The sequence below is a fragment of the Rutidosis leptorrhynchoides genome, chromosome 3 (assembly GCF_046630445.1).
Source record: "Rutidosis leptorrhynchoides isolate AG116_Rl617_1_P2 chromosome 3, CSIRO_AGI_Rlap_v1, whole genome shotgun sequence".
In the NCBI taxonomy this organism is placed as follows: Eukaryota; Viridiplantae; Streptophyta; class Magnoliopsida; order Asterales; family Asteraceae; genus Rutidosis; species Rutidosis leptorrhynchoides.
In genome coordinates this window covers 553,403,026-553,475,114 of record NC_092335.1, presented here as the reverse complement: position 1 = coordinate 553,475,114, position 72,089 = coordinate 553,403,026, and the positions used below count along the sequence as shown (strand labels likewise).

The window sequence follows — 72,089 nt, the reverse complement described above, 5'->3', positions numbered from 1 at the left end:
CCTCGTAACGAAATTAATTAATATGGAACGTTTATAATCAATATGAACGGGACATTTCAGTTGGTATCAGAGCGTTGGTCTTAGAGAACCAGAATTTTGCGTTAGTGTGTCTTATCGAGTTTGTTAGGATGCATTAGTGAGTCTGGACTTCGACCGTGTTTACTTGAAAAATGATTGCTTAACAAATTTTGTTGGAAACTATATATTTTTAACATGTGAATATTATGTGATATATTAATCTCTTAACGCGTTTGATATTATATGATAGATGTCTACCTCTAGAACAAGTCCCATTGACTCACCTAATAATAATGAAGAGTCAAATGTAAATTGAAATGATTCGTGGACTGATTCACAAGTTCCCGAAGAGGAACCGGAAGAAGAGTCGGAACCGAAAGAAGAATCGGAACCGGAAGAAGAATCGGAACCGGAAGAAGAAATAGAACCAGTGGGGGAAATAATAAAACGGTTAAGTAGAAGAAAATCCTCAACCAACCCACCAAAGTTAATTATGGTCAATGGTGTTTTCGCCAAGGAAGCAAAGTATTGGGAGGATTACCAATTCTCCAATGAATCGGATCCCGACAAGGATTCCGATGATGTTATAGAAATTACTCCAACACAATTTAATAAGGCAAAAGAGAACAATAAGGGAAAGGGCATAAAAATAGAGAAATTTGATTCCAAACCCGATGAACTTTATATGTATCATCAACACCCGTATTTCTTAAGTTGTGACAATAACCCAGGAACCTCTAAACCACCAGGTTTTTCTAAACCAATGTGGAAAACGACGGCTCGTATTAGGGGAACATCATATATCCCTAGAAACTTGGCAAAACGAACCAAAACCGAAGAAGAAGAAACGAGCGAGTCGGAATAAGATAGTTGTATTCGTGTGGTGTAATATATGTAATATAGTGTGCTTATGCTTTATGATATATGTAAAAATTGTTTGTATTAATAAGTATTTTTTTTATGAATCTAACTCTTGTCTATTTTACAGTATAAAAACACAAAATGGATAGACAACCCAATATTTTAAGAGACCTACCCGGAGACATGATTGATGAAATCTTGTCTAGAGTCGGTCAGAATTCCTCGGCACAACTATTTAAGGCGAGATCAGTTTGTAAGATATTCGAAGAACGTTCCAAGAATGCCTTGATTTATAAAAGGCTTTCGTTCGAAAGATGGGGGATATCACATTGGGAAATTCGTAAGTTATGATGTGTTTACTTTGACGCATATATTGCGGGGAACCCAAATGCTATTTTACGCAACGGGTTAAGAAATTATTTTGACTCAATATATCCGAATATAGGACTTCGTGATTTAGAAAAAGCGGCTAACATGCAACATAAAGAAGCTTGTTATGCTTACGGGTTAGTAATGTTCGCTTCTCACCAAAGTGAGAACAAGAACATCGGGCTACAACTATTAAACAAAACGTTCCGACAAGTGACGGAGTCGGTAATTGGGGTAAGAAATGAGGTTTTTAGGTTATTACGAGACTGTTGGTCATTACGTGACCTTCATCCTTTTGACGACGTTACAACACATTGTCTTACTATCGGTCACAACGGTTATGTTCCACAAAACCAAGGATGGGAAGTGGTATTAGTAAAACCAGAATGCATGACTTGTTTCTGGACGTATGAATTACGTGTCTTTATTGCCTTTGCTGAACGCCTTATTTATTAACTAGAATTATCTTCGCAACTACTTTGTATCAAAGTTTTATGCGCTATATTTCATGCTATATGTAAAAAAAAAGCGGTATTGTAAGTTTGCAAGTTATTGTATAAAGGTTTGAATATGATTTTTTTTTTTTTTTTTTTTGTGATTAGTTTTTCATATAGAATTGTAGTAGTTGAAATGGTATGTTAGCTACTAAGTATGAACTTAACGGGTAGGTACTACCCGAATTAAAGAGTATAAAATGCTAATATGAAGAAAGAGCTTTTATACATAAGTTCATATTACGCTACGAAATACTATTGACTACTCTTGATATTCTATATGATTAACTCGTTTCATTTGACTATTTTGAAGGAAATGGCACCGACTACTCGACACACCTTGAATATGAGCGAAGAGGAATTTCGTGCCTTTCTTGCTTCAAACATAGATGCAGTACAGGCTGCGCTACATACCAACAATAACCTTGGATCTAGCAGTACAAGAAATCGTGTAGGATGCACTTACAAAGAATTCACTACCTGCAAACCTTTGGAATTTGATGGAACCGAAGGACCAATCGGATTGAAACGGTGGACCGAGAAGGTCGAATCGGTGTTTGCCATAAGTAAGTGTACTGAAGAGGACAAAGTGAAGTAAGCTACACATACCTTCACAGGTTCTGCGTTAACATGGTGGAATACCTATCTAGAGCAAGTGGGACAAGATGATGCTTACGCACTACCGTGGTCAGCATTCAAGCACTTGATGAACGAGAAGTACCGTCCCAGAACCGAGGTCAATAAGCTCAAGACAGAACTTAGAGGGTTACGAACCCAAGGATTTGATATTACCACGTACGAAAGACGATTCACAAAATTATGCCTATTGTGTCCGGGAGCGTTCGAAGATGAGGAAGAGAAGATCGACGCGTTTGTGAAAGGATTACCGGAAAGAATCCAAGAAGATATAAGTTCACACGAGCCAGCCTCCATACAACAGGCATGTAGAATGGCTCACAAACTAGTGAACCAGATTAAAGAAAGAATTAAAGAACAGACTGCTGAAGAGGCCAATGTGAAGCAAGTCAAAAGAAAGTGGGAGGAAAACGGTGATAAGAATCACCATTACAACAACAACAGCAATTACAACAATAATCGCAACAACTATCCCAACAATAGCAACATCAATCGCAACTACAACAAACGGCCCAACAACAACAACAACAACAGCAACAACAACAACTACAACAATAATCCCAACAACAATAATAACCGCAACAACAACAACAATCAGAAGCAGCTATGCCAAAGGTGTGAAAAGTATCACTCGGGGTTTTGCACCAAATTTTGCAACAAGTGTAAAAGAAATGGTCATAGCGCGGCGAAGTGTGAGGTCTACGGACCAGGGGTTAACAGAATGAAAGGAACAAATGGTGTCGGAACGAGTAATGGCGGAGCAAGTTATGCCAATGTAGTTTGTTATAAATGTGGAAAACCGGGCCACATTATTAGAAATTGCCCGAACCAGGAGAACACGAATGGACAAGGCCGCGGAAGAGTTTTCAATATTAATGCGGCAGAGGCACAGGAAGACCCGGAGCTTGTTACGGGTACGTTTCTTATTGACAATAAATCTGCTTACGTTTTATTTGATTCGGGTGCGGATAGAAGCTATATGAGTAGAGATTTTTGTGCTAAATTAAGTTGTCCATTGACGCCTTTGGATAGTAAATTTTTACTCGAATTAGCAAATGGTAAATTAATTTCAGCAGATAATATATGTCGGAATCGAGAAATTAAACTGGTTAGCGAAACATTTAAGATTGACTTGATACCAGTAGAGTTAGGGAGTTTTGATGTGATAATCGGTATGGACTGGTTGAAAGAAGTGAAAGCAGAGATCGTTTGTTACAAAAATGCAATTCGCATTATACGAGAAAAAGGAAAACCCTTAATGGTGTACGGAGAAAAGGGCAACACGAAGCTACATCTTATTAGTAATTTGAAGGCATAAAAACTAATAAGAAAAGGTTGCTATTCTGTTCTAGCACACGTCGAGAAAGTACAAACTGAAGAAAAGAGCATCAATGATGTTCCCGTCGCAAAAGAATTTCCTGATGCATTTCCGAAAGAATTACCGGGATTACCCCCACATCGATCCGTTGAATTTCAAATAGATCTTGTACCAGGTGCTGCACCAATAGCTCGTGATCCTTACAGACTCGCACCCAGCGAGATGAAAGAACTACAAAGCCAATTACAAGAACTTTTAAAGCGTGGTTTCATTCGACCAAGCACATCACCGTGGGGAGCTCCTGTTTTGTTTGTCAAGAAGAAATATGGTACATTCAGGTTGTGTATCGACTACCGAGAGTTAAACAAACTTACCATCAAGAATCGCTACCCACTACCAAGAATCGACGACTTATTTGATCAACTACAAGGCTCGTCTGTTTATTCAAAGATTGACTTACATTCCGGGTATCATCAAATGCGGGTGAAAGAAGATGATATTCCAAAGACTGCTTTCAGAACACGTTACGGTCATTACGAGTTTATGGTCATGCCGTTTGGTTTAACTAATGCACCAGCTGTGTTCATGGACCTTATGAACCGAGTGTGTGGACCATACCTTACAAGTTTGTCATTGTTTTCGTTGATGACATACTTATCTACTCAAAGAATGACCAAGGTGAACATTTTAGAAAGGTGTTAGAAGTATTGAGGAAGGAAGAATTGTACGCTAAGTTTTCAAAGTGTGCATTTTGGTTGGAAGAAGTTCAATTCCTCGGTCACATAGTGAACAAAGAAGGTATTAAGGTGGATCCGGCAAAGATAGAAACTGTTGAAAAGTGGGAAACCCCGAAAACTCCGAAACACATACGCCAGTTTTTAGGACTAGCTGGTTACTACAGAAGGTTCATCCAAGACTTTTCCAGAATAGCAAAACCCTTGACTGCATTAACGCATAAAGGGAAGAAATTTGAATGGAAGGATGAACAAGAGAAAGCGTTTTAGTTATTGAAGAAAAAGCTAACTACGGCACCTATATTGTCATTGCCTGAAGGAAATGATGATTTTGTGATTTATTGTGACGCATCAAAGGAAGGTCTCGGTTGTGTATTAATGCAACGAATGAAGGTGATTGCTTATGCGTCTAGACAATTGAAGATTCACGAACAAAATTATACGACGCATGATTTGGAATTAGGCGCAGTTGTTTTTGCATTAAAGACTTGGAGGCACTACTTATATGGGGTCAAAAGTATTATATATACCGACCACAAAAGTCTTCAACATATATTTAATCAGAAACAACTGAATATGAGGTAGCGTAGGTGGATTGAATTGTTGAATGATTACGACTTTGAGATTCGTTACCACCCGGGGAAGGCAAATGTGGTAGCCGACGCCTTGAGCAGGAAGGACAGAGAACCCATTCGAGTAAAATCTATGAATATAATGATTCACAATAACCTTACTACTCAAATAAAGGAGGCGCAACAAGGAGTTTTAAAAGAGGAAAATTTAAAGGATGAAATACCCAAAGGATTGGAGAAGCATCTTAATATTCAGGAAGACGGAACCCGGTATAGGGCTGAAAGGATTTGGGTTCCAAAATTTGGAGATATGAGAGAAATGGTACTTAGAGAAGCTCATAAAACCAGATACTCAATACATCCTGGAAAGGGGAAGATGTACAAGGATCTCAAGAAACATTTTTGGTGGCCGGGTATGAAAGCCGATGTTACTAAATACGTAGGAGAATGTTTGACGTATTCTAAGGTCAAAGCTGAGCATCAGAAACCATCAGGTCTACTTCAACAACCCGAAATCCCAGAATGGAAATGGGAAAACATTACCATGGATTTCATCACTAAATTGCCAAGGACTGCAAGTGGTTTTGATACTATTTGGGTAATAGTTGATCGTCTCACCAAATCAGCACACTTCCTGCCAATAAGAGAAGATGACAAGATGGAGAAGTTAACACGACTGTATTTGAAGGAAGTCATCGCCAGACATGGAATACCAATCTCTATTATCTCTGATAGGGATGGCAGATTTATTTCAAGATTCTGGCAGACATTACAGCAAGCATTAGGAACTCGTCTAGACATGAGTACTGCCTATCATCCACAAATTGATGGGCAGAGCAAAAGGACGATACAAACGCTTGAAGACATGCTACGAGCATGTTTTATTGATTTCGGAAATAGTTGGGATCGACATCTACCGTTAGCAGAATTTTCCTACAACAACAGCTACCATTCAAACATTGAGATGGCGCCGTTTGAAGCACTTTATGGTAGAAAGTGCAGGTCTCCAATTTGTTGGAGTGAAGTGGGAGATAGACAGATTACGGGTCCGGAGATAATACAAGAAACTACCGAGAAGATCATCCAAATTCAACAACGGTTGAAAACCGCCCAAAGTCGACAAAAGAGCTACGCTGACATTAAAAGAAAAGATATAGAATTTGAAATTGGAGAGATGGTCATGCTTAAAGTTGCACCTTGGAAATGTGTTGTTCGATTTGGTAAATGAGGGAAATTAAATCCAAGGTATATCGGACCATTCAAGATTATTGATCGTGTCAGACCAGTAGTTTACCGACTTGAGTTACCTCAACAACTCGTGGCTGTACATAACACTTTCCACGTCTCGAATTTGAAGAAATGTTTTGCTAAAGAAGATCTCACTATTCCGTTAGATGAAATCCAAATCAACGAAAAACTTCAATTCATCGAAGAACCCGTCGAAATAATGGATCGTGAGGTTAAAAGACTTAAGCAAAACAAGATACCAAATGTTAAGGTTCGATGAAATGCTCGTAGAGGACCCGAGTTCACCTGGGAATGAAAAGATCAGATGAAGAAGAAATACCCGCATTTATTTCCAGAAGATACGTCAACACCTCCAACTGCTTAAAATTTCGGGACGAAATTTATTTAACTGGTAGGTACTGTAGTGACCCGAACTTTTCTGTGACGACCCGGGAATTTTCGAGTAAATTTAAACTTAATCTTTATATGATTCCGACACGATAAGCAAAGTCTGTAATGTTGAGTCTCGAAAATTTTGGAACTGTGATCATATAATCAATTACCTTTGACTGTACCGACGATTCACGAACACATGTTTGTAAATAAAAATGTATATATGAATATAATTATAAGTAGATATATATTTATATAATATTTTGAATTAATAAAGTATACTTTAATTTAAAATGTAAAAGGATACTTAGTATAATTAAGTTATTGTTAAAATAACTATATATATACATGTTATTATGAACCTATATATTATTTCTAAAGAATATATATATATATATATATATATATAATATATAGATATAGAAATTTAAAACATGCAAGTTTGTTATATCTTTTTATTACTAGTATTATTATTAGATATTATTACTACCATTATCATTAACGACCATTATTATTAAAATTTATTATTGTTATTATCAATAAGATACAAGTTATTACCATTATCATTAAAATCATTATTGTTATTATAAATACTATTAGAAAAAAAAATACAATTTATTATTATTATCATTAATAATAATATTATTATCATTCTTATGACTTTAGGTATCATTTATAAGATTATTATTATCATTTTTATTATTATTATTATAATTATCATTATTATTTTTAGTATTATTATTAATATAATAATCAATGTTATTAATACTATTAGTATTATTTTTGACTAGTAATATATTTATAATTATTTTTATGATTATCAGTATTATTATTAATAATTTATACATTTATATTTATAAACTTTTGATATTAAAATTATAAAAACCAGATGTGCACGTCCCTTTCTGTTCTATTATTTTTTTTCTTTCAAGCACTCGATTCCCTTTTGTCCTTAAGCTTCTTGTAAGATCGAATCAAATCACAATGCGTACCAAATCAGATTTTGATTTAGATATTTGTTTAATTTTTAATTAATTGTTATACCTCCTGCCTGTTCGAGTTAAAAATTTGAAATCAATTGTCAATACGAAACAAAAGGCGATTATGTCATCTGTACTAGCTCAAACTATTCGACTAACATCATTATATACAGCTAGACTCCACTACCACCACTTATATACTTCTGCTACCACCTTACTATTTATGTTTCTGATTTACTTCAAACCGCCACCTTCATCACTACCTTAATCTTCATTAACAAACACTCATTGACAACCAATATGACTCGTTGCAAAGACAACACCACCCTATCATCTTCCTCTCTTTTTTTCTTTTCTTTTTTCTATTCCTATAGGAAACCACTTTTAATTCTAATGCTAAGAGACTAGAACACTTTAGCATTCTATTATGTTTTTCTACCCCAAACCCAACTCTCTCTTGGTTGCAACTATTGTTGCAGACCCATGAAACCCATCAACTTGTTTCTACTTCCAAATGTCGACAACCTCACCACTAAACCGTCGAACTTCACCATCGTGGCCACCTTGAATCACCATGTCACCCTCATCAACTTGCAACCATCAAAACTGCCATGTTTCTGTTTGATGATCGAGAGTCAAGACAACCCAAACTGTAATTGGTTGTTTATATTTCTTGCTTTCCGTTTGATTGTAAACAACCACAAACCAACTACCAAAATTTGCTGCTGCTACTCGAAATTATAACCATCACAAACATCGCATACACATATATATATATATATATATATATATATATATATATATATATATATATATATATATATATATATATATATATATATATATATATATATATATATATATATATCCTTTTCACGAAACCCAAAGGATAGTGGATACCGACATTGAATCAACTTTAGCCTAGTGGAACGAATATTTGATTAAAGTGCCAAGAGAGGTAGACAAATTTCCTGCATGAAATCCATAAATTGAGGCAACATGTAACATACTTTTCCATTATTATATTAGTCAAGTGTCGACTAAACAAGTGGGTATCCAAGGAACTTCTTACCTTTTTAATTTTTTTATTATTCGTTCCATTACACTGGCCAGGAACCAAGATCGGTTTTATTTTATGCTATCAGACTGTAGTGGGCCATTTCTTTTTCTTTCGGTTTTACATTTTTTTTTTATCGATAACTGATCAAACCACGAAAACAATCAGACCTGTTGCAACTCTTGACCTCCTTCTGATCAAGCTGCTGTTCGAACAAGCAGCTTTCTGCTGTTACGTTTTCTGTTTATTCTGTTCAGCAAAAAAAAATATTATAATGATGACCCAATGAATGGAAGATGACGTGCTGATGACCACAATCTCAATATTTCGGTTACATTATTTCAATATAAACCGTAATCTTTTTATTTCACTTAGGCCACTTGAGGTGTAGATGGATTTGCAACATGGTGGACTCCTTTTAAATATAAATGGGCTTTATATTACTTGGGCTTCTTTAAACTTAAATGGACTGTTTTCAACTTGCTGTACGAAACCCACCAATTTGATGTTTATGAATATCGATGATATCATGATATAGATGGTGATGGATGTGAGTTATGATATTAATGATGATTACGGTTATGAATAGATGAAGATTATGATGATAATGAATTAAGATTCGATGATGATGTTAAATGGTGATGTTAAGGATTTGATGATGATGATCGAAATATGATATATGTTAAACAGTCTCATACATGTTAAATTAACAAAAGTACGAATTATTACAATAAGGTATCGAGTGGGTCAGTGGTTTGGAAGGAAAATTAGTAAGCGAGAGGTCCTGTGTTTGAGCCCGGGCAGTGGCAGTTTTATTTTTGGAAGTTTGTTAATTCTTCAAAGGTAGTATTATTATTATTATTATTGTTATTATTGTTATTGTTATTATTGTTATTATTATTTGAAAATTAATGATTATCATGATTATTAATATAATCTTGAGATTGTTATAAATATAGTATTATTATTATTATCATAATTACTAGTATTATAATTAGTATTGTAATTATTATTATGATGAATATGTTTAATATTATTATTATTATGAAAATAATATAAATTATTATTATTTTCATAGATATTAGTATTAATATTTTTTTATGAATAAAAATTAACATAAGTAATAATATTTATATTATCACAAGTATTATTATTATGTAATTACTAAAATCAGTATCATGACTATCATTAATAGTAAAATTAATATTTTACAGGTAATATTATTAATATCATATTATTATCATTAATAGAATTATTATTAACATTATTACCTTTATTAGTAATATTAAGTATTAGTATTATTATTATTTTTACCATTACTAAGATTATGGAAGTATTATTATAATTACTATTTTTAACAAACAAATAATGTATATATGTGTATAAGATATAAGAATATAGTTATTACATATAACATAACAAAATTTAATATTTTTATATATAATGAATATAGGTTATTAATATAAAAGTTATTTTACTAATAATAATATATATATTTGTTCGACTACAAGTACATGATTTAATATATATATGAATAATATAGGTTCGTGAATCCGAGGTCAACCCTACACTGGTTTAATGTCGTCATATGTATTTTTACTATAAAATACAGTATGGTGAGTTTCATTTGCCCTTTTTACTCTTTATATTTTTGGGCTGAGAATACATCCAATTGCTTTATTAACTATTTTACAATATTTATATGCGTGAGTTCATTTGCTCCCTTTTACTCTTTACATTTTTGGGACTGAGAATACATGCGCTGTTTTTTAAAACTGCTTTATTAAATGCTTTTGAAATATATTTTGAACTGCGAATACATGAAATGCTTTTATAAATGTTTGACGAGATATACACAAGAAAAACATTCCTCGAATGAATTATTGTGCAGACAGAAGTTTTGCGGATTATTATTGAATTATGTGGACATGATAATTGCCACCGTTGAATTATGTGGACATGATAATTGCCACCATTGAATTATGTGGACGTGATAATTGCCACCATTGAATTATGTAGATATGATGATTGCCATCAGTTGATGTGAATGTTATATATCGAGAGAATGATTTTATACATAGGTTATGTGTATGTTATTTTTGTGCACAAGATATGTGTACGGTTACCATGCAGTATTTAAATCTTGTGGTCTATCAAAATGATGAATTTTATTGTTTTATGATAAACTTATGAACTCACCAACCTTTTGGTTGACACTTTAAAGCATGTTTATTCTCATGTATGAAAGAAATCTTCCGCTGTGCATTTGCTCATATTACATGGAGTCGTTTATGGCATATAGAGGTCAGAACCTCGCAATGGGACCAACTGTTGAAGACTTCGTCCAGATGGATTAGGACGGGGCATTTCATTTTCCATGTTTATATATATATTAAATGAAATTGTTATTTACATGATTAAGTGTTTCCAACATATTAAGCAATCAAACTTGTTAAGACTTGATTAGTTGAAATAGGTTTCATATAGACAATTGACCACCCAAGTTGACCGGTGATTCACGAACGTTAAAACTTGTAAAAACTATATGATGACATATATATGGTTATATATATAGTTAACATGATATTATGATAACTAAACATATCATTAAGTATATTAATAATGAACTACATATGTAAAAACAAGACTACTAACTTAATGATTTTGAAACGAGACATATATGTAACGATTATCGTTGTAACGACATTTAATGTATATATATCATATTAAGAGATATTCGTACATCATAATATCATGATAATATAATAATTTAAAATCTCATTTAATATTATAAACATTGGGTTAACAACATTTAACAAGATCGTTAACCTAAAGGTTTCAAAACAACACTTACATGTAACGACTAACGATGACTTAACGACTCAGTTAAAATGTATATACATGTAGTGTTTTAATATGTATTTATACACTTTTGAAAGACTTCAATACACTTATCAAAATACTTCTACTTAACAAAAATTCTTACAATTACATCCTCGTTCAGTTTCATCAACAATTCTACTCGTATGCACCCGTATTCGTACTCGTACAATACACAGTTTTTAGATGTATGTACTATTAGTATATACACTCCAATGATCATCTCTTAGCAGCCCATGTGAGTCACCTAACACATGTGGGAACCATCATTTGGCAACTAGCATGAAATATCTCATAAAATTACAAAAATATGAGTAATCATTCATGACTTATTTACATGTAAACAAAAATACATATCCTTTATATCTAATCCATACACCAACGACCAAAAATACCTACAAACACTTTCATTCTTCAATTTTCTTCATCTAATTGATCTCTCTCAAGTTCTATCTTCAAGTTCTAAGTGTTCTTCATAAATTCTACAAGTTCTAGTTTCATAAAATAAAGAATACTTCCAAGTTTGCTAGCTTACTTCCAATCTTGTAGAGTGATCATCCAACCTCAAGAAATCTTTATTATTTACAGTAAGATATCTTTATAATACAAGGTAATACTCATATTCAAACTTTGATTCAATTTCTATAACTATAACAATCTTATTTCGAGTGAAAATCTTACTTGAACTGTTTTCGTGTCATGATTCTGCTTCAAGAACTTTCAAGCCATCTAAGGATCCTTTGAAGCTAGATCCATTTTTCTCATTTCCAGTAGCTTTATCCAGAAAACTTGAGGTAGTAATGATGGTCATAACATCATTCGATTCATACATATAAAGCTATCTTATTCGAAGGTTTAAACTTGTAATCACTAGAACGTAGTTTAGTTAATTCTAAACTTGTTCGCAAACAAAAGTTAATCCTTCTAACTTGACTTTTAAAATCAACTAAACACATGTTCTATATCTATATGATATGCTAACTTAATGATTTAAAACCTGGAAACACGAAGAACACTGTAAAACCGAACATACGCCGTCGTAGTAACACCGCGGGCTGTTTTGGGTTAGTTAATTAAAAACTATGATAAACCTTGATTTAAAAGTTGTTCTTCTGGGAAAATGATTTTTCTTATGAACATGAAACTATATCTAAAAATAATGGTTAAACTCAAAGTGGAAGTATGTTTTCTAAAATGGTCATCTAGACGTCGTTCTTTCGACTGAAATGACTACCTTTACAAAAATGACTTGTAACTTATATTTCCGACTATAAACCTATACTTTTTCTGTTTAGATTCATAAAATAGAGTTTAATATGAAACCATAACAATTTGATTCACTCAAAACGGATTTAAAATGAAGAAGTTATGGGTAAAACAAGATTGGATAATTTTTCTTGTTGTAGCAACGTGAAAATTGGTAACAAATCTATATTAATCATATCCTAGCTAACTTATATTGTATTATACATGTATTCTAATATATTATGTAATCTTGGGATACCATAGACACGTATGCAAATGTTTTGACATATCATATCGACCCATGTGTATATATTATTTGGAACAACCATAGACACTCTATATGCAGTAATGTGGGAGTTAGCTATACAGGGTTGAGGTTGATTCCAAAAATATATATACTTTAAGTTGTGATCTAGCCTGAGACATGTATACACTGGGTCGTGGATTGATTCAAGATAATATATATCAATTTTTTTCTGTACATCTAACGTTGGACAACTAGTTGTAGGTTACTAACGAGGACAGCTGACTTAATAAACTTAAAACATCAAAATGTATTAAAAGTGTTGTAAATATATTTTGAATATACTTTGATATATATGTACATATTTGTTATAGGTTCGTGAATCGACCAGTGGCCAAGTCTTACTTCCCGACGAAGTAAAAATCTGTGAAAGTGAGTTATAGTCCCACTTTTAAAATCTAATATTTTTGGGATGAGAATACATGCAGGTTTTATAAATGATTTACAAAATAGACACAAGTACGTCAAACTACATTCTATGGTTGAATTATCGAAATCGAATATGCCCCTTTTTATTAAGTCTGGTAATCTAAGAATTGGGGAACAGACACCCTAATTGACGCGAATCCTAAAGATAGATCTATTGGGCCTAACAAACCCCATCCAAAGTACCGGATGCTTTAGTACTTCAAAATTTATATCACATCCGAAGGGTGTCCCGGAATGATGGGGATATTCTTATATATGCATCTTGTTAATGTCGGTTACCAGGTGTTCACCATATGAATGATTTTTATCTCTATGTATGGGATGTATATTGAAATATGAAATCTTGTGGTCTATTGTTACGATTTGATATATATAGGTTAAACCTATAACTCACCAACATTTTTGTTGACGTTTAAAGCATGTTTATTCTCAGGTGAATATTAAGAGCTTCTGCTGTTGCATACTAAAATAAGGACAAGATTTGGAGTCCATGTTTGTATGATATTATGTAAAAACTGCATTCAAGAAACATACGTCGATGTAATATATTTCTATTGTAAACCATTATGTAATGGTCGTGTGCAAACAGTATATTTTAGATTATCATTATTTGATAATCTACGTAATGCTTTTGAAACCTTTATTGATAAAATAAAGGTTATGGTTGTTTTAAAAATGAATGCAGTATTTGAAAAACGTCTCATATAGAGGTCAAAACCTCGCAACGAAATCAATTAATATGGAACGTTTATAATCAATATGAACGGGACATTTCAGTTGGTATCAGAGCGTTGGTCTTAGAGAACCAGAATTTTGCATTAGTGTGTCTTATCGAGTTTGTTAGGATGCATTAGTGAGTCTGGACTTCGACCGTGTTTACTTGAAAAATGATTGCTTAACAAATTTTGTTGGAAACTATATATTTTTAACATGTGAATATTATGTGATATATTAATCTCTTAACGCGTTTGATATTATGTGATAGATGTCTACCTCTAGAACAAGTCCCATTGACTCACCTAATAATAATGAAGAGTCAAATGTAAATTGGAATGATTCGTGGACTGATTCACAAGTTCCCGAAGAGGAACCGGAAGAAGAGTCGGAACCGGAAGAAGAATCGGAACCGGAAGAAGAATCGGAACCGGAAGAAGAAATAGAACCAGTGGGGGAAATAATAAAATGGTTAAGTAGAAGAAAATCCTCAACCAACCCACCAAAGTTAATTATGGTTAATGGTGTTTTCGCCAAGGAAGCAAAGTATTGGGAGGATTACCAATTCTCCAATGAATCGGATCCTGACAAAGATTCCGATGATGTTATAGAAATTACCCCAACACTGGGTCGTGGATTGATTCAAGATAATATATATCAATTTATTTCTGTACATCTAATTATGGACAATTAGTTGTAGGTTACTAACGAGGACAGCTGACTTAATAGACTCAAATCTTTAAAACATAATAAAAATGGTTGTAATTATATTTTGATCATACTTTGATATATATGTACATATTTGTATAGGTTCGTGAATCGATCCGTGGCCAAGTCTTATTTCCGAGGAATGAAATATCTGTGAAAGTGAGTTATAGTCCCACTTTTAAAATCTAATATTTTTGGGATGAGAATACATGCAGGTTTTTATAAATGATTTACAAAATAGACACAAGTACGTGAAACTACATTCTATGGTTGAATTATCGAAATCGAATATGCCCCTTTTTATTAAGTCTGGTAATCTAAGAATTAGGGAACAGACACCCTAATTGACGCGAATCCTAAAGATAGATCTATTAGGCCTAACAAACCCCATCCAAAGTACCTGATGCTTTAGTACTTCGAAATTTATATCATATCCAAAGGGTGTCCCGGAATGATGGGGATATTCTTATATATGCATCTTGTTAATGTCGGTTACCAGGTGTTCACCATATGAATGATTTTTATCTCTATGTATGGGATGTGTATTGAAATATGAAATCTTGTGGTCTATTGTTACGATTTGATATATATAGGTTAAACCTGTAACTCACCAACATTTTTGTTGACGTTTAAAGCATGTTTATTCTCAGGTGAATATTAAGAGCTTCCGCTGTTGCATACTAAAATAAGGATAAGATTTGGAGTCCATGTTTGTATGATATTGTGTAAAAACTGCATTCAAGAAACATATGTCGATGTAATATATTTCTATTGTAAACCATTATGTAATGGTCGTGTGTAAACAGTATATTTTAGATTATCATTATTTGATAATCTACGTAATGTTTTTAAAACCTTTATTGATAAAATAAAGGTTATGGTTGTTTTAAAAATGAATGCAGTCTTTGAAAAATGTCTCATATAGAGGTCAAAACCTCGCAACGAAATCAATTAATATGGAACGTTTATAATCAATATGAACGGGACATTTCAGTTGGTATCCGAGCGTTGGTCTTAGAGAACCAGAAAATTGAATTAGTGTGTCTTACCGAGTTTGTTAGGATGCATTAGTGAGTCTGGACTTCGACCGTGTTTTTCTTCAAAAACGATTGCTTAACATTTTTTGTTGGAAACTATATATTAGTAACATGTAAATATTATGTGATATATTAATCGCTTAACGTGTTTGATATTGTGTGATAGATGTCTACCTCTAGTACAAATCCCATTGATTCACCTAATAATAATGAAGAGTCGAATATATTTTGGGAAGATTCACAAATTCCTGAAGAGGAACTGGAAGAAGAAGAACCGAAAGAGGAGGAACCGGAAGAAGATGAACCAGAAGAGGAGGAATCGGAAGAGGAGGAACCAGAAGAAGAGGTTCCAGAGGAAGAAATATTGATACCTATAGTAAATCGATTAAATAAAAGAAAATCCTCAACCAACAGACCAAAGTTAATAATGGTCAATAGTGTTTCCGCCGAGGAAGCAAAATATTGGGAAGATTACCAATTTTTCGATGAATCGGATCCCGATGAGGATTCCGATGATGTTATAGAAATTACCTCGACCCAATTTAATAAAGCGAAAGAAAATAATAAGGGAAAAGGTATAAAAATAGAGAAACCCGATTCCAACCCCGATGAACTTTATATGTATCGACAACATCCGTATTTCCTAAAATGTAACAATGACCCGGGAATCTCTAAACCACCAGGTTTTTCTAAACCATTGTGGAAAACGACAGCTCGTATTAGATGAACACCATATATTCCTAGAAAATTAGGAAAACGAACCAAGTCCGAAGAAGAAGAAACCAGTGATTCAGATTAGAAGGTTGTAATCATGTTGTGTATTATATGTATTGTAGTGTGCTTATGCTTTTATGTTCTATGTAAAAATTACTTGTATTGTTTGTTAATTATCTTTTACGAATATAATCCTTGTCTATTTTACAGTATAAAAACAAAATGGACGTTAAGGGTAGACAACCGAATATTTTAGAAGACCTACCAGAGGATATGATTGAGGAAATCTTGTCTAGAGTCGGTCAGAATTCATCAGCACATTTAGTTATGGCGAAATTAACTTGTCAAACATTTGAAAGACTTTCCAGAAATGCCTTAGTTTATAAAAGGCTTTCCTTTGATAGGTGGGGCATATCACATTGGGGAGACCGTAAGTTACGCCGTGTTTTCTTTAAAGCGTTAAATGCGGGGAACCCAAATGCAATTTTACGCTACGGGTTAAGAACCTATTTTGACTCAACATATCCCAACATAGGATTTCGTGAGTTAGAAAGAGCTTCTAACATGCAACATAAAGAAGCATATTATGCTTACGGGTTAGTGATGTTTGCTTCTTACCAAAGTGAGAAAAAGAACATTGGATTGCAACTTTTAAATAAAACCTTTCCACAAGTGACGGATTCAGTATTTGGGGTGAGAAACAAGGTTTTTAGATTATTACGGGGCTGTTGGACATTAAGAAACCCTCGTCCTTTTGATGACATTACAACATGCTGCCTAGCCAATGGTCATAACGGTTATTTTCCACAAGACCAAGGATGGGAAGTCGTCTTAGTAAAACCAGAATGCATGACTTGTTTCTGGACTTATGAATTACGTGTCTTTATTTCCTTTGCTGAACAACTTGCGTATTAACTAGATTTATCTTCAAAACTTTCCTGTATCATAGTGTACTGTATTTCATGTTATATGTAATATAGCGAAGTTCTAAGTTTGAAGAATATTTGTATGTGATATATTATTATAATCAGTTTTTCATATGGAATTGTAGTAGTTGAATTGTATATTAGCTACTAAGTATGAACTTAACGGGTAGGTAGTACCCGAATTTAAACTTATAAAACGCTAATATGAAGAAAAAGCTTTTATAAATGAGTTCATATTATGCTACGAGATACTATTGACTACTCTTAATATTCTGTATGATTAAATTGTTTCATTTGACTATTTTGAAGGAAATGGCACCGACTACTCGACACACCTTGAATATGAGCGAAGAGGAATTTCGTGCCTTTCTTGCTTCAAACATAGTCGCAGTACAGGCCGCGCTACATACCAACAATAACTCTGAATCTAGCAATACAGCTAACGGCGCAAGAAATCGTGTAGGATGCTCCTACAAGGAATTCACTGCCTGCAAACCTTCATAATTTAATGGGACCGAAGGACCAATCGGATTGAAACGGTGGACCGAGAAAGTTGAATCAGTGTTTGCCATAAGTAAGTGTGCTGAAGGAGACAAAGTGAAGTACGCTACACATACCTTCACAGGTATTGCGTTAACATGGTGGAATACCTATCTAGAGCAAGTAGGACAAGATGCTGCTTACGCGCTACCGTGGTCAGCATTCAAGCACTTGATGAATGAGAAGTATCGTCCCAGAACCGAGGTCAATAAGCTCAAGTCAGAACTTAGAGGGTTACGAACACAGGGATTCAATATTACTTCGTACGAAAGACGATTCACAGAATTGTGCCTATTGTGTCCGAGAGCGTTCGAAGATGAGGAAGAGAAGATCGACGCGTTTGTGAAAGGGTTACCGGAGAGAATCCAAGAAGATATAAGTTCACACGAGCCTGCCTCCATACAAAAGGCATGTAGAATGGCTCACAAACTAGTGAACCAGATTGAGGAAAGAATTAAAGAACAGGCGGCCGAAGAGGCCAACGTGAAGTTAGTCAAAAGAAAGTGGGAGGGAAACGGTGATAAGAGTCACCAAAACAACAACAACTATCCCAACAATCGCAACATCAATCGCAGCATCAACAAACGGCACAACAACAACTACAACAATCATCCCAATAACAATAACAACCGCAACAACAACAACAATCAGAAGCAGCTATGCCAAAGGTGTGAAAAGTATCACTCGGGGTTCTGCACCAAATTTTGCAAAAAGTGTAAAAGAAATGGTCATAGCGCGGCGAAGTGTGAGGTCTACGGACCAGGGGTTAACAGAACGAAAGGAACAAATGGTGTCGAAACGAGTATTGGCGGAGCAAGTAGTGTCGGAGCAAGTTATGCCAATGTAGTTTGTTATAAATGTGGAAAACCAGGCCACATTATTAGAAATTGCCCGAACCAGGAGAACACGAATGGACAAGGCCGCGGAAGAGTTTTCAATATTAATGTGGCAGAGGCACAGGAAGACCCGGAACTTGTTACGGGTACGTTTCTTATTAACAATAAATCTGCTTACGTTTTATTTGATTCGGGTGCGGATAGAAGCTATATGAGTAGAGATTTTTGTGCTAAATTAAGTTGTCCAATGACACCATTGGATAGTAAATTTTTACTCGAATTAGCAAACGGTAAATTAATTTCAACAGATTATATATGCCGGAATCGAGAAATTAAACTGGGTAGCGAAATATTTAAGATTGATTTGATACCAGTAGAGTTAGGGAGTTTTGATATGATAGTTGGCATGGACTGGCTGAAGGAGATGAAAGCAGAGATTGTATGTTACAAAAATACAATTCGCATTGTACGAGAAGAAGGAGAACCCTTAATGGTGTACGGAGAAAAGGGCAACACGAAGCTACATCTTATTAGTAATTTGAAGGCACACAAACTAATAAGAAAAGGTTGCTATGCTGTTCTAGCACACGTCGAGAATGTACAAACTGAAGAAAAGAGCATCAATGATGTTCCCGTCGCAAAAGAATTTCCTGATGTATTTTCGAAAGAATTATCGGGACTACCTCCACATCGATCTGTTGAATTTCAAATAGATCTTGTACCAGGAGCTGCACCAATAGCTCGTGCTCCTTACAGACTCGCACCCAGCGAGATGAAAGAACTACAAAGCCAACTGCAAGAACTATTAGAACGTGGTTTCATTCGACCAAGCACATCACCATGGGGAGCTCCTGTTTTGTTTGTCAAGAATAAGGATGGTACATTTAGGTTGTGTATTGACTACAGAGAGTTGAATAAACATACCATCAAAAACCGTTATCCACTGCCGAGAATTGACGACTTATTTGATCAACTACAATGCTCGTCGGTTTATTCAAAAATCGATTTACGTTCTGGATATCATCAAATGCGAGTAAAGGAGGATGATATTCCAAAAACTGCTTTTAGGACGTGTTATGGTCATTACGAGTTTATGGTTATGCCATTTGGATTGACTAACGCACCAGCTGTGTTCATGGACCTTATGAACCGAGTGTGTGGGCCATATCTTGATAAGTTTGTCATTGTTTTCATCGATGACATACTTATTTACTCAAAGAATGATCAAGAGCACGAAGAACACTTGAGAAAAGTGCTAGAAGTATTGAGGAAAGAAAAATTGTACGCTAAGTTTTTAAAGTGTGCATTTTGGTTGGAAGAAGTTCAATTCCTCGGTCACATAGTGAACAAAGAAGGTATCTAGGTGGACCCGACAAAGATCGAAACTGTTGAAAAGTGGGAAACCCCAAAAACTCCGAAGCATATACGTCAATTTTTAGGATTGGCTGGTTACTACAGAAGATTCATCCAAGATTTCTCCAAAATAGCAAAACCCTTGACTGCATTAACGCATAAAGGGAAGAAATTTGAATGGAAGGATGAACAAGAGAAGACGTTTCAGTTATTGAAGAAAACGCTAACTACGGCACCTATATTGTCATTGCCTGAAGGGAATGATGATTTTGTGATTTATTGTGATGCTTCAAAGCAAGGTCTAGGTTGTGTATTAATGCAACGAACGAAGGTGATTGCTTATGCGTCTAGACAATTGAATATTCACGAGCAAAATTATACAACTCATGATTTGGAATTGGGTGCTGTTGTTTTTGCATTAAAGACTTGGAGGCATTATTTATATGGGGTCAAAAGTATTATATATACCGACCACAAAAGTCTCCAACATATATTTAATCAGAAGCAACTGAATATGAGACAGCGCAGGTGGATTGAATTGTTGAATGATTACGACTTTGAGATTCGTTACCACCCGGGGAAGGTGAATGTAGTAGCCGACACTTTAAGTAGAAAGGACAGAGAACCCATTTAAGTAAAATCTATGAATATAATGATTCACACTAACCTTACTACTCAAATAAAGGAGGCGCAACAAGGAATTTTAAAAGAGGGAAACTTAAAGGATGAAATACCCAAAGGATCGAAGAAGCATCTTAATATTTGGGAAGACGGAACCCGGTATATGGCTGAAAGAATTTGGGTACCAAAATTTGGAGATATGAGGGAAATGGTACTTAGAGAAGCTCATAAAACTAGATACTCAATACATCCTGGAACGGGGAAGATGTACAAGGATCTCAAGAAACATTTTTGGTGGCCAGGTATGACAGCCGATGTTGCTAAATACGTAGGGGAATGTTTGATGTGTTCTAAGGTCAAAGCGGAGCATCAGAAACCATCAGGTCTACTTCAACAACCCGAAATCCCGGAATGGAAATGGGAAAACATTACCATGGATTTCATCACTAAATTGCCAAGGACTGCAAGTGGTTTTGATACTATTTGGGTAATAGTTGATCGTCTCACCAAATCAGCACACTTCCTGCCAATAAGAGAAGATGACAAGATGGAGAAGTTAGCACGACTGTATTTGAAGGAAGTCATCTCTAGACATGGAATACCAATCTCTATTATCTCTGATAGGGATGGCAGATTTATTTCAAGATTCTGGCAGACATTACAGCAAGCATTAGGAACTCGTCTAGACATGAGTACTGCCTATCATCCACAAACTGATGGGCAGAGCGAAAGGACGATACAAACGCTTGAAGATATGCTACGAGCATGTGTTATTGATTTCGGAAACAGTTGGGATCGACATCTACCGTTAGCAGAATTTTCCTACAACAATAGCTACCATTCAAGCATTGAGATGGCGCCGTTTGAAGTACTTTATGGTAGAAATTGCAGGTCCCCGATTTGTTGGAGTGAAGTGGGGGATAGACAGATTACGGGTCCGGAGATAATACAAGAAACTACCGAGAAGATCATCCAAATTCAACAACGATTGAAAACCGCCCAAAGTCGACAAAAGAGCTACGCTGACATTAAAAGAAAAGATATAGAATTTGGAATTGGCGAGATGGTCATGCTTAAAGTTTCACCTTGGAAAGGCGTTGTTCAATTTGGTAAACGAGGAAAACTAAATCCAAGGTATATTGGACCATTCAAGATTATTTGAGTTACCCCAATAACTCGCAGCTGTACATAACACTTTTCACGTCTCAAATTTGAAGAAATGTTTTGCTAAAGAAGATCTCACTATTCCGTTAGACAAAATTCAAATCAACGAAAAACTTCAATTCATTGAAGAACCCGTCGAAATAATGGATCATGAGGTTAAAAGACTTAAGCAAAACAAGATACCAATTGTTAAGGTTCAATGGAATGCTCATAGAGGACCCGAGTTCACTTGGGAGCGTGAAGATCTGATGAAGAAGAAATACCCGCACCTATTTCCAGATGATTCGTCAACACCTCCAACTGCTTAAAAATTTCGGGACGAAATTTATTTAACGGGTAGGTACTGTAGTGACCCGAAATTTTCCATGTTTATATATATTAAATGAAATTGATATTTGCATGATTAAGTGTTTCCAACATTTTAACCAATCAAACTTATTAAGACTTGATTAATTGAAATAGGTTTTATGTAGACAATTGACCACCCAAGTTGACCGGTGATTCACGAACGTTAAAACTTGTAAAAACTATATGATGACATATATATGATTATATATATAGTTAACATGATATTATGATAAGTAAGTATCTCATTATGTATTTTAACAATGAGTTATATACATAAAAATGAGACTATTGAATTTAAGAAACTCGAAAACGTTATATATAACGATTATCGTTATATCAACGTCTTACTAAGTACATATGAATCATATTTAGATATTGATACACTTGGTTAATTATGTTAAATGATAAGTAAATATATCATTAAGTGTATTAACAATGAACTACATATGTAAAAATAAGACTACTAACTTAATGATTTTGAAACGAGACATATATGTAACGATTATCGTTGTAACGACATTTAACTGTATATATATATCATACTAAGATATATTATATATCATAATATCATGATAATGTAACAATTTAACATCTCTTTAGATATAATAAACATTGGGTTAACAACATTTAACATGATCGTTAACTTAAAGGTTTCAAATCAACATTTACATGTAACGACTAACGATGACTGAACGACTCAGTTAAAATGTATATACATGTAGTGTTTTAATATGTATTCATACATTTTTGAAAGACTTCAAGACACTTATCAAAATACTTCTACTTAACAAAAATGCTTACAATTACATCCTCGTTCAGTTTCATCAACAATTCTACTCGTATGCACCCATATTCGTACTCGCACAATACACAGCTTTTAGATGTATGTTGTAACGACCCTGATTTTTCCAATCATTTTATACTTACATAAATTAAACCTTACCAACATGATAAGCAATCCAAATTGTTGAGACTTATGTTTTTGAAAAGAGTTTTACACAACGTTTGACCGTCCAATTTGACCGATGATATCACGAACTATATAACATACGATAATTATACGTTTGTGTATATATATGTATTTATATATATTTAACATGATCTAAGGATGGTTTAACATCTCATTGTGTACTAATGACAATGAGTTATAAGTATATTTTGAAACTACTAACTTAAGTTTCAAAACGATAACTATACGTAACATTCTTTGATATATATACTTATAACCTATAATGCTTATACATGTATCGTATATATAATGTATTTAATCACTTTTTAAGGACTTAAATACATAAAACAATATAAGTATATTCACAAAAGATAGCTATATTTGAATTCTCATTCCGTTTCCTCAAGATTTCTATACGTATATCTTGGGTATATGTACCCGTATCATACCCAGCTTCTATATGTATTTACTATTGGTATATACACATCAAATCAACATCCTAATCAAAATTATTACTGCCCTAGATATGAGGTAACTAGGATTTGTCAAGTAGCATGAATTATTAGTAAGAAAACAAAATTAGGAATCCTTTTCTTTCTTTATAAACTAAAAACGTTTTTATGAATGAACACCATTTCTTCACTCCATTTTCTCATACCTACACCCTCATTTCTCTCTCAAAATACTCCTAACTTCATACTTGATCATCTCCAAGCATTTTCCCCATCATTTAGCTTCAATTACAAGCCTTAAACACCATAAGAAAACTCTTTCAAGAACATATCAAAATAACCACCCATTTGAAGAAGTATACTTCCAACCTTTTGATCTAACTCCACCACTCTTTGATTCCAAGATTTTTTTTTATCTCTTACAGTAACTTTGTCCAAGTAACTTGAGGTAGTAACCTTGTTCATAATCTTGTTCGATTCATAATTATATAGCTATCTTATTTTATGTTGTAAAATTTTAACAACAAGAACATAGTTTGAATGATTTCAAACTTGTTTGCAAACTAAATAGATCCTTCTAACTTAACTTTTAAAACACTTCAAGACCTGTAATATATCATAATGATATGCTAACTTAACAAGATATAACTTGGTTTTACAAAGAACACCTTAAAAACTGAATCTACATCGTCGGAGTGCAACCGGGGGCTGTTTTGGGTTGGATAATTAAAATCCATCTTGAACCTTGAATTGGAAGTTCATGTTCTGGAAAAATGATATTTCTTATGAATACGTTAACACATAAAAATTTCATGGTTTAACTCAAAGTGTATGTATTTTTAGAAAAATGATCATTAAATGTTGTTTTTATGATGGAAAATGATCACTTTCATAAGTTTTACCAAAGTTTGACCTATAACCTGTGATTTCGAATACAAACTAAGGTATTTTCAGTTCATATTCTTAAAATTTGACTCGATCCAAGGAAGTGGGAAGTTGAACCAACAAAAACGGAGTTGTAATGAAGAAACTACGACTAAAACAAGATTGGGTATTCGAAGCTAGTTTAGCTACGAAAATATTTGGAGATAAAGTAAATTAATCATATCTTTTCTAATTAATATGATATTTTATATATAATTACTTATGATTTGATTTTATATATTTCAGAACCACCACAACACGAGAAGATTAATCATAAGACCTCATGATTGTACGCAACACGTCATTTGACAACATGGTACTTTATGTACACAACACGTCATTTGACAACATGGTACCATGGGTCGAGATTAATTCTGATCAATACGAATACGATGGGGTCTTTATTTATTTTATTGAGCAACTAATTGTGGACCACTAACATCGGACTGCTAACTACGGACTAAGAAAATATTAAAAGTATTATAAGTATATATATATATATATATATATATATATATATATATATATATATATATATATATATATATATATATATATATATATATATATATATATATATATGTAACGATTACTTGAAAAGAAAATATGTTGATATATTATATATATATGGTTAGGTTCGTGATATCTATCGGAGACCAAGTCGAGTTAAATACCTTCAATGCAAAAGTGAGTATATAGTCCCACTTTTAAACTCTAAATATTTCGGGATGAGAATACATGCATTTTATGATTTACGTTATGGACACAAGTGATAAAAAAATATATTCTACGTTGAGTTGTACCGCTGGCATACTTCCCTGTAGCTTGGTAACTACTATTTACATGTGGTATTGTAAACGCGAATCCTGTTGATAGATCTATCGGGCCTGACAACCCCAACCGGACTGGATGACCAGTATTCAACGGTTGCACAGTACTTCGTTTCGGTGACTACACTTGGTACAGTGTAGTGAGATTTCATAATAAAGGGAATATGCGACGTTGATTAAATGTTAAGTATGGTTATCAAGTGCTCAACCACTTAGAATATTTTTATTAAAACATTTATGTATATGAAATCTTGTGGTCTATATTTATAACGCTGCTAGCATTAAACCTATATCTCACCAACTTTATGTTGACGTTTAAAGCATGTTTATTCTCAGGTTCCTAGAAGTCTTCCGCTGTTTGAATATATGTTAGAGATACCATGTGCATGGAGTCATACATGTTTTATTCGAGGAAGCATTGCATTCACAAAATCATCACCGTGTATTTATTTTGACTGCTTTGTCAACGAAAGTATTCTTGTAAACTGTTATTTACGGTGATTGTCTATATGTAGAAATCATCAGATGTCGAAAACATTGAATTTTAAATATTCATTTATGGTATATCTTTTCAAAAGAATGCAATGTTTATAAATCGTATCATATAGAGGTCAAATGCCTCGCGATGTAATCATATGTTATTGTATTTGTCCCTATAGATTGGGTCGGGTCCTTTCATGTGGTATCAGAGCGGTGGTCTTAGCGAACCAGGTCTGCATTAGTGTGTCTAACTGATAAGTCGTTAGGTTGCATTAGTGAGTCTGGACTTCGACCGTGTCTGCATGTCAAAATTTTGCTTATCATTTTGTATCGAAAATCATCTACTTATCATCTGTAGGAAATTACCTGCTTATCATCTTAAGTCTAAACGCATCTTACTGCATTCATTGCATGAATGGTGTATAGACAAAATTCATATCTTAGCGTATTTGCTAATTCATATCTACGCGTATCTGTTACTGTAAACTTTGTCTGACATATTCAGTAAATCCCTCTGTAATCTATGAGATCTTTTGTTCTATATATGTGGATATTCTATATAATTAGAATACCACCCGATAGCCAGAAAATCATTTCATATCAAAAAATCCTTTATTCAATCATACGAAATGGAACTCGTCACTAGTTGAAGTCCCTCGGATTCCGATATGGAATACCACTCAAGCTCCGAAAGCAGTGTGACCGGAATGGATCAACCAATCAGTCATCATCTATTTTGGATGGATTGGGGATGGGTTCGTAGCATCCTCAATCATTGGAGACAAGAAGAAGGTGATCCCTTCCATCCACCAAATTGCCCTCTTGACGATGAACCTGAAGCACTTACCGACGAACCTGTTCGAGAAACCATTTTCTCTCTCATTTCCAGAGTATCTCGTCACGATTATATACTACATCAAATTCTAGATTTTATTTATCCGCTCGTCCGAACCGACAATCACCCCGGTGTAATAGAAGAAGTCAACGAGCTTCACACTCGGGTAGTGGCTTTGGAGAATACGGTACGAAGGTTACAAACACCATCAGCAGCATCAGCAGCATAACCAGTACCGTCAATAACATCAACATCGCAAGCCTCAATACCCTAAGCACCAGCAGCATCACCAGCATCAACGTTATCACCATCATCAACATCAACAGGATCATTAACACCACCAACAATCACATCCGCATCACACGCCTCAATATCACCATCCGTACCTCGGATATCAACATCACACGCACCATAGATACCAAGAAGTACCAACAACAACAAACGATGAAGTATTGATTCATAACTTCATCGGAGAAACATTCTGTGGTGATTATGTAATCTCTAAAGACATAGAGATTACCTATTTCTGCCTTAACCATAAATCAGATGAGTGGACAGAAATGATAAAAGGAAGAGTAAAAACCCCGACAAGAATGATGCGTAAGGTACAAGCTAGACTTGTTTTACCAACAGCATCAGCAGTACCCTTAGCCTCACCAACACAGTCAGTGCTGTCAACATCGTTAGAATCGTCAGCAACTTTAACATCACAAGCTCCACCAGTTCAAGAATCACCGTGGACATCATCAATAACGCGTATATTGCATCAACGAGTTATGAAGTATTAACTCATTCTTCTGAAGAATTTATATAAATATTTTATATATATGAATTCGGAAACCAAAATAAATCTTTTCGTACTAAGCTATTAAGTATGAATTGAAAAAGGGTAGATACTACTCGTTTAAATTCATACTACAAATATGCAATGATGTACGTCCTTCGTCAGCAACTTAATCATCGTTAACTACAATCCCTGTTTCAATTCAATGAATTTCGTTTTATAATAAACCAAGTGTATTATTCAATAATATGTTTGATTTTACACTTTCATCTTCAATGTACTCGAAGCTTACTAGGAAACAACATTCATATCTTGCGAAGTTAGCAAGAGTTCAATGAGTATCAGCATGATTCACTAAGGAAATATATATAAGAATAAATAATGAAGTATTGATCCATAACTTCATTAATATTCTGTGAAGAATATGTGGTTCCTAATCGTTTTAGAGATTACTTATTCTAGCTCAAACCAAAAATCAAATGAGTCTAATATTATATTGACTTATTAAATTCACGATTACATCTGAAGAAGATATATATGTACATATATTTTCATAAAGATTGTAATAAAATTCTCTGGTACAAAACATTACTTGTGAAATTTTTTTTAACGGGTAGGTAATACCCGAGAGATATATAAATTCACAATTAATATGATTATATTCTTCGACTCTGATTCAACAATCATCAACTATACTCACTACCTTTACAATAATATACATTCTTTCATAGAAATCAAAGCAACCATTCTCATCCAAATTTGATTACGACAAAACAAAATCCAAGTCAAGACTTGACAGAAGACATCACTCTTAGGACTCTTACATCTTTCAAAACTATACTTTGACTTCAAAACTATGCTAGAACATCATTCGATTCTTGGAACCCAGAAAAATATTTGTCATTCAAAGTCCTAAAACATCATATGTATATTAACAATTACAATCTATGATCAAACCCTTCGAAATTCCTGAAGACACTTCAAATAATGGACAATCGAGATGATGATCCAACCACACATTACCCGCAGTCTTGCACCTGAAAAGCTCTCGAAACCAAGGGCATAATTTAACACGTATCTGCGTTAAATCTTTTAGCATTTATTAGCAAAAATAACTTTGCGATTCCTTTTCAAAATAGCAAATTTTTTCACAGTTTCATCAAGTCAACCTCGACTTTCCATTCGAAGTAGCCTTATTATAACCTGTAATACATACGATTACCCTTTTGTTACCAGGGAACCTTTTATATTCCACGACATTATCAGCAGATGTACCAGCAACTCGTTACCCCTTTGGCAGAATCAACAATTGGTATTTTGAAATCTCGCAGCATTTCTATTTCGGCAGTTATATATATATATATATATATATATATATATATATATATATATATATATATATATATATATATATATATATACAACGTCTATCCCCAAGAATTACATATTTCAAATGTGAAGTTTCTGAAAAATGCTCCAGTCTACGAATTAGTGCTATTAAGTTTTGGAAAGGACTGATAAAGTGGTAAAGACAGTAGACAACAATTACGGTCAGAAGTTTGACAATAAAGAATAATAGATTGGAAAAGCTCGAATGAAAAATTTGGTACTGGAAAACGGATTGAGCAAAGTATAAAGGAGGTCGTGGACAAATCACAATGACGAAATCTACCTTCAAAGGATTCAAATGATTCAGTGTCTGCTGAAACCGTTAGTAAGAACCTTACTCCTTATTCTAAACCTTCACAGACAGATTTTTTGCGTCATTCCCTGATCTTAGATATTCTAAGATATCATCGTATTTTTCATTATAAATATCTCCGATATTCCTGAAGATATATTCCCAACTATCCTCATCAAAAATCATTTATCTCTTCACAATATTTGCGTTACAACATAAAAGAAACTGTGTTAGTTTCTAAATTCTGAAAAATTCGAGTTTAAAATATGAATGTTTTGAAGTAGTGTTGGAAACTGAAGGATGAATTAGTATAATATAATGACACTTGATCAACGTGATTATATTACAGTAATTCATGCTGAGTTTCTAAATGGAACATAATGATTCACAGATCATAACGTCATCATGTGCCATGTTACACAACTCTTACATTCTACCCAATCTCCAAACATATTAAGAACATATCTCCTTGATAATTCTATATTTTCGGACATTCTGGTAACTTACCAAATCAAGATCGCGCAATTACTATTTCCTTCTTAGAACATTAACTATGTTTATTTCAAAATCCATACCTACAAATTTCGGACCATTATTCGCTTGACTCGAAGTCGGGAAGAGGAAACAGAAGTATGGAACTGTTGAATATAAAAGAAAATATAAAGCTCGACAACAACAAATAAATTACAAACCGTGTATATCAATACATATTGCAACGTAAAGGCACGAGAGAATTAACAATACTATAACCCCAAGGTAATAGTAGAAATAAATAAAATCCTCCGGAGGTAGATGAAAAAGAAGAATGACAGAGATGAAAGTTAAGAGTATATCCAGGATCAGTACTGGATGAAGCATACTGATAAATGTTTTAAAGTATGAATTGAGGGAGGAAGAATAGAAGGTATGAGTTGTAAGGAAATGAAGGGAGGTGGATTTATAGTAAAAGATCTGACAGAGCAATCAAAATAGATGATCGCATTTAAAGCGGATTCTAATTTCCTTGATTATCGAATAATCAAATCTCATTACGAAGATTTTACTCCAAATCTCTTGAACCTGGAAATCAATCCTATCTACGTCAAAAGATATGACGAATCTATACCTACTCGTTTCACCCTTTGGTGATAACCTCACTCGTACTCTTCACAAAAATCAAATTGCTTTATCAATATTACTTGATGATAATAAAACTCTAATTTCCAACTCGTATACGTCATGAAAACATACTTATTGTCAGCCATGACCATCCCATTCAAATTTCGGGACGAAATTTATTTAACGGGTAGGTACTGTAACGACCCGGATTTTTCCAATCATTTTATACTTACATAAATTAAACCTTACCAACATGATAAGCAATCCAAATTATTGAGACTTGTGTTTTTGAAAAGAGTTTTACACAACGTTTGACCGTCCAATTTGACCGATGATATCACGAACTATATAACATACGATAATTATACGTTTGCGTATATATATGTATTTATATATATTTAACATGATCTAAGGATGGTTTAACATCTCATTGTGTACTAATGACAATGAGTTATAAGTATATTTTGAAACTACTAACTTAAGTTTCAAAACGATAACTATACGTAACATTCTTTGATATATATACTTATAACCTATAATGCTTATACATGTATCGTATATATAATGTATTTAATCACTTTTTAAGGACTTAAATACATAAAACAATATAAGTATATTCACAAAATATAGCTATATTTGAATTCTCATTCCGTTTCCTCAAGATTTCTATACGTATATCTAGAGTATATGTACCCGTATCATACCCAGCTTCTATATATATTTACTATTGGTATATACACATGAAATCAACATCCTAATCAACATTATTACTGCCCTAGATATGAGGTAACTAGGATTTGTCAAGTAGCATAAATTATTAGTAAGAAAACAAAATTAGGAATCCTTTTCTTTCTTTATAAACTAAAAACGTTTTTATGAATGAACACCATTTCTTCACTCCATTTTCTCATACCTACACCCTCATTTCTCTCTCAAAATACTCCTAACTTCATAATTGATCATCTCCAAGCATTTTTCCCATCATTTAGCTTCAATTACAAGCCTTAAACACCATAAGAAAACTCTTTCAAGAACATATCAAAATAACCACCCATTTGAAGAAGTATACTTCCAACCTTTTGATCTAACTCCACCACTCTTTGATTCCAAGATTTTTTCTTATCTCTTATAGTAACTTTGTCCAAGTAACTTGAGGTAGTAACCTTGTTCATAATCTTGTTCGATTCATAATTATATAGCTATCTTATTTTATGTTGTAAAATTTTAACAACAAGAACATAGTTTGAATGATTTCAAACTTGTTTGCAAACTAAATAGATCCTTCTAACTTAACTTTTAAAACACTTCAATACCTGTAATATATCATAATGATATGCTAACTTAACAAGATATAACTTGATTTTACAAAGAACACCTTAAAAACTGAATCTACATCGTCGGAGTGCAACCGGGGGCTGTTTTGGGTTGGATAATTAAAATCCATCTTGAACCTTGAATTGGAAGTTCATGTTCTGGAAAAATGATATTTCTTATGAATATGTTAACACATAAAAATTTCATGGTTTAACTCAAAGTGTAAGTATTTTTAGAAAAATGATCATTAAATGTTATTTTTATGATGGAAAATGATCACTTTAATAAGTTTTACCAAAGTTTGACTTATAACCTGTGATTTCGAATACAAACTAAGGTATTTTCAGTTCATATTCTTAAATTTTGACTCGATCCAAGGAAGTGGGAAGTTGAACCAACAAAAACGGAGTTGTAATGAAGAAACTACGACTAAAAGAAGATTGGGTATCCGAAACTAGTTTAGCTACGAAAATATTTGGAGATAAAGTAAATTAATCATATCTTTTCTAATTAATATGATATTTTATATATAATTACTTATGATTTGATTTTATATATTTCAGGACCACCCGTAAACAACACGAGAAGATTAATCATAAGACCTCATGATTGTACGCAATACGTCTTTTGACAACACGGTACTTTATGTACGCAACACGTTATTTGACAACATGGTACCATGGGTCGAGATTAATTCTGATCAATACGAATATGATGGGGTCTTTATTTATTTTATTGAGCAACTAATTGTGGACCACTAACATCGGACTGCTAACTACGGACTAAGAAAATATTAAAAGTATTATAAGTATATATATATATATATATATATATATATATATATATATATATATATATATATATATATATATATATATATATATATATATATATATATATATATATATATATATGTAACGATTACTTGAAAAGAAAATATGTTGATATATTATATATATATATGGTTAGGTTCGTGATATCTATCGGAGACCAAGTCGAGTTAAATATCTTCAATGCAAAAGTGAGTATATAGTCCCACTTTTAAACTCTAAATATTTCGGGATGAGAATACATGCATTTTATGATTTATGTTATGGACACAGGTGATAAAAAAATATATTCTACGTTGAGTTGTACCGCTGGCATACTTCCCTGTAGCTTGGTAACTACTATTTACATGTGGTATTGTAAACGCGAATCCTATTGATAGATCTATCGGGCCTGACAACCCCAACCGGACTGGACGACCAGTATTCAACGGTTGCACAGTACTTCATTTCGGTGACTACACTTGGTACAGTGTAGTGAGATTTCATAATAAAGGGAATATGCGACGTTGATTAAATGTTAAGTATGGTTATCAAGTGCTCAACCACTTAGAATATTTTTATTAAAACCTTTATGTATATGAAATCTTGTGGTCTATATTTATAACGCTGCTAGCATTAAACCTATATCTCACCAACTTTATGTTGACGTTTAAAGCATGTTTATTCTCAGGTTCCTAGAAGTCTTTCGCTGTTTGAATATATGTTAGAGATACCATGTGTATGGAGTCATACATGTTTAATTCGAGGAAGCATTGCATTCACAAAATCATCACCGTGTATTTATTATGACTGCATTGTCAACGAAAGTATTCTTGTAAACTGTTATTTACGGTGATTGTCTATATGTAGAAATCATCAGATGTTGAAAACATTGAATTTTAAATATTCATTTATGGTATATCTTTTCAAAAGAATGCAATGTTTATAAATCGTATCATATAGAGGTCAAATGCCTCGCGATGTAATCATATGTTATTGTATTCGTCCCTATAGATTGGGTCGGGTCGTTTCATATGTACTATTGGTATATACACTCTATTGATCAGCTCTTAGCAGCCCATGTGAGTCACCTAACACATGTGGAAATCATTATTTGGCAACTAGCATGAAATATCTCATAAAATTACAAAAATATGAGTAATCATTCATGACTTATTTACATGAAAACAAAATTACACATTCTTTATATCTAATCCATATACCAATGACCAAAAACACCTACAAACACTTCCATTCTTCAATTTTCTTCATCTAAGTGATCTCTCTCAAGTTCTATCTTCAAGTTCTAAGTGTTCTTCATAAATTCTATAAGTTCTAGTTTCATAAAATCAAGAATACTTCCAAGTTTGCTAGCTTACTTCTAATCTTGTAAAGTGATCATCCAACCTCAAGAAATCTTTCTTATTTACAGTAAGATATCTTTCTAATACAAGGTAATACTCATATTCAAACTTTGGTTCAATTTCTATCACTATAACAATCTTATTTCGAGTGATGATCTTACTTGAATTTGTTTTCGTGTCATGATTCTGCTTCAAGAACTTTCAAGTCATCCAAGGATCCTTTAAAGCTAGATCCATTTGTCTCTTTTCCAGTAGGTTTATCCACAAAACTTGAGGTAGTAATGATGTTCTTAACATCATTCGATTCATACATATAAAGCTATCTTATTCGAAGGTTTAAACTTGAAATCACTAGAACATAGTTTAGTTAATTCTAAACTTATTCGCAAACAAAAGTTAATCCTTCTAACTTGACTTTTAAAATAAACTAAACACATGTTCTATATCTATATGATATGCTAACTTAATGATTTAAAACCGGAAAACACGAAAAACACCGTAAAACCGGATATACGCCGTTGTAGTAACACCGCGGGCTGTTTTGGGTTAGTTAATTAAAAACTATGATAAATTTTGATTTAAAAGTTTTTCTTCTGGGAAAATGATTTTTCTTATGAACATGAAACTATATCCAAAAATCATGGTTAAACTCAAAGTGGAAGTATGTTTTCCAAAATGGTCATCTAGACGTCGTTCTTTCGACTGAAATGACTACCTTTACAAAAACGACTTGTAACCTGTAATTCCGACAATAAACTTATACTTTTTCTATATAGATTCATAAATTTAAGTTCAATATGAAACCATAGCAATTGGATTCACTCAAAACAGATTTAAAACGAAGAAGTTATGGGTAAAACAAGATTGGTTATTTTTGCTTGTTGTAGCTACGTGAAAATTGGTAACAAATCTATATTAATCATATCCTAGCTAACTTATATTGTATTATACATGTATTCTAATATATTATGTAATCTTGGGATACCATAGACACGTATGCAAATGTTTTGACATATCATATCGACCCATCTATATATATTATTTGGAACAACCATAGACACTCTATATGCAGTAATGTTGGAGTTAGCTATACAGGGTTGAGGTTGATTCCAAAAATATATATAGTTTGAGTTGTGATCTAGCCTGAGACGTGTATACACTGGGTTGTGGATTGATTCAAGATAATATATATCGATTTATTTCTGTACATCTAATTATGGACAACTAGTTGTTGGTTACTAACGAGGACAGCTGACTTAATACACTCAAATCTTTAAAACATAATAAAAATGGTTGTAATTATATTTTGATCATACTTTGATATATATGTACATATTTGTATAGGTTCGTGAATCGATCCGTGGCCAAGTCTTATTTTCGAGGAAGGAAATATCTGTGAAAGTGAGTTATAGTCCCACTTTTAAAATCTAATATTTTTGGGATGAGAATACATGCAGGTTTTTATAAATGATTTACAAAATAGACACAAGTACGTGAAACTACATTCTATGGTTGAAATATCGAAATCGAATATGCCCCTTTTTATTAAGTCTGGTAATCTAAGAATTAGGGAACAGACACCCTAATTGGCGCGAATCCTAAAGATAGATCTATTGGGCCTAACAAACCTCATCCAAAGTACCGGATGCTTTAGTACTTCGAAATTTATATCATATCCGAAGGGTGTCCCGGAATGATGGGGATATTCTTATATATGCATCTTGTTAATGTCGGTTACCAGGTGTTCACCATATGAATGATTTTTATCTCTTTGTATGGGATGTGTATTGAAATATGAAATCTTGTGGTCTATTGTTACGATTTGATATATTTAGGTTAAACCTATAACTCACCAACATTTTTGTTGATGTTTAAAGCATGTTTATTCTCAGGTGAATATTAAGAGCTTCTGTTGTTGCATACTAAAATAAGGACAAGATTTGGAGTCCATGTTTGTATGATATTGTGTAAAAACTGCATTCAAGAAACATATGTCGATGTAATATATTTCTATTGTAAACCATTATGTAATGGTCGTGTGTAAACAGTATATTTTAGATTATCATTATTTGATAATCTACGTAATGTTTTTAAAACCTTTATTGATAAAATAAAGGTTATGGTTGTTTTAAAAATGAATGCAGTCTTTGAAAAACGTCTCATATAGAGGTCAAAACCTAGCAACGAAATCAATTAATATGGAACGTTTATAATCAATATGAACGGGACATTTCATTAGCTCTATTGCTATCAGACTAGGTAGGCCTATTGTTATGGATGCTATGACTGCTACTATGTGTCATAGAGGTGTTGGCAGGGCGGGGTATGCAAGAGTAATGGTGGAAATGGAAGCAGCTAAAGGCTTTGTTGATAATGTTGAAATTCAATATCATGATAAATTGAAGAACATTAAAGGTAGTAAAATAGTGAATGTGGAATACCCTTGGAAACCTAAGATGTGTAGCCATTGCCAGGTTTTCGGTCATGATCATGGAGAATGCAAGGCAAGACCAAGGACTAAGGATGAATTGGAACAAAATAAGGAAGAGCAGAATGGCAACAAGGATGGGGAAGGGTATGAGCAAGTTCAGTTTAGAAAGATGAATCAAAATAAAGTGATGCAGAAGAAGAATATCAGAACTGAGTATAGGAAGAAAGATAGTAGTGGGGATAAGGTGGTTCCAAAAAAGACATGGAACCTAAATGAGGAAACATCAGCAGCCTTCAAACAATCTGCTAACAAATATGCTGTGCTATCTGAGAATGATGAAGAAGATGAGATAGCTAATCCTTTGATTGATAACAGATTGATAGTGGACAGATATGTCAAGAAGAGAGTGCAGCCTTCAGCTGATGTGACTAGTAAATAGACCTATGATATGGTGCAGTATTTTAAAATACAGTGGGAGGCTAGCAAAAGACATCAAAAGGTCAGATTAGAAGAAGATGTTGAAAAAGATAGTAGTATGAATTGTGGGAATGTTGGTAAGAATGTGATGGAGGGACTTGATCCTGGCATTTTAATGCAGTAGTGCTGGGCTGTTCTTTTCAATGTTTTAATGGAATTAAAAGTAGCTAGTTGGAACATTAGAGGAATGAATACTGAGGATAAACATAAGGAATTGAAGATGTTTTATTAAGAATGAAAACTTAAATATATGTGCTGTTCTAGAAACACATCTCAAGAAGAGTAAAATTGCTGAGGTATGTAATAATGTGTTTGAGAATTGGGAATGGATTTCAAATGTTGAGTATAGTCCTAATAGTTGTAGGATTGTGCTTGGGTGGAATCATGAAAGGATCAATGTTATGCTATTATATGTACATAGGCAAGTTATGCTATGTCAGGTGGAGACTTGGGACCACTCTACTAGTTTCTTCTGTAGCATTGTGTATGCTTGCAATTCTGGTAAGGAAAGAAGGTTAGCATGGAAAGGTTTAGAGGTTCAAAAAGCTAGCATTGGCCAGCATCCTTGGGTTTTACTAGGTGATTTTAATGTTACTAGAAAAGTAGAAGAACACTCAGCTGGTGGGGCATTCATTACTGAGGAGATGCAGGAATTTATTGATTGTATCAATATGATAGAGGTTGATGATATTGGTAGCTCATGTTTTAATTTTACTTGGACTAAATCTCTTAAGAACCCTAATTGTGGAGTGCTTAAAAAGCTGGATAGAATTATGATTAATGATGATTTTATAGCTAAATATCCTGATGCATATGGGCTGTTCCTTCCCTATTTGGTTTCAGATCATAGTCCTGCTGTTCTGGGGTTCCCTAATGGATTGAAATGTAAAAAAGGAGCCTTTAGGTTCATGAATTATATATCAGATAAATAAGGTTTCTTGCCTATTGTTGAGAAGGGTTGGGCTGCTAATGTGGAAGGGTTTAATATGTATAAGGTGGTTAAAAAGCTTAAATATCTTAAGAGAGATTTGAATAAGCTGAATTGGAGCCATGGTAACCTTACCTCAAAAGTTAAAGATATAAGAGGGGAACTTCAAAAGGCTCAAAAGGAGCTTGATAATGATCCTTGTAATAAACAGTTAAGAATTAAGGCAACTCAATTGTTGCAAGAATATGATAGTGCTAAAAAGGATGAGTTGTGCATGCTTAGACAACTTGCAAGGATAAAATGGTTAACTGAGGGTGATAAGAATTCAAGTTATTTTCATGGCATTTTGAGAAGTAGAAGAAAGAAGAGCAGAGTTGATAATATTGTGATGAAAATGGGGTTAGACACTTTGGTGACCAAGATCCTGTGCAGTTTGTAAATCATTTTCAACAATTTTTGGGAGTGGCAGATAATGTTACTCCACTTGAGGAGTTGGGTGATATCCTTTCTACAAAGTTATCTGATGAGGATGCAAATATAATGGTGGCTGATGTGACTGCTCAAGAAATTAAAGATGCAATTTTGAAATAGACAGCAATAAAGCTGCAGGCCCTGATGGGTATTCTGCACACTTTTTTAAGAAGGCATGGGGTGTTATAGGGGAAGATATTTTCTTAGCTGTTAAAGATTTTTTCAGAAATGGGAAATTACTTGGGGAAGTTAATGCCACATTGATAGCTCTTGTGCCAAAGATTGATACTCCCAATAAGTTTTCAGATTTTAGGCCTATAGCTTGTTGTAATGTTCTTTACAAGTGCATTAGCAAGATAATTACTAACAGAATTAAAAATGGCTTATGTAAGATTGTTAGCATCAACCAGAGTGCATTTATCCCTGGAAGACATATTTAAGATAACATTTTGGTGCTTCAGGAAGTTTTGAAAGGTTATAATAGAGCTAGTGGGCCTAGGAGATGTGCATTAAAAATTGACATCCAAAAGGCATATGATACAGTGAGTTGGAGTTTCCCGGAAAAGGTGTTATATAGGTTTGGATTTCATGCCAAGGTGATTGAGTGGATTATGAATTGTGTAACCACCGCAAGCTTTTCTATTTGTCTCAATGGTGAGGCACATGGGTATTTTAAAAGTGGGAGAGGGCTTAGGCAGGGTGACCCTATGTCACTTTATCTATTTACACTGGTTATGGAAGTTTTAACATTGATTTTGGCTCAGACGACTAAAGAAGATATGTTTAAATTTCATTTTGGGTGTAAAAAGCTTAAACTCTCACACATGTGTTTTGCAGATGATCTTATGGTCATTTGTTATGGGGACTTGAATTATGTAAAAGTGATTAAGAAAGCCTTGGGTGATTTTAGTAGTGTGTCTGGGTTATCTCCTGTGATGACCCGGAAATTTTCGACCAAATTTAAACTTAATTCTTAAATGATTTAATGTTTCCGACACGACAAGCAAAGTTTGATAAGTTAAATCTCAAACATTTGGAACTGTGTTCATGTATTCATTTAACCTCGACCAAATTTCGACGAGTCACGAAAGATTGTAAACATAAGATATGTATATATATATATATATATATATATATATATATATATATATATATATATATATATATATATATATGTATATATTATAACTTGAAAACGTTAACAAAGTATTAAGTGTATAATACTTTACATTAAACGTATTTGTCTCAATATATGTTTTATATGTTTATCGACGGAATTAAAGGATAATATCAAACGATCGAAATAGAAGATATTTTGATAGCATCTAACAATCACATAGCTATTACATTGTGACGAATCTCTGTTGTGAGGTCCACTTCGATTTAGAAAATCTTTTCCTTGTTTTTATATTTGGAATTAGATATATAAAATAACTTGCAACGTGTTTATATTGTATATATATATATATATATGGGTTCAAAATATATATATATATATATATATATATATATATATATATATATATATATATATATATATATATATATATATATATATATATATATATTAAAGGTTTATAGCACTCGTTTATTGTTTCATAATTAAATAAATATTTCAAAATAATATATATTTTACGATGTAATAATATATAATAGTAATTTAGATATAAAATGTTTTGATATTATTATTTATATTTTAATTGATAACGAGATCTTGATTTATAGAAGCAAATGACCACAACACTCATATGTAAAGATTATACTCTGAGTAATATAGTCTATCAATGATTGGGTCGAATTATTAATAAGGTACACGTCGCATAACGTAATGTGTTAATTTTCTAAGCGTACGAAAATGCGTTCGAGAAACCGGAACTGGGTCATAAGTCGAGTGACAACATACGAGTCATCGAAACGAAAACTTCTAGTCAACTATGCACGTGAATTTAATATAATATATAATTAATTATATAAATTAAATATATTATATATAATTAAATAATTTGTCGACAAACTAGCAAACAAACGAATGTGGGCTGGCAACAAGAGCCATGCGATCGTATGGCTATGTGCCATGAGTCCCATGCGATCGCATGGGATGGCTGGACAATTCAAGTACTATAAAACGCGAAGCCTGGTGACCGAATTCATTTCATATTTCTTCAATCTATCTCTCTGCTCTCCATATATATATTTTTATTAATAATAATAATAATAATAATATTATTATTATTATTATTATTATTATTATTATTATTATTATTATTATTAAGATTAATATTATTATTAATCTTATGAGTAAGTGTGTTATTAGTAGTATTATACATAAAATATTACGACGAGGTTAATGCCCAAATGGTTACAAAACGAGTTTTTGAGTGGGATAGAGCTAGGGAAATTATGAGTTATAGCTATGGAGGTTACGGGTAATGTTCGTGGGTATTGTTCGCAAGTCAAACCTAGTGTTTATCATCTCCGTTGTGCCTACGTACTTTTTTGCAATATTGAATCTCAATATTGATACGTGAGCACTCATATCTTATTTTTTTATATATTAATAGTGTATTCCTGACTAGTGCTCGAGTGTATAGAATTATTCATGCTTGTATGCTTACTTTCGTCGTTAAATAATTTATGATAGATCATGAGTTTATTACACATGCTACTGAGATAAGGTATATGATATGCATGTCATTGGAAAGCTGGCGAAAAATCAATAACTTTTCATTTAGATATCGAATAGTTTCGATGAACGGATTAAAATATATGTTCAACTGAATTTTGGTTGACGTTAATTGAAATTGTGTTTGAAACTGTAAATTAATAGTTAAACAACTTGTCTATGAGATTGATAAATAAATATTACTAATTGAGTAAATGAATTTCTATATAAAGCACGTCTCGTTTTGTTGAACAATTGTCAAAGTTGACTATCTTATCATGTTTTAAAGCTTTATAAACACTATAATCTGATTTTACAAGTATTGGAAAGCTATGTGAAATAATAAAATATTTTCGATTGCCATCATAATTCAAATATAATATAGCTCCTGAAATAAATAATATTTTGTGTTTGATAAACTATAAATTCGTTCAATTATCAAGACTTATACTATGATAATAAACATGTATAGACTTAAAGATCATATTGGGTCACGTTGACTGTTGAGATGACTTTTGTTAACTTTTGTTTGTCGATCTCTAGCATTAGGATTGTGATACACTATGACCTGACCTAGTTTGATAGACATTTATTGATCAACATATGTTCTCTAGGTTGAGATCTACGGTTATTTGGTATTCCGAGTTTCGGTCACATTTCAGTGAACGACTTTATGTGCTGCTAAGGTGAGTTTCATTTGCTCCCTTTTTAATTGCTTTTGCAATCTATATTTTTGAGCTGAGAATACATGCACTTTATTTTAAACGCAATGGATACAAGTACTTACTAAATTCTACACTGAGTTTGAACTGAAAATCCCTTAGCTTTGGTAACTAGTAACTGCCAGTTATAAGAACTGGTGGGCGCGAGTAGTTGTATATGGATCTATAGGGCTTGATATCCCCATCTGTTCCAGGTATAGAAACCCTAGCCTGAACTATAAAACAGACGTTTGCTATTTGAGGTTAGTACACGTTGGTTTGTGTGTATTGTACATGTTGGTTGCAAATATGTTAAAAATAGGGGTACGTATTATAACGTTAAAATTTAGTTACCAGGGTGCTCAATCTTGTAGAATATTTTGATAAACGTTTCTGGATGAAACAACTGAAATCTTGTGATCCACCTTTATATACAGATTATACGCAAGATTAAAACTATGAACTCACCAACCTTTGTGTTGACACTTTTAAGCATGTTTATTCTCAGGTTCCTAGAAGTCTTCCGCTGTTTGCTTATCTGTTATACAAGGTATGTGCATGGAGTCATACATGCTTTATTCAAGAAAACGTTGCATTCACAAAATCATCACCATGTATCTTATTTTGACTGCATTATCAACGGATGTAGTATTGTAAACTATTATTTACGGTGATTGTCTATATGTAGAAATCATCAAACGTCAAAAACCTTGGAATTTGATATTCAATTATGGTGTACTTTTTCAAAAGAATGCAATGTTTACAAAATATATCATGTAGAGGTCAGTACCTCACTGTGAAATCGATGAATGATGTATTCATTCAAATGGATTTGGACGGATCGTCACAGTTGGTATCACAGTTTGAGGTCATAGGGAACCAGAATTTGCATTAGTGTGTTTAACTGGTAATTGTTAGGATGCATTAGTGAGTCTGGACTATGACCGTATCTGTTTTTACCGAGTTTTGCTTATTTTTTTTATCAGAAATTACATGCTTATCATTCTTAAGTCTAGACACGTTAGCCTGCAGTTATTGCATGAATAGTGTATAGACAAAATTCATATCTTAGCGTAACTGCTAATTCATATCTTAGCGTATCTGTTACTGTAAACTTTTCCTGACATCTTCCGAAAATTCCTCCGTGATTTATGGAATTTTGGTATTATATATACATATGTAAATTATGTATTGAAGAGTACCAATCTAAATTCTATAATCAATTTCATATCAAAAATCATCTCCCTAATTATACAAGATGGATCCCGTATCTAGTTCAAATTCCTTAAACTCCGACAGCTATTCCGATATGGATATTCACCTGAACTCCGAAGACAGTGTAACCGGAATGGATCAACCAATTAGCCATCACCTATTTTGGATGAATTGGGGATGGGTTCATAGCCTACTTAGTCATTGGAGACAAGAAGAAGGTGATCCCTTCCATCCACCACATTTCCCTCTTGGCGAAGAACCTGAAGCACTTACCGGCGAACCTGTTCGAGACACCATTTTCTCTCTCATTTCCAGAGTATCTCGTCACGATAATATACTATCTCAAATTTTGAATCCTATTCATCCGCTCGTCCGAACCAACAATCATCCTGGTGTAATAGAAGAAGTCAACGAGCTTCGCGCTTGGGTAGTGGCTTTGGAGTATATGGTGCAAAGGTTACAAGCACCAGCAGCATCACCGGCATCAACAGTACCACCGAAAACAACACCAATGGTACCATTACCACCACCAACAACCACCGCATCGCAAACCTCAACTTCATAATCTGTTCCACGAGCATCAACGTCATACGCACCGTAGTTACCAAGAAATAACAGCAACAATAACCGATGAAGTATTAACTCATTTCTCCTGAAGAAATTATATGTATATTTAATATATGTGAATTTTGAAATCAAAATAAATCTTTTCGTACTAAGCTATTACGTGTGAATCTTAACTGGTAGGTACTACTCGGTTAGTTCATATTACTAATATGCAATGATGTACATCCTTCATTAACAACATAACCATCGTTAACTACAGTCTCTGTTTCAAATTCAATGAATTCATTTTCATAATAAACTAAGTGTATTATTCAATTACACGTTTGATTTTACACTTTCATTTTCGATGTACTCGAAACTTTCTAGAAAACATCATTCGTACCTTGCGAAGTTAGCAAGAGTTCCATGAACACCAACATGATTTACTGAGGAAATATCAATAAAACTGAATAATGAAGTATTGATTACATTAGTGAAATACTCCACGAAGATTATGAAATCTTTAATGTTTTAAAGATTATTCATTTCTAATCCAGCCGAAAAACAAATGAGCTTAATATGATATTAACTCATTAAATCCGTATTACATCAGAAGAAAATATACATTTTCATAAAGACTGTAGTAAAATTCTTCTGTACAAAATATTACTTGTGAAATTTTTAACGGGTAGGTAATACCCGGGAAATATATAAGTTCACAATTAATATATTACACTGTACATTCTTCAATTTTGATTTAAGAATCATTAACTATACTCACTACATTCACAGCGATATACATTCTTCCATAAGAATCATAAAAACCATTTTCATACAAATTCGATTATACATTCTGATTTTTGACAGATCAGAATCCGAGTCAAGATTTAAAAGAAGATATCACTATTAAAGTTTCACATCTTACAAAACCATACTTTGAATTCAAAATTGTGCTAGATCCTTTGACATTATTATTACCGAAAATAACTTTACAATTCCTTTTCAAAGTAGCCAGTTTTGTCACACCTCCAGCAAATCAACTTCGATTTTTTTCATTCGAATAAGCCTCATTATAACCTTGATATATAAGTTTGCCCTTCTTCATAGTTACCAGGGAACCGTTTATATTTCGCCATATTAGCAGCAAATTTACTAGCAACATCATTGATCTTTAACTTTCTGAAAAATCATTATATTCATTGAAACTCTATCATGTACTCATCTGCATCTTGTAACAGTAATTGTCATACCAAAAAGCTTCAATCATTATTCTCGAATTTCCCAGCAATTCTACGCCAACAATTATATATGTACATATAACGTCTATCTCTACGACTTACATACTTCGAATGTGAAGTTTCTGAAAAATACCCTAAACCGCGGATTAGTTCTCGAAGTTTTAAAAATGCTGATGAAACAGAAAAAACTGTAAATGACTTTAACAGCCAAAAAGTTTGATGATAAAGAATAGTGTGTTGGCAAAGCTCAGAAAAAGAGAAGGTTTGGAACTGAAAAACGGATTGAGCAAACCATGAAGGAGGCTGTGAACAAATCACTAAGACTAAACCTGCTTTTAAAGAATCCAAATAATTCAGTATCTGCTGAAGTCATTAACTAATATCTTGCTCCTAACTCTAAACCTTTACGGACAAATCTTCTCTATCATCTTTAGATATTAGAAATTCTAATATATCATCGTATCTTTCATTATAAATATCCTCGATATTTCTGAAAATATTTTCATAACTATTCTTATCTAAAATAGTTTATCTCAGTGCGCTATCTGCATTACATCATAAAAAAAACCGTTTTAGTTTCTAAATTCTGAAAATTTGAATTTAAAATATGAATGTTTTTGAAGTAGTGTTGGTAACTGAAGCATGAGTTAGTATAATATAATGACACTTGATCAACGTGATTATATTACAGTAAGTCATGCTGAGTTTCTAAATGGAACGTGATGATTCACAGATCATAACGTCATCATGTGCCATGTTACATGACTCTTGTATTCTATTTAACCTCAAAATATCAAGAAAATATTTTCTTGATGATTCGGTCTTTTTCGGATATTCTGGTAATTTGACAAACCAAGATCGTGCTATTACAATTTCCTTCTTAGAACATTAGCTATGTTCATTCCGAAATTCATATCTGCGAATTCTGGACCATTACATACGGTGCTTAATGGATAGAAGAGAAGACAGAGCATGAAGCTCTGAAATAGAAATGGGGGTATAAATCGCAGCAAAAAGAAGAGAGCATTATCTGTGGATGTCGATGATGATAGAAAGATAGAAGAAGGGACTCTGAAAAATAAGGAAAAATATAAAGCCCGACGACAACACATAAATTACAAACCGTGTATATCAATAAGTATTGCAACGTAAAGACACGGGAGAACTAAAAACACTATAAAGCAAAGAGTATAACGTAATGTGTTAATTTTCTAAGCGTACAAAAATGCGTTCGAGAAACCGGAACTGGGTCATAAGTCGAGTGACAACATACGAGTCATCGGAATGAAAACTTCTAGTTAACTATGCACGTGAATTTAATATAATATATAATTAATTATATAAATTAAATATATTATATATAATTAAATAATATGTCGACAACCTAGCAAACAAACGAATGTGGGCTGGCAACAAGAGCCATGCGATCGCATGGCTATGTGCCATGAGTCCCATACGATCGCATGGGATGGCTGGACAATTCAAGTACTATAAAACGCGAAGCCTGGTGACCGAATTCATTTCATATTTCTTCAATCTATCTCTCTGCTCTCCATATATATATTTTTAATAATAATAATAATAATAATATTATTATTATTATTATTATTATTATTATTATTATTATTATTATTATTATTATTATTATTATTATTATTATTATTATTATTATTATTATTAATCTTATGAGTAAGTGTGTTATTAGTAGTATTATACATAAAATATTACGACGAGGTTAATGCCCAAATGGTTACAAAACGAGTTTTTGAGTGGGATAGAGCTAGGGAAATTATGGGTTATAGCTATGGAGGTTACGGGTAATGTTCGTGGGTATTGTTCGCAAGTCAAACCTAGTGTTTATCATCTCCGTTGCGTCTAAGTATTTTCCTGCAATATTGAATCTCAATATTGATACGTGAGCACTCATATCTTATTTTTTTTATATATTAATAGTGTATTCCTGACTAGTGCTCGAGTGTATAGAATTATGCATGCTTGTATGCTTACTTTCTTCGTTAAATAATTTATGATAGATCATGAGTTTAATACACATGCTACTGAGATAAGGTATATGATATGCATGTCGTTGGAATGCTGGCGAAAAATCAATAACTTTTCATTTAGATATCGAATAGTTTCGATGAACGGATTAAAAGATATGGTCAACTGAATTATGGTTGATGTTAATTGAAATTGTGTTTGAAACTGTAAATTAATAGTTAAATAACTTGTCTATGAGATTGATAAATTGGATTTTCAAATATTACTAATCGAGTAAATGAATTTCTATATAAAGCACGTCTAGTTTTGTTGAACAATTGTCAAAGTTGACTGTCTTATCATGTTTTAAAGCTTTATAAACACTATAATCTGATTTTACAAGTATTGGAAAGCTATGTGAAATAATAAAATATTTTCGATTGCCATGATAATTCAAATATAATATAGCTCCTGAAATATATAATATTTTGAGTTTGATAAACTATAAATTCGTTCAATTATCAAGACTTATACTATGATAATAAACATGTATAGACTTAAAGATCATATTGGGTCAGGTTGACTGTTGAGATGACTTTTGTTAACTTTTGTTTGTCGATCTCGAACATTATGATTGTGATACACTATGACCTGACCTAGTTTGATAGGCATTTATTAATCAACATATGTTCTCTAGGTTGAGATCTACGGTTATTAGGTATTCCGAGTTTCGGTCACATTTCGGTGAACGACTTTATGTGCTGCTAAGGTGAGTTTCATTTGCTCCCTTTTTAATTGCTTTTGCAATCTATATTTTTGGGCTGAGAATACATGCACTTTATTTTAAACGCAATGGATACAAGTACATACTAAATTCTACACTGCCAGTTATAAGAACTGGTGGGCGCGAGTAGTTGTATATGGATCCATAGGGCTTGACATCCCCGTCTGTTCCATGTATAGAAACCCTAGCCTGAACTATAAAATAGACGTATGCTATTTGAGGTTAGTACACGTTGGTTTGCGTGTATTGTACATGTTGGTTGCATGTATGTTAAAACATGGTACTTATTTTAACGTTAAAGTTTAGTTACCAGGGTGCTTAATCTTGTAGAATATTTTGATAAACGTTTCTGGATGAAACAACTGAAATCTTGTGATCCACCTTTATATACAGATTATACGCAAGATTAAAACTATGAACTCACCAACCTTTGTGTTGACACTTTTAAGCATGTTTATTCTTAGGTTCCTAGAAGTCTTCCGCTGTTTGCTTATCTGTTATACAAGCTATGTGCATGGAGTCATACATGCTTTATTCAAGAAAACGTTGCATTCACAAAATCATCACCATGTATCTTATTTTGACTGCATTATCAACGGATGTAGTATTATAAACTATTATTTACGGTGATTGTCTATATGTAGAAATCATCAAACGTCAAAAACCTTGGAATTTGATATTCAATTATGCTGTACCTTTTCAAAAGAATGCAATGTTTACAAAACGTATCATGTAGAGGTCAGTACCTCACTGTAAAATCGATGAATGATGTATTCGTTCAAATGGATTTGGACGGATCGTCACATCTCCTAATCTGAGCAAGAGCACTGTTTATTTTGGGAATGTTGAGGATGAGGTACATAAGAATATGTTGCAGATATTACCTTTTAATGTGGGTAAATTGACTGTGAGGTATTTAGGTGTGCCATTACTTGTTAAAAGATTAGGCTGTTCTGACTGTAAATGTTTGATTGATAAAGTAAAAGCAAAAGTTTTATGCTGGAGAAATAGGAAACTATCCTATGCTAGCAGGTTGCAACTTATAGCTTCAGTGTTAGCCTCTATGCAAGTTTATTGGGCATCTGTTTATCTTACTCCTAGTACTGTCATTTCTGAAATTGAAAAAATATTGAAAAAAAATTTTGTGGAGTCAAGGTGATAGCTCAAAAGGGAAGGTTAAAGTGGCCTGGAAGACTATATGTCTGCCCAAAAATCAAGGAGGGTTGGGAATTAAGCCTTTGAAGAGGTGGAATGAAGTATTGTTGTTTAAACAGTTATGGAAAATTATTGCTCAACAAGAATCTTTATGGGCAAAGTGGGTTAATGTGGTGAAGTTAAAAGGTAAGAGTATATGGGATGTGGGTGAAGAAAGTTCTGATAGTTAGGGGTGGAGACAAATGCTGCTTTTAAGAGATAGAATGAAGCCACATGTGTATAATGAGATTGGTAATGGCAAGATGACTAATGTCTGGTTTGATAAATGGTGCAGTGCAGGGGTGTTGGACCAGATTGTTAGTAGAAGAGATAGGTATCAAGCCAGATTGTGTGACTCTTTGAAGGTTAATCAGATAATTCAAGATAATCAATTGTTATGGCCTGATGAATGAAGGCAAAAATTTCCTGTTTTGTTTAGCATTGAAGTTCCTGAGTTAAATGATCAAGATGATAAAGTTGTCTGGATTGCTAATGATGGAAAGAAACATGAATTTAGAACATGGCAGGTTTAGCAAGATTTAAAAGATCTTGGGCATGATGTGAGCTGGAGTCATGTAGTGTGGTTCCCTCAAGCTACACCTAAGCATGCATTCATGCTTTGGATAACTATCCATGAAAGGTTAGCAACCCAGGATAGGCTGTTGAAATGGTATAATAATATGCAGCTTAAATGTTCACTTTGTGATATATGTTTGGATTCCCATGAACATTTGTTTTTTAAATGTGAATATGCTAAGGAGGTGTGACATCTGTTAAAGAATATGATGCTGTTCAAAGGTCTTCCTGATGATGTGCAGGGAATTGTGAACTGCTTGGCTAGGTATCCATTCACCAAAAATATATTGAGTGTTATTAACAGGATTGTTATTGCTGCCATGGTGTATTATATATGGCAAGAGAGGAATTGGAGGATTTTTAAAAATAAGAAGAGATCTGTGATTGAATTAAAAGATGAGGTGATTATGAATATCAGGTACAAGCTGTTGACTTTGAGGGTCAAAAAGAGTAATGCTGTGATTAGAGCAGCTGCTATATGGGGTCTGAAATGGGAGGTAGATCAGAGGTTTAAGTTGAATGATGATTGATTTTGCCTAATGGTAGCGCGTCATGAAAGATGGGACGGCTCAAGTTAGGTGCTTTGTATGTTTATTTTTGTGTTTGGAGTTGATTTCTTCTCTTTGTTGTATTTGTGTGATTTGTATTTGTGAGCAGGTTTTTTCCTGTGCCTTGTTCTGTATTGAATGTTTATGATTAATATAATCTTTTCTTTTGCCAAAAAAATAAAAATATATGGAGTATCACCTGTAAATTTAGCGGTGTCCTATAAATTTTTATTTATAAAAAGAAATTAAAATTTAGTGGGGTCAATGGACCCCATAAGCTTCAATGTGGAGTCGCCCTTGTGTATATATAATTATTATACGATAACTATTTTGAGTACGGTGTACGCGGTTTAGCTGGCTTTTGTCGTGATCATTTTTAACTTTTTCCCTTAATCATCAATGTGCTGCTAACGTGATCTACTGTGAAGATACAAGTACCCGATGGTTTTAGACCCTCTCCTTAATACTCTAAAAGGTTGTAACATCAGAATGTACCGGAAGTATCTTCATTTTAAAACTTGATGACTTATGATGCATACACGTATTTTAGACTTTTTTGTTTTACGTACCTTTTACATATAAACCAGTTCACGTGAGATTATTAACTAATGTCGAATTTTGTGTAAACGTGCCTAACATAATCAGACTTACAATCACGTTCAATTGTAGGTTTAACAGTTCAATTTGTTTTCATGTAATCAAACATCATATGCATATCATTATTATTTTACATATTACAGAGTACTTTTTTTTTTCCGACAGCAGCAGTTAGTTGAGATCACTCAGGGGACTTAACCACTCACACGATCATTTCCCAAAATTGTTATACCCGCCTCCCAACTGCGTAATCCCATACGAGGCATGGACGGCAAAACCCTTCTCCTTTTACCCCAAAATGCGATGCGGGAAAGGTGAACGCGGGTCGAACTCCTGACCTACCCTAAAGAAGTCCATCAACCGCTAGACCACATCAAAACATATATGAAGTACGGAGTACTTATTATATGAAATATGAATTATTATGAAAGTATGATGATATGATACTCCGAATATTCATTTTTGTGACGTATTATATAGTCAAAAATCAAACACAACTGTTGACTTTCAGAATTTATTATTATTATTACGGAGTATTAATTTATTTTTTTCACTCAATTTCTAATTAGATTTTCACATCACCATGTATATATTTGATACAAAAATTTGATTTCTTGAGTACATTCACAATTAAAAATTCATTTTTTCAACAAAAAAATGTAATAAAATTTACTTCTAATGTGATAGTCATGGTTAATAATAGTCTAATGTGATCTACTACAAGTACCCAATGATGGTTTTAGAACCTCTCCTAACATTCTAAAAAGTTGTAACATCATAATGTACCGAAAGTATCGTCAACTTAAAACTTGACTTTTGATGCATACACCTACTTCAGACTTTTTCGTTTTACGTAACTTTTACATATAAACCAGTTCACGTGAGATTATTAACTAATGTCGAATTTTGTTTAAACGTGCCTAACATAATCAGACCTACAACCACATTCAGTTGTAGCCTTGTACGTTAATTAACACTTCAATTTGTTTTCATGTAATCAAACATCATATGCATATCAGTATATCATTATTACTTTACTTATTACGGAGTACTTATAATATGAAATGAATGAATATGAATATGAATTAATATGATATGATACTCCGAATATTCAATTTTGTGACGTATTATAAAGTCAAAAATCAAACACAACTGTTGACTTTCAGAATTCATATAATTTAAACTTATGAAAATGTATACGTACACTTGTTGGGATTTGCTACTCTCTCTTCAAAATGACGTCCCCTGTGATTTCACAACCCACAGAATTCAGAAACACCCTTGCCCAAATTCCTTTTCTTTTACCATATTTTATTCCAAATTAAATACTACGTAAAATTCTTCATAGTAGTTTAATACCGAGTATATTACATGATTCCTACTTTAAATTCCACATTTTTTTACATTCTTCTTCTGTATTACCACCAACAAAAACTTCAAAAACACATAAACATTACACAAATATACACCATACTATACATAAACTTTAAAAACATAACAAAATGGGAGAAAACAAAGTTTTTGAAAGCATAATAGCAGGAGATACTTACAAATATTATGCAGATGGTGAATGGAAAGTATCTACCTCTGGCAAATCTGTGCCTATTATCAACCCAACCACCAGACAGACTCAATATAAAGTTCAAGGTATTTTTTAAAATTTTGCTATTAAATTTTTTTCCATGTATTTATTCATGTAATTCATCCTTTTCTCATATATGGTATTCAAAGAATCAAGAAGTGAACTTTACTCATGTTTAATTAAATTCTCAAATGGGTGTTAATGGGTTTCTTGTTTTATCATCTGGGTACTAATTGAAATAAGGAAATTCAAGAAAAAAATTAATGATTTTAAATTTCAGAAGTTTTATATTTTTTCTTGTAGCATGTACACAAGAAGAAGTGGACAAGGTGATGGAATCAGCAACAATTGCACAAAAATTATGGGCTAAAACCCCTTTATGGAAGAGAGCTGAATTGATGCACAAAGCTGCAGCTATTCTTAAGGATCACAAGAAGCCTATTGCTGATTGTCTTGTTAAAGAGATTGCAAAACCTGCCAAAGATGCTGTTACTGAAGTAAGATTGATCCAACTAATAGTTTTTATTCTGTATGTTATTATGTAAGTTCTTGCTAAATTTGGATGGTGTTACGATCAATTTATCGAATTTGATTATTTTGGGGGTGATATTGGTACTTCATTCCATAATATTTGGTTAATCAGATTGTCTCAAGTAAACTTAATAGTAATTGACAAGTAACAGAATATTATGTACTGAAAGTAGACAAGTTTTATTTGCATTGAAGCAGATTAATCAACTGTCCTATTAGTACAACCTTAAGTTGAAATAAAATGAAGAAATCTTGTGGAGTTATCGATTAGCGTCATAATTCCAATCATAAACTATGGCAAGTTGTTCTTTCTAGAAAAAAAGATATACAATATGCTCTAGCTATAAGCAGGAAGTAAGGAAAATGCAGCATAAAGGACTTATCTTTTATTAAAGGACCCCAAAAATTATACTCCACTTATGTTATCTTCTAAAGAATCAAATAAGGATTGAAAGGAAAATTAATCAAATTTCAACTGCAGATTTGATTTTTTGTACATCTTTTCTTGCGTAAAGTACAACTTATGAATATATAATTTTGAAGGTAGTGAGGTCCGGGGATTTGGTGTCATATTGTGCTGAGGAAGGGGTTAGAATCCTTGGAGAAGGGAAGTTTTTGGTGTCAGATAGTTTTCCCGGAAACGAAAGAACCAAATATTGTTTAACATCAAAGGTAAATTTGATACAAACTATGTTTCCGATTTTGTGATCATGTTTATTTTAATGTAGAGCAAATATCTATATCTATGTTGTTTAATATGGACAAATTTGAAGATACTTGTATTACACTGTTTGTTTTATTATTGCAGATTCCATTAGGTGTTGTTTTAGCAATTCCACCGTTCAATTATCCTGTCAATTTGGCTGTCTCGAAGATTGCTCCAGCCCTTATTGCAGGCAACTCCCTTGTCTTAAAGCCTCCTACTCAGGTATGGAAATTGTAAAGGTGGCAAATTGGGCAGGTTCTGGATAAAATGTCATAACGGGTATGTTTTAAATGCTGATCAAAGCGGGTTGGACCAGGTTGACCCACCAACACATATTTGAGATGTAGTATAAAAACTTAGAATGTTCTAATACAAATTTAAAAACAGTTGACCAGTTTTGTTCATAGTCATCATGTGTAGCTTGCTCGTTAAACTTGCTGTCAATAAAAATAGATTTTAAACTAACCCGTTTTAAACGTAGGGTGCCGTTTCTGCAATCCATATGATACATTGCTTTCACCTGGCTGGTTTTCCAAAAGGCGTCATCAGTTGTGTTACGGGAAAAGGTTCAGAAATTGGTGACTTCCTCACAATGCATCCTGCAGTTAATTGCATAAGGTTATTATTACGAAGTATCTCTTATGAAGTCTTAATTATAAGAACAAAATCATTAATATAATAAATAAGTTGTTTTATTATCTCAGCTTCACGGGTGGAGACACTGGTATTGCGATATCAAAAAAGGCGGGAATGATTCCTTTACAAATGGAATTGGGTGGAAAAGACGCTTGTATTATTCTCGAGGATGCAGATTTGGAATTGGCTGCATCTAACATTGTCAAAGGAGGCTTTTCTTACAGGTTACATAATATTCTGCATCTATACATCTATACATTTATCTATACGTTTTTATTTCATTTATATTTTTATTGTTCGGCTCTAAATGTACATGGGGTGTTAAGATATAGTGATATTCTGACATCATGGACCTATGACATATACTTGGACAACCGGTCGGGTTGGGTCAAAGATCAAACAGGTCATGGGTCAAAACGGGTCGACTTTAAAATGGGTCGAACAGGTTGGGCTATTCTCTATTATGCGTATCTATATTTTTTGTATTTCATTTATTTCTTTAATTTTCGGAAAGACTGGATCTTGTTAAAAAAGAAACAGAAATACTGTATTCTGCATCTTTGAATCATTTTTGTTAGGCTCTCAATTTATATGGGGTGTTGACTGTTGAGATATGGTGATATCCTGACATCATGGACCCGTTACGTTTGAGTGTGTCAACTTGGGTAAACCGTAAACTTACAACTCAGACAGGTCAAATTAAACAAGTTAGCTAAAAGAAATGAGTCAAATGGGTTGAAAAGGTTGAGAGTTGCCCAAAGTGTATTCTTAATGCACCTACAGTGTTATAAAATACAATAAAGCTTGAATTATGTAGTACACATAAATTATCCAGCTAACATTAAATCAATTACTGAGGAGTATTTAATAATGCTCTTTGGCCTTTGGGGTTATCTTTATCAGTGGTCAACGTTGCACAGCAGTGAAGGTCGTGTTAGTAATGGAATCTGTAGCTGATACTCTAGTGAAAAGGGTTAACGAAAAGGTTGGAAAGTTGAGTGTGGGTCCACCCGAGAACGATTGTGACATCACTCCTGTAGTAACAGAGTCATCTGCTAACTTCATAGAAGGTTTGGTTATGGATGCCAAGAAAAAAGGAGCAACATTTTGTCAAGAGTACAAAAGGGAAAACAATCTCATATGGCCTCTTTTGCTTGATAACGTAAAACAGGACATGAGAATAGCATGGGAGGAACCGTTTGGACCCGTGTTGCCTGTCATAAGGATTCGTAACATTGTAGAAGGCATTTCCCATTGTAACGCAAGCAATTTTGGGCTCCAGGTATGATCAATGTTGACTTTTTGGGTCAAACAAAATGTATCTATTTTTGCTTTAATGTGATGTGAGTTGTTTGCAATATCAAGAAGAGATTATGTCTGATTTCGAGTTTGTTAAGTACGCTTCGATTAATGTTGACTTTTACTAACTTCTTGGTCCATTTTCTTGCTGCTCGACTTGAGTGCAGTTCGTTAACACCCTTATTCTTGGGTTGGTTAAATTGTATTATATGTTATAATGTTGATTGTTGATATTCGCAGGGTTGCATTTTTACGAAAGACATTAACAAAGCGATGTTGATAAGTGATGCAATGGAGACTGGTACGGTACAAATAAACTCAGCACCAGCTCGAGGACCCGACCATTTCCCTTTTCAGGTTCATTTTCTTTCATGTGAACTTGTATTCTTGTAAATCTTAACCTTTATGTCCCATGTATAACAACTATTGAAGGAAACTTGTTTTACAACAGGGTTTGAAAGATAGCGGAATTGGTTCACAAGGGGTGACGAATAGTATCAACATGATGACGAAGATCAAGAGCACAGTTATCAACTTGCCTACCCCTTCATACGCTATGGGCTAGTAAAACTTCTTAGTGTTTTGTAGAACGTCATGTGTATATATAGCTACTGTAATAGTCTCTTGTGTTTTTGCTTGTTGAGGTTGAATATTACAAGATGTCATATTAGTGTTTATATAAGGGCAAGTAAAAAGAATAACGTAGGTAATGGTATATCGTTTTGCATATTAGAAAGATTGTAACATGAAATCGGAATATTATTGAACTTTCTAATACTTAATTGATCGTTTAGAATGCATAGTACGGTATAGAATGACTAAACCAATTTACACAGGGACTCCTCAGCATACATATTTGATTAGTGTGGATGCATATAGTGAATTGCAGTAGGTTAGACAAAACTAATCTAGTTTTATGAACTCGCCTTGCTAATATCTATTAGTGAGGTTTGAACCTCATACCTCTTATGAGGTATCTAAGCCTCAAGCACTAGACCATCTCATGGTGGTAAAGCTAAGAAAAAGAGAAGGTTTGAAACTGGAAAACGGATTGAGCAAAGTATGAAGGAGGGTTGTGGATAAATCACAAAGACTAAACCTGCCTTCAAAGAATACAAATGATTCAGTATCTGCTGAAGTCATTAACGAATACCTTGCTCCTGATACTAAACCCCTACGGACAATATTCTTCATCATCCTTCGATATTAGAAATTCTAAGATATTATCATATCTTTCATTATAAATATCTTCGATATTTCTGAAGATATCTTCATAACTATTATCATCCGAAATTATTTATCTCTTCACGCTATCTGTGTTACATCATAAAAGAAACTATTTTAGTTTCTAATTTCTGAAAATTTTGAAAAATGGATGTTTTTGAAGTAGTGTTGGGAACTGAAGCATGAGTTAGTATAATATAATGACACTTGATCAACGTGATTATATTACAGTAAGTCATGCTGAGTTTCTAATGGAACGTGATAAAGGTTCACAGATCCCACCCTCATAATGAACCATGTTACATAACTCTTTTATTCTATTTAACCTCTAAACATATCAAGAAAATATTTTCTTGATGATTTGGTCTTTTCCGGATATTCTGGTAATTTGACAAGTCAGATTGTGCCATTACCATTTCTTTCTTAGAACATTAATTATGTTTATTCTGAAATTCATACCTACGAATTCTGGACCATTATTCGCTTGACTTAAGGTCGGGAAGAGAAAACGAAAGCATGAAGCTCCGAAATATAATGGAGAACATAAAGCCCGATAACAACCCCGCAATTACAAACCGTGTATATCAATGCGTATAGCAATATAAAGACACGGGAGAATGAAAAACACTATAACCCCAAGGTAATAGTAGAAGAAAATAACTTCCTCTGGTGGCAGATGAAAAAGAAGAATGAAGGATACGATAGCCAGGAAAATATCAAGAATCAGAACTGGATTAAGCATTTTCACAATCTATTGGGATGTATGAAATAAGAAAGAAGATTATAGGAGTGTTGAAAATAAATGAAACGAAAGAGGTCAATTTATAGCAAAATATCGGACGCAGCAATAGAGGCAGATTACGCATTTAATCAAAGAAAATCTTAATTTCCGCAAATTCCGAAAAATCAAATCTTATTTAAATTATGAAGATTTTCTATTCCTTAAAATCCGGAAATCAATCGTTATTACATTAAGAGATAAGACGCATCTCTATTCTCCATTTCACTTGATTACGATAACTTCTCTCATACGCTTCGAGTAATTGGATTATTTTATCTATATTATTCAAACATAGATAAAACTCTATTATCAACCCATATTCGTCATTAAAACATTTTTATTGTTAGCCATGACGACCTCACTCAAATTTCGGGACGAAATTTCTTTAACGGGTAGGTACTGTGATGACCCGAAAATTTCGACTAAATTTAAACTTAATCTTTGTATGATTAACATTTCCGACACGATAAGCAAAGTCTGTAAAACTGAATCTCAAAATTTTTGAACTACTTTTATATATTTAAATACCCTTCGGTTGTTTTCGATGATTCGCGAACAATTATATGTAAATAGATACATATATACTATAACTTGAAAAGGTAACAATGTATTAATTATTTGATACCGTACATTAAATTTATTGGTTTAAATATCTATTTGAATATATATGATAAGTTGAAATATTTATTATTAAAATTTATTTATAAATAACTTCCAATGTGTATTTAAAAACTGATTTATGTATATTAAAAAGATATATACATATATATAATTTCAAGTTATTTAGTAAACGATAGTAACATTTTCAAATTGCTAAAGTACCCAAAATGCTACAGTGTTTTCGAAAATCACTATTTGCTACAGTAAAAATTGCCTTTGCTACAGTGAATTGCTACAGTAAAAATTGCCTTTGCTACAGTAACTTTGCTACAGTGGTATATTTTATGGATGATTTAAGACTATATTTTGACAAAGGTACGATTCACGAAACGTAAAGTACAAGTTTTCTCAGCGTTGGAAAGGGCATTCGAAAAACCAGAACCGGGACATAAGTCGAGTGATGACGTACGACTTATCGGAACAAAAATTACAAGTCAACTATGCACGTGAATTTAATATAATATATAATTAATTATTTAAATTATATATATTATATTAATAATTAATTATGTCGACGAGCTAAATTACAAAACAATGTGAGCTGTCCCTGGTCCTCATGCGAGTCGCATGGCCAGAAGGCCATTTCCATGCGAGTCGCATGACTCCAGATTTCAGGCCAAGTGCTATAAATTCTCGAGTTTTGGCCAGATAAATCACACACACATATATATTATTTTTACTCCGTATTTATTTATTTTATTATTATTATTATTATTATTATTATTATTAATAATAAGATTATTATTAATCTTATTATTTTTATTATTAGTGTTATTATTTTTGCGATACAAAAATAATAATGTACATAAAATATTACGACGGAGTGCTGTCCAAGTAATTTTCAAAATGAGTTTTCGAGCAAGCTAGAGCTAAGGAAATTATGGGTTATTGCCAAGGAGGTTATGGTTAATGTTCGGGGGTATTTTTTTTGTGAATCAAACCTCGTGTTTATCATCTCCGATGCGTCTACGTGCTTTCCTGCAATATTGTATATCAATATTAAACAGTGAGTTTCATATGATCCCTTTTACTCAATATATTTTTGGGCTGAGAATACATGCGACTGTTTATAAATACTAAAAATACTAGATTTATATGCGTGAGTTTCATAAGATCCCTTTTACTCTCTACATTTTTGGGCTGAGAATACATGCAAATGCTTTATTAACCGATATACAATATTTATATGTGTGAGTTTCATTTGCTCCCTTTTTAATTGCTTTTGCAATCTATATTTTTGGGCTGAGAATACATGCACTTTATTTTAAACGCAATGGATACAAGTACATACTAAATTCTATACTGAGTTTGAACCGAAAATCCCTTAGCTTTGGTAACTAGTAACTGCCGGTTATAAGAACTGGTGGGCGCGAGTAGTAGTATATGGATCCATAGGGCTTGATATCCCCGTCCGAGCTAGAGCACTAGCCTTTTAACGGACGTATGCTATTTGAGAAGCGTACACGTTGGTTTACGTGTATTATTAAGATGATTATACAAAGGGTACAAATTATATAAGCATTAAAGTTTAGTTACCAGGGTGCTCAATTTTGTAGAACCGATTGATAAACGTTTCGGATGAAATAACTGAAATCTTGTGATCCACCTTTTATGTAAAACCTATTGATAAACGTTTTGAATAAAACAACTGAACTTTTGTAAATCCACATTGATATACGGATTATGTGTAATATTAAAACTATGAACTCACCAACCTTTGTGTTGACACTTGAAGCATGTTTATTCTCAGGTTTCTAGAAGTCTTCCGCTGTTTGCTTACATGATATACAAGCTATGTGCATGGAGTCTTGCATGCTTTATTCAAGAAAACGTTGCATTCACAAAACCATCACCATGTATCTATTTTGACTGCATTGTCAACGGAAGTATTATTATTGTAAACTATTATTTACGGTGATTGTCTATATGTAGAAATCAACAGATGTCGAAAACCTTGGAATTAAATATTCATTTATGGTATGCCTTTTCAAAAGAATGCAATGTTTACAAAACGTATCATATAGAGGTCAAATACCTCGCAATGAAATCAATGAATGACGTGTTCGTCCATATGGATTTGGAGCGATCGTCACAAGTTAGAAGGATTAACTTTTATTTGCGAACAAGTTTAGAATTAACTAAACTATGTTCTAGTGATTACAAGTTTAAACCTTCGAATAAGATAGCTTTATATGTATGAATCGAATGATGTTATGAACATCATTACTACCTTAATTTCCTTGGATAAACCTACTGGAAAAGAGAAAAATGGATCTAGCTTCAATGGATCCTTGGATGGCTCGAAGTTCTTGAAGCAGAATCATGACACGAAAACAAGTTCAAGTAAGATCATCACTTGAAATAAGATTGTTATAGTTATAGAAATTAAACCAAAGTTTGAATATGATTATTACCTTGTATTAGAATGATAACCTACTGTAAGAAACAAAGATTTGTTGAGGTTGGATGATCACCTTACAAGATTGGAAGTGAGCTAGCAAACTTGAAAGTATTCTTGATTTTATGAAACTAGAACTTTTGGAATTTATGAAGAACACTTAGAACTTGAAGATAGAACTTGAGAGAGATCAATTAGATGAAGAAAATTGAAGAATGAAAGTGTTTGTAGGTGTTTTTGGTCGTTGGTGTATGGATTAGATATAAAGGATATGTAATTTTGTTTTCATGTAAATAAGTCATGAATGATTACTCATATTTTTGTAATTTTATGAGATATTTCATGCTAGTTGCCAAATGATGGTTCCCACATGTGTTAGGTGACTCACATGGGCTGCTAAGAGCTGATCATTGGAGTGTATATACCAATAGTACATACATCTAAAAGCTGTGTATTGTACGAGTACGAATACGGGTGCATACGAGTAGAATTGTTGATGAAACTGAACGAGGATGTAATTGTAAGCATTTTTGTTAAGTAGAAGTATTTTGATAAGTGTATTGAAGTCTTTCAAAAGTGTATAAATACATATTAAAACACTACATGTATATACATTTTAACTGAGTCGTTAAGTCATCGTTAGTCGTTACATGTAAGTGTTGTTTTGAAACCTTTAGGTTAATGATCTTGTTGAATGTTGTTAACCCATTGTTTATTATAACAAATGAGATGTTAAATTGTTATATTATCATGATATTATGATATATAATATATCTCAGTATGATGTATATACAGTTAAATGTCGTTACAACGATAATCGTTACATATATGTCTCGTTTCGAAATCATTAAGTTAGTAGTCTTATTTTTACATATGTATTTCATTGTTAATACACTTAATAATATATTTACTTATCATTTAACATAATTAACCAAGTGTATCAATATCTTAATATGATTCATATGTACCTAGTAAGACGTTATAACGATAATCGTTATATATATCGTTTTCGAGTTTCTTAAATTAATAGTCTCATTTTTATGTATATAACTCATTGTTAAAATACCTAATGAGATACATACTTATAATAAAAACATGTTAACTATATATATAACCATATATATGTCATCGTATAGTTTTTACAAGTTTTAACGTTCGTGAATCACCGGTCAACTTGGGTGGTCAATTGTCTATATTAGACACATTTCAATTAATCAAGTCTTAACAAGTTTGATTGCTTAACATGTTGGAAACATTTAATCATGTAAATATCAATCTCAATTAATATATATAAACATGGAAAAGTTCGGGTCACTACAGTACCTATAATCACTATTATCGTTAATATAATACAAAAAAAAGTAACACTAAATTACGAGAATTTTGATCGATTTGACCGACTTTTTAACGATTTTAACCGAATTTTTTTTACCTTTAACCGACGATGACCCGACCTTTCCCGGATTTGACTCAATTTTTGACCGTTGACTGACTTATTAGAAGACGGGACGGGAGCGAGACGGACTAGTCACTAAAACGCCGCAACGGACGTCATTTACAACACCGGATGGATTACAACGAATCAAGTATAGAAATAGTAGCGTACCAACTTTTGAAACTTGTACTCCCATGAAAGAACTAAATTTGTTTATAATTATTTTTATTATTTTATTATATATAAATATTTATATTTATACTTTCTATATTTTATATATTTGTTATGATAATAATATTTTCGAACTACAATTCTTAAGGTCATCATTAAAATGCATAAATATATTGTACAATTTAATAATCGTTATTTTATAATTATCTTTTTAAAGCAACTAACTTTTATTATATATTAGGAGAATTTACAAAAAGATGGCCTTGGAGCTAAAGACAAACAGACGAAACTGTAAAGCTACCTAAAACATACATCGAAGAATTTATGCCTATTCTGCATCTTACAAAAACATAAATGCTAGTTGCATTAGTAATACAATCGAGATTAACCGTGATCACATATACTATTTGGATTAGAAATCCGCAATAACCAATCAATATGACTTTTCTTCGATCGAATCGATATCCACTCGAAGCTTTGGACTTGTATTTCTCGAAGTGCAATCGTTCATGGCCAACATTAGTTATGAAAGATTTTATTATTTCTGTTTTGCCATATCTTATATTCACAAACTCATTTGCATGCTTGCCATATTTTGTCATCCGATACACCATTTTGTGACGAAGCGCTCGCATCTGTGAGATCGTTTAGTGATTGTATTGCATTAATACTTGACCCCACCATCGAAAGAATCGCTGTCATATATCTTTTGTATATGAACAATGCCATAACATATGTTCCAATGTTTCGATGTCATTGTCGCATACTGGACATCTAGTTGAATCGAGATCGATACCCTTTTTATCAACTTCCGATCTCTCCGGTAGACGGTTTCTTTGTGCTCTCCAAACAAACACCTCTATTTTTTGTGGTACCAATTAATTTTTGATAGTAGCTGATGTCGATGAGGAGTTTGAGAGCAGTTTTTCGTTAATGATTCATGTTAGAACACGAGTTGAGAAAATGCCGATCCCATACGGAGTCCAATTCTAAGAGTCTTTATCATTGTTATCAAAACCAAATTCAGAAAAAATCCCAACCAGCTGCAGCAATTCTAAACCATTTTGACCAGAAGGGTGCCGACACCAAATCCACGTAAATTTCAGGTCCGAGCAATTTGGTTGCACCCTGTCTTTAACTAGTGCATAATCATTGACTTCAAACCTGAAAATTCTGACAAAACGATCGCATAGAGGTTCTTCAAGCCAAGTGTCATTCCAAAAAAGTGTGTCCTCTGCGTTATTTACCGCTTTATTGAATGAATAACAAAGTTTATATCCAGTTCAAAAGCTCCTTGTTAATAGATATTATATCATTCTAAATTGAATTCGAGCTACTGCTGGAACTAGGACCAATGATACCCAAACCCCTGTCACGACTGTGTATACTCTTGACAATTTTGACCTAAAACGATTCGCTTTCAAATCTAAACCGCCACCACCAGTTTTCTAGTAAAGCTAAATTTTGGCTTATAAAGACCCTATATTTAAACCACCCCGCCCATAAGAAGAAAGTATAGTATCCCATTCAACCCACAACATTTTTGAATTGTCCCCGACCCGCCCCAAAAATTTTACGTCTCAAACCTTCGAGCAAGTTGATGACACTTGTAGGAGCTCGAAATAAAGAGATGTCATACAACGGGAGCGTAGTGAGTATTTCTTAATGAGAGTGATATGCCCGCCGAGGGATAATGACTTAGCTTTCTAATCTGATAATCTTTGTTTGAATTTATCCACCATGAACATCCGATCCTTTTTATTTATTTATTATGCACCCGATGGGAAGGCCTAGGTAACTAAAAAGGGAGCGAACTACAGCCCATATAATTAGCCATTTCCTCCATTGATTCATTTCTACTACCAATTCGAACAAGCTACTTTTTGAGTAGTTGAATTTAAAACCTGAGACTTTCTTGAAACATTTTAGGATTTTCATTAAATTTCTTGCAATTCTCTTACATCATTTCCCGAAAAACATGGAATCATCCGTATTTTGGAGGTGTTAAACAATTACACTATCTTTCCATACCTTGATTCATTTGTACATTTTCAAGTCGATGGCTTTTTTGACTAGTCGATTTAACCCTTCGAAAGCAATTATGAATAAATACGGGGACAATGAATCGCCTTGCCTAACTCCATTTTCAAGAATGAATTCTTTAATGGGGGAACTGTTCACAAGCACTGAGATCGAAGCACTACTTAAACATCCTTTTATCCACATTCTCCATTTTTCTCCGAAACTCATACTCTGTATTACCACGTCGAGAAATTGCCAATCTAAGCAATCAAAGGCTTTTGCAAAGTCCGCTTTAAAGATCGAACACTTCTTTTTAGCCCTTTTAACCTTTTCTACCGTTTCACTTGCCACCATGATACCATCTAGAATTTATCGCCCCTTAATGAATGCGCTTTGCTCTAAACCGACAACCTTATGGATTACCTTTCGAATTCGATTTTCAAGTTTTTTGGACAATTTTAGTAATAACTACCTATTAGACTAATCGGTCGGTAGTCGTATTAACCGGCTGGATCGATTATTATGGGAATTAAGGAAATGAATGAGATGTTGCACCCCTTGGAGATGTTGTTACGAGTCCATAACCAATCTAAAGCTCTCTTTAGATCATCTTTAATGAGCCACCAAAACATTTTATAGAATTTCAGATTTAAGTCGTCCGGTCCTAGGACCTTTTATAACGACCCGTCCTAATCCATATGGACGAATACATTACATTTGGTTACATCGCGAGGTACTTGACCTCTATATTATACATTTTACAAACATTGCATTCGTTTTTGAAAAGACAATATTTCATTACATCGAAAGTTGACGGCATGTATACCATTTCATAATATATCCAACTATAATTTATTTAATAACAATCTTGAATGAACTCAACAACTCAAATGCAACGTCTTTTGAAATATGTCATGAATGACTCCAAGTAATATCTCTAAAATGAGCAAATGAACAGCGGAAGATTTCTTTCATACCTGAGAATAAACATGCTTTAAAGTGTCAACCAAAAGGTTGGTGAGTTCATTAGTTTATCATAAACAATCATTTCCATTATTTTAATAGACCACAAGATTTCCTTTGTTCAATAATCATACACTCACAAGTGTTTAAAAAATCATTCATATGGATTGAACACATGGTAACCGACATTAACATCATGCATATAGAATATCCCCAAAACAGAAATCCATCTGTATAATATAAACTCGAAGTACTAAAGCATACCATTTTCCAGTATGGAGGAGTTAGTGCCCGTAGATCTACCTTTAGGATTCGCGTCAATTAGGGTGTCTGTTCCCTAATTCTTAGGCTACCAAGCTAAAATGGGTGATATTCGATTCGATAATCCAACCATAAAATGCAGTTTCGATTACTTGTGTCTATTTCGTAAAACATTTATAAAAACAGCGCATGTATTCTCAGTCCCAAAAATATATATTGCAAAAGCATTTAAAAATGAAGCAAATGAAACTCACGATACTGTATTTTGTTGTAAAAATACATATGACGACATTGAACAAGTGTAGGGTTGGCCTTGGATTCACGAACCTATATCATTTGTATATTTATTAATATACATAGTTGTAATCGAACAAATATAAATTTATTAATTATATCTTTTTTATATTGATGATACATATATGTTTCTTATGTTCATTTTGTATATAAAAATATATTAAATTTTTGTTTTGTTATGTGTATTAAATATATCATTTGTATATTAATAATAGTAGTTATAATAAGACCAACATAATATTAATAGTGGTAAAATGATTATAATACTTAATATTATTAGTAAGAAAGTAATGTTAATGATTCTATTAATGATAATAATAATAATGTTATTAATGATAATAAATGTAAATATATTACTTTTATTGTTAATGATAGTTTTAATAATAATGATTTACTAATAATAATAATAATAATAATAATAATAATAATAATAATAATAACTTTATAAAAAATAATAATATTAATAACAATAATGATATTGTTAATAATGATATTTTTGTTTAATAATAATAATAATAATAATAATAATACTAGTTACAAAAGTGATATTACTACTAATATTAATGAAATTAGTGATAACTTATATTATTTTCATAATAATAATAATAATCCTTAATGATAACAATAATAACACTTATACTAATAAAAATAGAAATCTTATTAATAATGGTAATATTAATAATTATACTACTTAAGATTAATACTTATAATGATAATAATATTAGTAATAATAATAATAATAATAATAATAATAATAATAATAATAATAATAATAATAATAATAATAATAATAATAATAATCCTACTTGTAATTATAATTTTGATAATAATACTAAAAGGGTAACTACTACTTTTATTGGTAAAAATAATAATACTAATAACTAATATACTAGTAATAATAACAATAACTAATAATAACAATAATATTAACAACAATAATAATAATAAAAATGATAATAATAACAATAATGATAATAATAATAATAATGAAAATAGACTACCTCTTAGGGGTTTAAAAAAAATAGTCCTTGTAGGGACTCGAACCCGCGACCTCCCATTCACCGGCAACACTCATTAACCATTCCTCTGCTCCCCGTTTTTCTAATTTATTCCAACAGTTAAAATCTATATCCCATATATATTTTGTGTTCATAATCCTTCTACTTCAGTTCAAAATCGAACAAGGTTCAAATCACACCAATGAAATAATTTATGGAATTTGGGTATTAAAACAGAATCCTACACATTCATTTTGATGAATTGAATAAATAAAAAAAATAAAAATAAAAAGAAACAGACCAGCAGAAGCTGTTACGAAGGGAAAAAAAATAAATAAACTCCATCTTTGATTATGAATTTAAGAACGTTTCACTTAAAAATTCCTACATAAAATAGATTTCAAATCACTCCTACAAACTATCTGTAACCTCAATTGTATCTGCAACATCAATTTGAACTCGAATTTTATGATGAACATAAAGGTTGACTTATTGAAAAATAACCTTTGGCTTAAAAATTCGACATCAGTTTGAGGAATTGGAACTCGAAATTCTGCAGAAAGTTTAACTAGATGAATCCTAACCTAACTGCATTTTTGGATTTTGAGATTGAAATCGAATTCGAATTTTTTTGAAAAATATTTAAGAACAGAGGAGTCGATGTGTTTTTTTTATCTGTTTTCTGCTTTCATTTCTGATTTGCAGAAGATGTATTAATATATAATGATAGCAATTGAATGATTAAGCCAATATAGATGATCTGTTTGTATTACAATTCAATTACGACGTGTAATAATATTCAGACAACCAAATCGATCAATCAGAGAAAAATCAAATAAAGATAAAAATATAGAAAGTGATGTGTAACTTATTTTGATTCCAAAATCATACTGTGATAATTATGTGTAACAAGTTTGTACCAGATGCTAAGTTCTTTATATAATTTATGCAATTAAATTAATATTAATAATAAAAATACATTAATAATAATAATAATAATAATAATAATAATAATAATAATAATAATAATAATAATAATAATAATAATAATAATAATTACATTCATAATATAATAATAATACATAAAAATGATACTAAAAAGAATAAAATTGATAATAATATTATTAATGATAATAATAATAATAATAAATTTTATTAATTTAGAATAATAATAATAATAACATTAATATAACAATTTATATGTATTAAATTTTATTTCCATATATATAGTATTATTTATAAATTTTATAGTAATAATAATATTATTAATATAATATTTATGTTTTAACTTGTAATTACATTTTAATATACTAATCTTGCATATTATTAATTATGAAATACTTATTTGAATAATTAATCTTTATACATTTTATGTATATTATATACATGTAATATTAATTGTTTATAGAAGTCATATATATATTTATTTCTATAACAACTTAATTATTCTATTATTTTTTTATATTTCAATTCAAATGGTTAAAGTGTACTTTATACTTTTTTTTAAATATTATATATATATATATATATATATATATATATATATATATATATATATATATATATACACTTACATTTATATATATACATATTTATTTACAAACATTTGTTCATGAATCGTCGGGAATGGTCATAGGTTAACTGAATACATGAACACAATTCAAAGTTTTTGAGACCTCAACATTACATGCTATGCTTATCGTGTCGAACTCATATAAAGATTAAGTTTAAATTTGGTCAGAAATTTCCGGGTCGTCACAGTACCTACCCGTTAAAGAAATTTCGTCCCAAAATTTGATCGTGGTCGTCATAGCTAGCATTAAAAATGTTTTCATGACGAATTTGAGCTGATAAATAGAATTTTATTACTGTTAAGTAATATGGATTAGATAATTCGATTACTCGAAGAGTACGAGTGAAGTTATCACTAAATAGTGAAATGAGAAAGACATGTTTCATCATAACATTTGACTAGTCATGGTTGAATTCCGGAATTCAAGGGATTTAAAGAAAATCTTCAAAATCTATATAAGATTTGATTCTTCGGTATTCAAGGAAATTAGGATCCTTTTTAATTAAATGCGGTAATCTTCCTCGATTACTACGTCTGATATTTCATTATAAATCCACTCTCTTCGTTTCCTTTATATTATGGAGTTCCATCCTTTTGTTTTTCCCTTCCCGACTTTTAGTCAAACGAATAATGGTCCAGAATTCGTAGATATGAGATTCGAAATGAACATAGCTAACGTTCTAAGAAAGAAATTGTAATAGCATGATCTTGATTGGTTAAATTACCAGAATTCAAGAGAAAACATAGAACTATCAAGAAAATATGTTCTTGATATGTTTATAGATTAGATAGAATGTAAGAGTCGTGTAACATGACACATGATGATGTTATGATCTGTGAATCATCACGTTCCATTAGAAACTCAGCATGACTTACGTTAATATAATCACGTTGATCAAGTATCATTATATTATACTAATTCATGCATTAATTTCCAACATTACTTCAAAAACATTCATAGTTTAAACTAGAAAGTTTACAGAATATAGAAACTACCCAGTTTCTTATATGATATAACACTGACAACGCGAAGAGGTAAATGATTTCAGATAAGAATAGTTATGAAAATATCTTCAAAAATATCAAGGGTATTTATAATGAAAGATACGATGATATCATAGAATTTTAGAATTAAATTGTGATGAAGAAATTCATTCACGGTGATTTAGAGCGATTAAGGAGTGAGGTATTCGCTAAAGATTTCATCAGAAACAGAATCATCAAGATTCTTTGAAGGCAGGTTTAGTCTTTGTGATTTGTCCATAGCCTCCTTCATGGTTTGCTCAATTCGTTTTCCAGTTCCAACTTTTCTAAGTTTTTCCAACATACTATTCATTATCACCAAACTTTCGGTGGTTAGGTCGTTTACAGTTTTTGCTGCTTCATCAGCATTTTCAAAATTCAGAGTATTGATTCGTAGACTGGGTGTTTTTCAGAAAGTACCGACTGGAAGATCATTATTCTAAGAGATAAAGGTTATATGTATACATATAACTGTTGATGTAAAAACGTTGCGAGATTCAAAATACTGATTGCTAATTTCTGGTAATTGGTATGGAAATTCTTATTACAAGATGCGGATAAATATATAATAGGGTTTTAATGAACAAATATAATGGTTCTTCAGAGAGACTTAAGCCGTTGAGTAATGAAGTTGCTGGTAAGTTTAATGCTAATGTGGTGGAATATAAACTGTTCCCCGGTAACGATGACGAAAGGGCAATCGTATACATCAATGTTATAAAAAGGCAAATCCGAATGAAAAATCGAAATTGATTTGCTGGAGCTGTGACAAAATTGGCTATTTTGAAAAGGGATTGAAAAGTTATTTTCGGTAATAACAACGCCAAAGGAGTTAGCACAGATACGTGTCAAATGTTTACTCAGGTTCCGAGAGTTTTTCAGGTGCATAACTATATGCATAAATTTCTTCCGTAGATGAAGTGCGGTTGGTTCATCCTCTTGATTGAGGTGTTTTTAAGAATTATGAAAGGTTTGAATGCAGATTGTAATCGTCAAGATCCAAATGAGGTTTAGGATGAAATCAAGTGGCAAACTTGAAGAAATGTTTAGTTTCATATGTTATAATCAATATTTTAATTCATTTTAATTGTCCAATGTTATTAGTCCACAGTTAGCAGTCCACAATTAGTAATTCAACAATTCATATATAGTTTAATATATTATATTCGAATTAATTAATACATGTCGTGACCCGTTATATACATGTCTCAGACTCGATCACAACTCAAAGTATATATATTATTTGAGAATCAACCTCAACCCTGTATAGTGAACTCGATCATTACAGCATATAGAGTGTCTATGGTTATTCCAAATAATATATATAGATGCGTCGATATGATATGTCAAAACCTTGTATACGTGTCTCGATATTTAAAGTGCGTAATATAAATAATAGAAATTTAAATGACGATAAATAAAGTGCGTAAAGTAAATAACAGAAATTAAATGACGATAAATAAAATTGCAAAAATTAAAATTGCGATAATTAAAATGTAATAAGGAATTAACAGTTAGCTAGGAACAGTTAGCTAGGATTTTGTTAGCGTGGATTCTTAACCAAATTTCTCATAGTTAATTTGTTTGTTTCTAACAAATTTTATTTTTGTCCAATGTTTTCTTCATTATGTCACTTGTTGGATTCTGATAAGTCAAAATCCAAATATGAAATTGGATAAAAATGGTTATTCTGCGGTGAACGGATACGTATATCGGTGGTTTTAAGTAGGATAGTGAATGACTGTTGAATCAGCTTCGAATAATGTACAGTGTAATTTATTAATGTGAAATCTAAATATTCCTCGGGTATTACCTACCCGTTAAAATATTTTCACCATTAACAGTTTGTACAAAAAGAATTTTTAATTACAATCTTTATGAAAACATATATACATATATATTTTCTTCAGATGTAATTATGGATTTAATGAGTTAATATAACATTAAACTCATTTGTTTTTCGGTTAGAATTAGAGTACATAATGTAAAGACCCGTCCTAATCCATCCGGAAAAAGTTCATATCGATTATAAACGATTCACAATAGTTGATTACATCGCGAGGTACTTAACCTCTATATGATACATTTTATAAACATTGCATTCATTTTTGAAAAGACAATCTTTCATTACATCGAAAGCTGACGGCGTGCATACCATTTTATAATATATCTTACTATAATTGACTTAATAATAATCTTGATGAATTCAACGACTCGAATGCAACATCTTTTGAAATATGTCATGAATGACTCCAAGTAATATCTTTAAAATGAGCAATTTCACAGCGGAAGACTTCTTTCATACCTGAGAATAAACATGCTTTCAAGTGTCAACCAAAAGGTTGGTGAGTTCATTAGTTTAACATAAATAATCATTTTATAATTTTAATAGACCACAAGATTTCCATATTCAGTTCTCATAAATATACGTCCCATGCATAGAGACAAAATATCATTCATATGGATTGAACACCTAGTAATCGACATTCACAATATACATATAAGAATATCCCCATCATTCCGGGATCCTCCTTCGGACATGATATAAATTTCGAAGTACTAAAGCATCCGGTACTTTGGATGGGGCTTGTTGGGCCCGATAGATCTATCTTTAAAGTTCGCGTCAATTAGGGTGTCTGTTCCCTAATTCTTAGATTACCAGAATAAATAGGGGCATATTCGATTTCGATAATTCATCCATAGAATGTAGTTTCGATTACTTGTGTCTATATCGTAAAACATTTATAAAAGCAGCGCATGTATTCTCAGTCCCAAAAATATATATAAAAAGGGAGTAATGAAAACTCACGCATATAAATATTGTAAAATAGTTAATAAAGCATTTGCATATATTCTCAGCTCAAAATGTATATAAAAAGGAATAATGAAACTCACCTAATGTATTTTGTAGTAAAAATACATATGACAAGATTGAACAATGCAGGGTTGGCCTTGGATTCACGATCCTATATCATTTGTATATAAATTAAAATGTGTAATCGTAATCGAATGAGTTTATATATTATTTCTTAAATTATATAATATACTTATTTAGTTTATGTATATATTTAAAAAAAATGTTTAATATCTATCTACTTAGTTATATTAATATATCTATATATATATATATATATATATATATATATATATATATATATATATATATATATATATGATTAGTATTAT

General features: G+C 32.4%; 2 protein-coding genes across 2 annotated transcripts; both read left to right on the top strand.

The window, feature by feature from the left end:
- Positions 1 to 36,877: 36,877 nt before the first annotated feature.
- Positions 36,878 to 48,816, top strand: LOC139902034 (uncharacterized). The gene is made up of 8 exons (XM_071884692.1): positions 36,878 to 37,013; positions 37,171 to 37,763; positions 37,863 to 38,187; positions 38,304 to 38,386; positions 38,479 to 38,637; positions 38,767 to 39,237; positions 48,309 to 48,531; positions 48,587 to 48,816. Exons 1-8 carry the CDS (start codon positions 36,878 to 36,880, stop codon positions 48,814 to 48,816), a joined length of 2,220 nt encoding a protein of 739 aa, XP_071740793.1.
- Positions 48,817 to 51,586: 2,770 nt separating this feature from the next.
- Positions 51,587 to 55,862, top strand: LOC139898546 (NADP-dependent glyceraldehyde-3-phosphate dehydrogenase-like). Its single transcript, XM_071881297.1, has 9 exons — positions 51,587 to 51,993; positions 52,232 to 52,425; positions 53,003 to 53,131; positions 53,268 to 53,387; positions 53,647 to 53,783; positions 53,870 to 54,025; positions 54,705 to 55,083; positions 55,341 to 55,457; positions 55,552 to 55,862. Exons 1-9 carry the CDS (start codon positions 51,849 to 51,851, stop codon positions 55,663 to 55,665), a joined length of 1,491 nt encoding a protein of 496 aa, XP_071737398.1. The 5' UTR covers positions 51,587 to 51,848; the 3' UTR covers positions 55,666 to 55,862.
- The last annotated feature ends 16,227 nt before the right edge of the window (positions 55,863 to 72,089 follow it).

Coding starts and splice junctions, on each gene's coding strand:
- LOC139898546 (XM_071881297.1), top strand. CDS start 51,849: ATGGGAGAAAACAAAGTTTTTGAAAGCATAATAGCAGGAGATACTTAC. Junction 55,084..55,340: donor CAAGCAATTTTGGGCTCCAG/GTATGATCAATG, acceptor TGATATTCGCAG/GGTTGCATTTTTACGAAAGA. Junction 55,458..55,551: donor CCGACCATTTCCCTTTTCAG/GTTCATTTTCTT, acceptor GTTTTACAACAG/GGTTTGAAAGATAGCGGAAT.
- LOC139902034 (XM_071884692.1), top strand. CDS start 36,878: ATGGTGCAGTATTTTAAAATACAGTGGGAGGCTAGCAAAAGACATCAA. Junction 38,188..38,303: donor TTTTCATGGCATTTTGAGAA/GTAGAAGAAAGA, acceptor TGGGAGTGGCAG/ATAATGTTACTCCACTTGAG. Junction 38,387..38,478: donor CAAATATAATGGTGGCTGAT/GTGACTGCTCAA, acceptor TTTTTTAAGAAG/GCATGGGGTGTTATAGGGGA.